The 72,089-nt window shown below is 42.5% G+C and overlaps 2 pseudogenes; one reads left to right on the top strand and one right to left on the bottom strand.

Moving 5' to 3' along the window:
- Positions 1–35,463: 35,463 nt before the first annotated feature.
- On the top strand, positions 35,464–36,075 carry LOC142433686 (large ribosomal subunit protein uL18m pseudogene; annotated as a pseudogene).
- A 7,825-nt stretch (positions 36,076–43,900) lies between these two features.
- Positions 43,901–47,708, bottom strand: LOC142433685 (lupus La protein pseudogene; annotated as a pseudogene).
- Positions 47,709–72,089: the final 24,381 nt, after the last annotated feature.

Here is a 72,089-nt window from a genome sequence, read left to right as displayed (position 1 = left end):
ACCAAACAAACATCAGTCTCCACCACCCAGAGACCAAAACAACTAGATGGTGTCTGGTTCCTCCTACCAAGTGCCCCCCAAAGTATTACATTACTAGGTCCTGAAAAGGGTAAAAGAAAAATTTGGAACCGAACTCAAAATCACAAAAGAGATTCTGTTTACTGCTCTGAGAGAGACAGGTGGGATTCCCCCCACAAGGAGAGACCTTAGTCTGATCCGGAACTGAACGCGACCTCATGTTAGAATAATCCATTGAAGACCCAAAAAGGCAGCATTTACCCATGGACAAAACTCAGAGGGTTAGAAAAGGAGGAACAATGGAACCAGGAATCACAGAGAGGATATGAGATAATGACCATGATGGTATATTGAGAGAGTTGAAATGCATGCGTTGAAACAAAATGTATATGACTTGTTTGATGGAAAACTATGGTCTGTTCTGTCAACCTTTACATGGTTCACAATAAAAAGTTAAAATATAACAAACCTACAGCACGTGCTTGGCTCTGCTACTGGTTTTAACAACTAAGACCTAGTGGAACATTCTTAGACAGGCACAGGTATATCTCCACCACTTTCAACTTTTCCTTTCCCTGCACAGGGCAGTGCCTTTGAGGCAATGCTGTGCCAACTCCCAGAGACCCTCCTATGGATTTCTCAGACTGCCACTGTTTACTTAAACAGAAAGCCCCATCTTTCTCCCTCAGAGTGGCTGGTGGGTTCGAACTGCTGACCATATGGATCATAGCCCAACACATAATCACCACACCACCAAGGTTATCTAATATTTTGCCTGAGTCCTATTGAAGGAATTTCTCCTTCAATCCCAGAATACAACCCAAACTAAGTCCACTAGCATTGAGTTGATTTCAACTCCATAGGATGGAGTAGAACTGCCTTAATGGGTTTCCAAGGCTGTCAATCTAAAGGGAAGATTGTCACAACTTTCAGTTGGTGAGTTCAAACCCCAGATCTCTTGATTAGCAGCCTCATTGTTTCAACTACTGTCCCAACGGCTTCTTCCCAGAAAGCAAAACCCCAAATAAAACCCACTGCCATCAAGTTGATACCAACTCATAACAACCCTATGTAGAGTTTCAGAGGTTGTTCATCTTTATGGGAGTTGAAAGCCTCATCTTTGTCCCATAGAGAAGCTGGTGGGGCTGAACTGCTGACCTTGCAGTTAGCAGCCCAACTTGTAACAGAAAACCAAAACCAAACTCCCTGCCATCGAGTCAATGCCAATTCATAGTGAGGCTATAGGACAGGGTAGAACTGCCCCTGAGTGGTTCTGAGACTGTAACTCCTTATAGGATTAGAAAGCCCCATCTTTCTCTTGCAGAGCAGCTGGTATTTTCGAACTGCTGACCTTTTAGATTATAGCCCAACTCATAACCACTATGCCACCAGGGCTCCTTTGTAATAGAAAGCAATAAAAAAAACCAACCTCACTGCCATTGAGTCAATCTTGACTAATAGTGATATTATGGACAGAGTAGAACTGTGTCTCTGACTTTACGAGGCTGTAAATCTTTATGGGAACAGAAAATTTCATCTTTTTCCCTCAGAGCATCTGGTAGGCTTGAACTCATGACCTTGCAGTTAGCAGCCCAACCCACTACAGGAAGCGAAGCAAAACTGAAACCAGAACTTAATTATGTGGTGCTACATTGCAAGGGTGAAGACCAGGGCCAGATTTGGTCTGGAACATCCTTTAATCTAGAGTCAATGTTTCTCAGTCCTGGAGTGTTATCTTCTCTTGGTAAAATGGAGAAGCTTCGGTTACATCGCCAACCTAGTAAAGCAGAATGAGAGGGGTGGTAAGAGAAAAACAATAAATGCACTGCCACCAAGTGGATTCAAACTCATAGGGACCCTCTGTAGTGTTTGCATGTTCTTTAATCTTTCTGGGAACAGATACATCATCGTTCTGGTGGGCTTTAACGTCCAGCCTTGCAGTTAATAGTCCAATATTTATCAGACAGCATCAGGACTCCATGGTGAGGGACCAGGAATTGTTTCAAACAAGTTCTCCAAGTGATTCCAATGCTGGAATTGTAAACCTGGATGGTTCTGCTAGGAGAAATGTGACTGAGGGAGCTGATTTTTCAAAAAGTATTACAACAAGTTTGAGGAAGACTCTAGAAATGACAGGTAAGCTTCTGGCACCAGGGTAGCAGGGGTATGAATCCAATCTAGTTAGACCCTAAACTTTCTCCATCACCTTGACTTTCTCCCTCAGTTTTCTCCATCACCATTAGTACCCAGAGGCTTGCCAGAGGCCCTAAAACAGTGGTTCTCAACTTCCCTAATGTCGCAACCCTTTCATACAGTTCTTCATGTTGTGGTGACCCCCCCACCACCATAAAATTAACATAATTGCTACTTCATAATTGTAATTTTGCTCTTGTTATGAATCAGGTGACCCCTGTAAAAGGGTCATTCGACCCCCAAAGGGGTCGCAACCCGCAGCTTGAGAACCGCTGCCCTAAAAGAACTGGAGTGCTGCTAACTTCTGAGAACTTCTGACTATCGGGATAGACAATAATCCTCCCCTGATACTGGCCCACCTTGATAAACATCTCTATTCTCTTTATTCCCAAGTCAAATCCTGGCAAACCTGACAACTGGCAAGAATGCCGTCTCCAGCAGCATCACCCTCCCCCTGTATGTTAGCAGGAGCAATCACTTGGGAATCTCCTTGGTGGGCCTACTCTGGCCAGAATTTATTGTAAAGTCACTGCGACTTCCTGAGCTAATTCCTCCCCATTCTTGCGCCTCAGCCCCCAAGTGATGACATTTCCATGGTGGAAGACGCGGTCCCTAGCCAATTACACTCAAATTTTGAAGTCTGTTAAGTGGTGTGAACTCTCTCAGGCTACAGACAGTTCATCAACATATGATATTACATAAAAGCGTACGATTCTGTTGTATTTGAAAAACATTGGATCAGTTACCTTGACACTGCTAGAAGTTCTCCAATGAGGCCCCAGATTTCATTTAGCTCACCACTTGCCTTTCTCCTGGACCTAGCAGAATCTTTCAGCTTTGCGATTCCAGCCACCTCTTCCTTTCTGGTGAGGCCCAGGCAGCCAAATGCAGTTAACCTCTTTCCCCTACCCACACAGATCGACCCTGGCATAGGGATTTCATTGCCAGTTCCTAAATCAAGGGCGGCTTCACCTACGCACCCCACAGGGGTCCGGGCAGAAAAGTGTTCCATCCATTTCTCCATGGCTGTTTTTGTTGTTGTTGTTGTTGTTGTTGTTGTTGTTTTCCAAAGTTTTAGTGAGAAGCTGAAGGAGTGTATTAAGCATTGGCGCCACTCAAGGTCATGGGGTCCCAAATTATGCCAACTAGGAAAAGTGCAGCAAAATTGATGCCTCTAGATTAGCTTTTGTCTTTTTAGTCTAAGACTGTGGTTTCTAATGATCCTGGCTACTGTGTAGATTTGGATAATTTGTCCCATTCATAATAGCCAGCTGAGGAAGCCAGTGGGTGCTGAAACCGATCAGAAACTCTGCCTGCCAAGCTGAGCTCTCTGAGGGTTTGCATCTGCCTGGGGAAAGAGCTAAGACTGTGGTCTCCACGAGAGTAAATGGACCATTTGCTTCCTTAGGACTCTTCACATAGCTACCCCTGTACCTACCTTGCAGGTCCTTCAAGCGGAGTCAGTGGGACTCCTTTAGCCAATTAAAGGCTTTTAAGCCTGTCTGACCCCTCCCTCCTGTTCTTGAAACCTAACTTTAAAGGAGAAGACTAAGGCTGGGGGGGGGGGTGGTTACCTGGGAGACAACTGAGAACCACCTGGTTCCAGTCTGGCCCTCTCTTTGACCTCAGGAGGCCCTCTTTTGCCGCCCCCTCACTACCCAGGTGGGAGGACCTGAACTGGTAGAGATTAGCTGATCTCTAAAGGCTCTTCTCTCTCTGGCTTTCTATGAAAACATCCTAGTTGCCCTTAGTAACCAACTATGCATAAATTTATAAATGCATCGAACACTTTTTTTAAAAAAAGGGTTTCTGCTTACACTAACTCTTGAGAATAATGAATTCCTTATCTTTGTTTCCTGTTGCATAAAATCACAGTTATTTGTGTTTTGCTAAAGGGAACTCTTTGAAGCCCCAAGTGGGCTCTGCTTCTCCGCAAGATCTCCTGCCTACCTCTGCACTCCGTATCTCTATGGACCTTCCCCAGCTCTGCTGTGCCTTCTGCATACAGAATGCTCAGGCAAGTACTCTTCGTACCACTAGAAGACATGGTCCTTGCTGAGCAGACCCAGTATTTGGTCAACTCCCTTGAGCACAGTGGTAGGTGGCTATGTGGCTTTAAAGAGGGACACAAAACAAACCTTTGTGGGAGAGTGATTTTCTCAGCCATTTGCAGTCATCCCTTCCCACCACTCCCCTCTCGGGCAGTGTGCAGTTAGTTTGGAAAAGTGGGAAATCCTCTCCAAGCAAAATAGACAATGCTCCAGCATATAGGAAGCATCTTGTGAGGCATTCCAAGAGCTCCTCACTCCTGGGTAGGCGGTGTTTGCTCTTGGAATCCTAGAGAAGTGTGGGGTTAGCAACCACACCCACAATTCAGTAAAGATTCTCCATGAGCATATTGACAGCTGGCAATCCTACTAACAAAGAAAATGGAACAAAGAAAATGGACAGGGTGTGCGAAATAAAAGAGAAGCAGACTGTTTTGCAGTGCCTGTTGTTGGGCAGTCGATTGGGGTTGCTCGGTGTCTCTTCATAAGCTCAGTGTATTCAACTGTCTCACAGGAAAAGATGAGGACATGTGGCACAGGAAAACAAACAAACGACTACTTATAAGACAAACCTCCTTCAAAAGAGAGTGGCTGCTGATATTAACATAGGCGAAACATCCTTAATTCTGTTGACTTGATAGGTGGACTGCTAGGTGCTTTGTCTGATCAACGAAGAAATGTCATGAGATGGGTGGGACCAGAGGAAAGGAAGATGAGCCCGGAAAGGAGAGGAGAACAGAGGCCCTGGCAGAAGGTCCAGGGCTCCTGTGATCGCCTCCTTGAGACCTTCTACAGCATTCGTCAAGTGTCCCCAGGCTGGCTGCATGACGAGCCTGAGTGATTTCTTTGGGAAATCAAAGACAGGACTAACATAGCCCAGGGGAAAGAAAACCAGCCCGTGCAGATGCAAAAGCCAGGAACAGAGTAAGAAGTGCAGGGAAAAGAAGCCCCCATAACAGCAAACTCCCCTGCCATTGCATTCGGCTGCCTTTGGGGACCTTCCATATCCTTCCCTGCCTAGACTCTACGGAGTCAGACTCATCTGATCCACTATGTCATCAGATGTCCCTAACCTTGAATGTCTGACAAGAGAGTCTGGGATCTCTTTTCTTCTAGGAGCTCCCATCCCTATCCACCCCCCACCCTGCTTCCCAACCCCCCACATCCCCCTACACACACACACACACACACTCACATCCCTGGAGCTGTGCTTGAAGAGAGGACCTGGACAGGCATGGGGCAAAAAGATTCTGTATCACTATTTCGCCTGCCCAAAGGAGTGTACTGGCCTGAATTAACTAAGGGACGTCACCCAAAAGACTTTGCAAATTTTGATTGTGTTGTGTTGGGCCGCGATCATGGCAATATGAAAGCTGAGAAGAGCGGCAGATTTGACTAGAGCCTCACAACCTCTCCACAAAGCCCATGCAGCTTCCCGATTGTGAGGCGCCTCTCCCTGGATGGATTCTCTGAGCTCCACATTTGGCTGATGTTTGAGGTGGGTGAGAGCACAGGATAGATAAGTAGTATTTTTTTAAACTCATTTTATTGGGGGCTTGCATAACTCTTATCACAATCCATACATACATCCATTGTGTCAAGCACATTTGTACATTTGTTGCCCTCATCATTCTCAAAACATTTGCTCTCCACTTAAGCTCTTGTTATCAGCAACTCATTCCCCCCTCCCTCCCCGCTCCACCCTCTCTCATGAACCCTTTATTATTTATAAATTATTATGATTTTGTCATGTCTCACACTGTCTGATGTCTCCCTCCCTTCACCCATTTTTCTATTGTCCATCCCCCAAGGATGAAGTTATATATAGATTCTTATAATCGGTTCCCCCTTTCTACCCCACCTTCCCTCCACCCTCCAGTATGGCCACCCTAACCACTGGTCCTGAAGGGATCATCTGTCCTGGATTCCCTGTGTTTCCGGATCCTATCCGATAAACAGTATTTGTGGGAAGATCCCATCCTGCTTCTATCTCTAATTCAGCCTCAAATTCTGAACAGCAACCAGAATTTGAGGCTGCACTCAGCTTGAGACAAAGGTCTCCGGGTCCTACTTACTTCTCCTTTCTCAGGGACTGTAAGTCAAATACACTGGTTGGGGGCGGGGGGGGGCGGGATTCTTCAGGAAAAAGCTGAGACATTAAAGTTAAATAGCCCAGCTCTGCCTGCTAGGGAAATGAAAAGAGAAGGGCAATCCCAGATAGGAAGGACTCAACAGCCTCAGCTTCAGCTACCCTCCCTCCTCTGCCTAAGCTTTTCCACTGTCCCTCTGCCTCTCTTCCTCCACAGGCTTTCCCCAAAATCTTGAATTTAGGCAGATGCTGAGACCTCCACAACAGGCCTCTGACCACCCACTGCTTCCCTATCTAAGCTGGGCAGTTGTGGACAAATCCCTTAGTTCAGCAGAGATAAGGTGGTGGTATTAGAAATCAAATGCAAACACACAGAAATAGAGGAGTTGAGAGCATGAGCATCTTCAGTCAAATTCATGCAAATCGATTCAGAATTTTCTAAGCCACCCAGCCCCCATTTCTTTGCCTCACTAAAACCTTGTTTTGCACAAAAGTTGAATGCTAGACCGAGCCACTCAGCGTTCCAGCTCTCAGTCTGCACAGCAGCAATTGCCTGGGGACCAGAGAATGTGCACACAGAGAAGAGGAAGGGTCATATACCAATATGATCCTTAAGCAAATGGATCAGCTATTACCATAATTTAGCCATAGTACTTTGTGATCTTCATGTAATTAGCTGAACTGAGAAATATTTTTTTATTTTGATAATTCAGGGCCCCGTTGACTCGGCTGGTTTGACTCTACCCCCGACCAATGCGCAATCTGATTAGCCTTTGGATGGATGGTCTGATGGATGGACAGGCCCTCCACTGTCAGAGCTTTGGCCGGGTTTTGGTTTTAGCTTTCCTTCTAAGACAGAAGGTTTCATCTGTTCTAAAAGGGTTTGTTTTTCACTTTTGAAACAGCCATTCTTCTCTCCTCTAGGAATTATGGGTCATTTCAGAAATAGGAGCGTCAAAGAAAACTCTTATTGGATCTGGACTTGAGCCACTCCTGGCATTGTTTGTTTCATCTGACCTAAGACTCTGCTTGCTGCCACCTACACAGACAGGCGACATTGTCTGGAATGGAAATATACAGGCCCCTTGCCCATCGTCCAAAGCACTCGATCTTATCTCTTGGACGCTGATGTATACTGATGATTGCAATATTGAGACATGCACAGAAGATGCACTGATGCTGGAGTACTGAAAGGAGCCAGCCTGGAAGTCTAATGCAAGCTTACAAAACATAATGGTGTTTGCCTGCCTACACCAGGGAAGCCCAACAGCCAGCCTAAAAGGAGCCACACCGAGCAGAGAGCTGTCACTAAATGCGAGTAAGTAAGCAACTTGTAATCATGGATGGAAAGAAACCCAAACTAAGGCTTCCCGAAATAAGTATGTCTCCTGGGAAACTATCAGAGTTTTGTCACCTGAATGTGCCTTCAATTTCTCATGTAAATTGGACAATGGCCCAATTGGCCAGCAGAGAGGACAGTGTATGACGGTGGATAGAAGCTTAGGTTCTGCTGTGAGACTGGCCTCCAAATTCCCCTGTAGAACGTCTTAAGATTTCTCTTGGAAGGAACTCTCAGCATCTCACTTACACTCTCTGCATCTCCCTTTTCTTGTTCATTAAATGGGGATAGTAATAGAAGTTTTAAATAATTCATGAAAGTCTCTAGTACAGTTCATGGTACACTGTGAAAGCTCAATAAATATTGCTTGCTATTGTTTACAAGGGTCAGGTGACCCGTAGATCCATATGAAGTTAGACCCTGCTTCCAATTCCAGATGATAAACCCTCACAATCCAGTGTGGTCTCTGAATGGTCAGTCAGCCCCTCTGGCTCCATACCAGACCTACATTTTATTAGTAACCTCAGATGATTCCTAAACACTTTAAAGTTTGGACATCTCTGAGCTAAACAAAAAGACTTTGAAGAACCAGTAGTATAGCCATCATAAATGAGCTCATCATAAATGCAGATTCATGGGCTCCACTTCAATTTAACTGAACCCGAATCTCTGGGGATGGAGCCTGTCACTGGTCTTTTTAAAACAAGTGCTTTAATGTTTGAGGACCATTGAGTTACAACACCAGCCTACCTAGGCTCCCTTCTCTCAGTCAAATGAGCTGACACCTGAACAATAGGACATTATTTCAGACCAATAACTTGGTTCTTTCAAAAATGATGGATTTAGTGTCACCATTCTGTTCTTATCTGAGCTCGTTCACTTTTGATTTGAACCGTGTTGCTGGTCATTTATTTGCAGGGTCAGGGATAAGGGGAGGGGGGAGAGAAGGGGAATGATGCCAGGAGACCCTGCTGGGTATCCCAGATAGTCCAACTTGCCATCATACTTTCAGCTCTACAGTCCTTATGCCCACCTCTCAGGAATGATGGTCTGTACGGGGGATTTCTAAGACTGCCAAGGGACATTATGAGTGCTAGTGCTCGATGAAGAAACATGTCTGGTATAAATGTTGGGTGAGAGCTGAGAGGATTCTAAGACTTTTTAATCCCCTAACTCAAGATAAACAACGCCTTACAACTCTCTCTCTCTCTCTCTCTCTCTCTCTCTCTCTCTCTCTCTCTCTCTCTCTCTCACACACACACACACACACACACACACACACACACACACAGGATGTCTGTCCCTCTAATAGGACTGAATGAGTTGACTGTGATGCCCACTGATACATCAGCATAAGAGCAGAATACATCCGGTCGCTTGCCTTTTTAGAGAAGGGGCCAATTGGAGCAACTTGAAAATGCCTACAACACCTATTACCTTTGTATTGGCTCTAGGCAGCCCCTGATTGAAGATTGTAGTTTAGTGGCCACAGGCTTGAATACTAGCTGAATCGCTAAGACAGAGAATGTTTCAAGGACTTCGGTGGCTTTAAGTCGATAAATATTTTGCGGTTGCTTTGGGGGAATTACTCAGTTATTACCCTGATGAGCTGGGGGGGGGGTGTCTATGATTGTTTGTGAATGTGTGTGTATTTCTTTAAGAATATACCCAATTTGCTCAGCATAATTTGTTTTCCTTGTTATGTATTCTCCTTAGGCCCTGAGAACTGTGAAAAGCAAGCAGTAACCTTAAACCTACAGCTAGACCCATGGGGGGTCATTAAGTAAGTGGGAGGAGGAAAGGGAAGGTGGTGGGTCCCCAGAGTTTATGACACGTGTACCAGTTTACTGTGGAGAGATCCCAGGGCTCTAAGAAGGTAGCTAATTCTTTGCCTATAGGTTTTCGTCTCTGTTAAAAATGCAAACCCTCCTGGGCTTTTTCTCGTTTGTTATCATTCACTTGTATTTCAGGATGAATATACAAATCCATTCATTCAACAAATATCTATCCAGATTTGTGCCGACCACAAGGTCACAGGAGAATTTGGAAACTCAAGAGGGGAGAAGGATTAAAAGAGAATTCTAAAGAGGATCTGGTACAAGGAGAAAGAAGAGGCTGATTCCTTAGGCTTTTTGTCTGGAAAGCTCATTCCTTCATTCATTCATCCATCCATCCACCTATCCATCCATTCATTAGACAAATATTTTTAACAAACTGCTCAAGGCACCAGGCATACAGTGATGAACATGAACAAAACAGAGAAAAAACCCTATCCTTTGGGGTCTTTGCAAGAGAGGGAGGAGAAAGACAATAAAGGGTTAAAGTCATATAGTGTGTTGGATGGAAATAAATGCTATCGAATAAAATAAAGCAAGAATGAAAAGAGGGGATGTCAAGAGTTGCGATGTTAAATGGGAGGGGGCAAAGGCGATCTCCTTTAGAATGTACAGTTTTAGTTAAGTCTTAGAAGGAAGAGGAGAGAGAGAAAGAGCCACATGAGTCACCCAGATAAGAACATCAAAGGTTGAGAGAGTCAGCAAGGGCAAAGGTCTTGAGATGGAACTGTGGTTGGTTATGTTTGGGGGGCAGTGAAGACTACTGGGAGATTGGGCTTGAAAGGTAATAGCAGAACAAAAGGTTACACCCTGAGGTCCTCAAAGGTCAGTGGAAGGACTTTTGCTTTTACCCCTAGGGGGGGTGGGAAGATGCTGGAGGGTGGTAAACAGTGAAAGGATCTGAATTTATTAGCTTCTTTAAATTAAACAAAAGTTAGATATGTTCACAAATTTAACAAATCAGTATAAAAAGTCTGACATGAAAAATAAAACTCTCCCATACTTCCATGTAGCCCTACCAAACACTTTATACTATTTTCAGTAAATATATGCAGATGCGTGGTTTTGAAATGCTGACCTAGCAGTTAGCAGCTCAACACTGTTAACTACTATGCCACTAGGGCTCCTACTATGACTCATAGGGTGGCAAAAAATGGTTAAGTGCTTAACTATTAGCCCAAAGACTGGCAGTTTAATTCTACCCAGAGGTGCCTCAAGCGTCTGGGGTCTTAAAAGTTTGAGGGTAAACAAGCGGCCATCTAGCTGAGAAGCAACACAGCCCACATGGAAGAACACAACCAGCCTGTGTGATCACGAGGTACCGAAGGGATCAGTTATCAGGCAGCAAAGAACAAAAAAAAAGCATATCATTGGGTGCACACCTCCATTATACGATCACTGAAGACAAACGGGTGCATAAGCAAATGTGGTGAAGAAAGCTGATGGTGCCAGGCTATCAAAAGGTATAGCGTCTGGGGTCTTCAAGGCTTGAAGGTAAACAAGCGGCCATCTAGCTCAGAAGCAACAAAGCCCACATGGAAGAAGCACACCAGCCTGTGAGATCACGAGGTGTCGAAGGGATCAGGTATAAGGCATCATCAGAACAAAAAATCTTACCATAGTGAATGAGGGAGGGAGTGCAGAGTGGAGACCCAAAGTCCATTTGTTGGCCACTGTATATCCCCTTGCAGAGGGGTCTAGGGGAGGAGATGAGCCACTCAAGGTCCTAAATGCTTCAGCGATACCCCCCCCCCCACCCCGCTATCATGATCCCGATTCCACCTTGCAAGTCTGACTAGACCAGAGGATGTACACTGGTACAGATAGGAACTGGAAACACAGGGAATCCAGGGCGGATGATCCATTCAGGACCAGTGGTGTGAGTAGCAATACTGGGAGGGTAGAGGGAGAGTGGGTTGGAAAGAGGGAACCGATTACAAGGATCTACATGTGACCTCTTCCCTGGGGGATGGACAACAGAAAAGTGGGTGAAGGGAGATGTCGGACAGAGCAAGATATGACAAAATAATAATTTATAAATTAACAAGGGCTCATGAGGGAGGGGGAGCAGGGAGAGAGGAGAACAAATGATGAGCTGATGCCAGGGACTTAAGTGGAGAGCAAATGTTTTGAGAATGATGAGGGCAATGAATGTACAAATGTGCTTTACACAATTGATGTATGTATAGATTGTGATGAGTTATTTGAACCCCTAATAAAACAATTTAAATAAATAAATAAATAAGAAAGGCCTGGAGATCTGCTTCTGATAGGTCACATCCTTGAACACCCTATGGGGGTAACCACTTAAGGTTGCCATGATTTGAAATCGACTTGATGGCAACTAACAACAACACTAGCTGATAACAGCCCGGTGGGTACCTGTAGGTATTGACACACATATTTTCCAGTGCAGAAGGTGAATAATTGGCATCTTGATGTACATCTTGATTTGCATGCTGTGATTTAAAAACAAGGTTGAATGAATAAACATATTTTTAAATGTGTATTTGCCATTGCTATCTCTTTTTCTTGGAACTGCCTATTCATCTCATTTGCTTATTTGTCTTTGAGGTGGTTGGTATCTTTCTTCTCGATTTGTTTGAGCTCTTCAAAAATTAAGAAAATTAGTCCTTTGTCTGCCATAAGTGTTCCAAATATCTTCTTGTAGTTTGTCATCTGTCTGTTGACTTTGTTTATGTAGTTTGTGCTGTGCCGAAGCTTTACGTTTTCGTGTAATCACATTTGTCAAATGTTTTAAATGCCTTCTGGATTTGTCGCCTGCTTGCAAAGGCCTTCTACTTTCTAGGATTATATGCATTAAATGCTCCCTTATGCTCTTGTAGGAGTTTATGGTTTCATTTTTCTGCACATTAGACCCTCTGAATCATCTATAACTAAAAGGCAAACAACCCAATTAAAAAATGAGCAAAGGACGTAAAAGAACATTTCACCAAAAAGGAAATACAAGGGACCACCATACCCTCGAAAAAGATGCTCAAGATCATTAGACTTTAAAAAAAAACCAACCCGTACCTCCCTCAAATGAATTCTGATTCATAGCAACTATATAGGGCAGAGTATAACTGTCCCTTTGGATTCCAAAGATTTAAATCTTTATGTGAGCAGGAAACCTCATCTTGTTTCTAAGGAGGGGCTGATGGGTTTGAACTGGTGGCCTTGTGCTTAGCCCAAGTACATAATCTATTACGCTACTAGGCTCCTATCATTAGCCATTAAGAGAGATGCAACTCAATGTTATAATGAAATACCAACTCAGCTACAATGGCACAGATAGACATAACCCAGATAGCAAATGTTGGCAAGGATGTCGCAAAATTCGTATCCTTATCCACTGCTGATAAGGTTATAAGATGGTTCAATCGCTGAGGAAAATTATATGATGTTTCATTTTTTAAAAAAACTATAAATGAAACCAGATGAGCATAAAATGGGCAAATGACCTGAATAGACATTTCATCCAATAAGACATTTCATCAGACTATCAGCCACCAGAAAGATGCAAATCAAAACTATAATGAGATATATCAGTCTACTCCCACCTGGATGGTCAAAATTTAAAATAATAATAATAAATGTTGGCAAAGATATGGGGGAATTGGAATCTTTATCCATTGCTTGTAGGAATGCAAAGTGATACAATCACTGTAGAAAACAGTGTGGCATTATCTAACAAAAACAAACCCCTAAAAATAGAACTCCCACACACAAAAAATCCACTCCTAAGTATATACCCCACAGACAAATTCAATCATTTCTCTATTTATCATAATGTCACCTATTGGTCCAATTGTGAGAATTTGGGTTTTGTTTACACTGAGATCCACACTGAAGGCTGCAATTCTTGATCTCCATTAGCAAGTGCTTCAGGCCTCCTCACTTTAGCTAGTAAACTTATGTCATCTGCATATCATAAGGGGTTAATAAGTCTTCCTCCCATCTTAATGCCTAGTTCTTCATATGCTCTAGCTTCTCTGACTATTTTCTCAGAATACAGATTGAATAAGTACAGTGTTAGGATACAACACTAATGCATACCTTTCTTGATTTTAAACTATGCAGTATTCCTCTGTCCTTGTATAACTGCCTCTTGATCCATGTACAAGCTCAGTGTGAGCAAAATGAAGTGTTCTGGATTTCCCATTCTTCTCAAGGCTCTCCGTAGTTTGTTATGAAGTTAGTCGATCACAAAAGAACATGCATTCTAGAAGATCACTGTTATAAAAGAAAAGAACAAGATAAAAGTTTTCGTAACCAAGTAAACAGACTTTAATGGTTACCTGGGTTCGGGGTGGGGTGGGGTGGGGATAAGATACTATCTAACAAAAAGGTTAAGAGGGGGGAAAAAAAGAAGAGGAAAACAAGGCAAGCCATTGGGGGATTTAAGTTGTTAAATACAAAAAGAATCTGATCTGTAAACCCTCACCTAATTCACAATTTAAAAAATCTTTCCAAAAGATTGATATTGTGAACTGGATCCTACTTTGCTCCTCCATCCTTGAAGACCACCACCCCATCCCCCATCCCCACTTTGCTTTCATGTCCAACAAAGGCTCCCAAGACCTGATGCAGCAGTGGAAGGAATGACGCAGGGCTGCAGAAAAGGGGCAGAACAAGTGGTGGATCAGGTCAAAGAGACCAGGCAGAAAGGCAAGAACCATGTGGCCAAGAATACCTTGGAAACGAAGGACAAGACTTCTAGCCAGGCCTGCGATAGGAACTCATTATACTCACAAAATGACTGAAGGAAGACATGAAATCAGTGCCTGTTCAGTAGAACCTGGCTCTAACTCTGGTTACCCAGGTCCCTTTGACCTGTCCCCTCATGAAAGCATGTGTATTTCACAAATAAACAAACAAACAAAAAGATTACCTCTTTGAGCTACCAAAGGCAGTCACCATAACTTTTTGAGGAGTCTTGGTAGTGGAGCTTGTTACAGGTTGGGCTGCCAACCACAAGGTTAATTGTAGAAAGCACCCATCTCTTCTAGGGAGAAAGAAGAGTCTTTCTACTCCCATAAAACATGTGCGGTCTCAGGAACCCACAGGGGCAGTTTGACTCTCCAAGAGGGGCATTAACTGGATGCCAATGATGTTTTTAAAATATTTTTTGAGTTGACCTCTCTGCCTTGAATTTAATATTGACTAACAGATACCCTAAGAAGTAAAAAAAAATGAATCATTTTATTGGACACTCTTATAACAATCCACACACAATTGTAGCAAGCACATTTGTACATATGTTGCCATCCTCATTTCCAAAACATTTCCTTTCTACTTGAGTCCTTGGTATCAGCTCCTTTTTTTTTAAATCATCTTACTGGGGACTTGTACAATTCTTATCACAACTCATACATACATCCATTGTGTCAAGCACATTTGTACATCTATTGCCATCATTGTTCTCAAAACAGATGCTTTCTACTTGAGCCCTTAGTATCAGTTCATTTTCCCCCTCCTTCCCTGCTCCCCTCCCTCACAAACCCTTGATTATTTATCAATTATTTTGATTTTTGTCATATCTTACACTGTACGACGTCTCCCTTCACCCACTTTTCTGTAGCTTCTCTTTTTATTCCCCCACCCGCCCACCCTCATGGACCCTTGGTAAACTATAAACTATTATTATTTTTATATCTTACACTGTCTGCAGTCTCCCTTCACCCACATCTCTGCTGTTCGCCCCCAGGGGTGGAGGGAGTTCAACGTCTATCATTTCAGTCACTTCCCCATTTCTCCCCCTTCTCCCGCAACTTCCCACTACTCCCATGGTACTGTCACTCCCATTACTGTTCCTGAGGGATTTTCTGTACTGGATTGTGTGTGTCGATAGCTCTTATCTGTACCAGTGTACATACTCGGTTCTCCACTCAGATCCCCCTTGTTCACATTGATATGATTCTTTGTTTTGGGTCTTCTGATGCCTGCTCCCTGAACCTGTTGACACCTTCTTACCACACAGGCTGGTGTGCTTATTCCATGTGGGCTTTGTTGCTTGATTGGACAATTTTTTTTGAAACTACCATAAGGAGACTGAAAAAAGTGTGTAATAAGACACTGTGTGTGAAGTGATTCACTAAACCCAGAGACATGTTTAAACATGTACATATATGAACGGGAACTCTAGTAGTATTTTTGTGTTACTTACCCTGGTGCATATATAGGGAAACTACCCAGCCAATAGGAGAAATAAGTTCTCAGTATATGCTATGGTATGAATGGAACTGAAATACTTTGTGTTCAGTAAAATAAATATATCACAAAAGGAAAAATATTATGTGACCTCGCTTACATACAAAAATCAAGAAACAACAAGTGCATAAAGACAAAAGTTTGTTACAGAATACAAAGAGCAGGTGTGGGGGGTCGGGAAATTCACAGTGATGGAAATATCACGTTGATCAAGGGTCGGGTTGAACTACCAATTATGGTCATTGCTGCCAGTAAGTTGTTCTCCTGTAAAAATTTGTGTTGGCAGAAGAGGTATAATGTATGTACAACAACCAACCAACCAAAAATAAATAAAGGAGAGAGAAAGAAGTTGCTAAGACTGCTTATGGATAAGCAAAAATCTCATGGAAATTGCTTGCTTGGTTTGGAAGTTTGGAGTCATGGTTTCATGGAACATGACAATTAATTGATCTAATAATATTTAGTTCTTCTGTTCTGCCTCCTACTTTAATACTTAGTGGCTAGGAGCTTAAAAGCTCACAAGTGGCCATTGAAAGCACAGCAATTGGTTTCTATTTTCAAAGAATGCCAGTAAGAAGGAGAGTTAGAAATAAAAAGACAGTATGGAATGTGTGGCTTATTGCTTCTCTGGATAACTGTTTCTTTTGCCATGAGGCCAGAACTGAATAGGGTCCAGCTATCATTACTGTACATTCAGATCAAAGATTTCATAGAAGAATCTTGGACAAAGTCGGGAAATGGCAGAAGATAATTTTAAATTCTCATGAACTCCATGGGGGGCTGCAGTACTATTGCCCTGATAGAATCTTTAAACCTTAAGCCAAAAAGATCATCTTAAATCTTCTTAAAACAAAACAATGTTGTTGTTAGGTGCTGTCAAGTGTACAACAGAGAAAAACACTGCCAGGCCCAGCACCAGCTCCATCATTGTGTTTGAGTCCACTGTTGCAGCAACTTGCATCACCTTGAGTCGTCCTCTTTTTCACTAATTCATTCCTTTACTGAGCATAATGTCCTTTTCCAGAGATGGGTCTCTACTGTTGACAGATCCAAAATACATGAGACAGACAAAGTCTCCATTTTGCTTCAAAGGAGCCTTCTGACTGTACTTCTTCCAAGACAGACTTGTTTGTTCTTCTAGCAGACCATGGCCCTTTCAATATTCTTTACCAGCACAGAATTCAAAGGCATTGACTCTTCCTTTTCATGAGCATAGGTGGAAACTGAAAAGACCATGGCTTGGATCAGACACACTGTGGACTTCAAAGTGACATGTTTGTTCTTTAGTACTTTAAATAGGTCTTGCCAGTGAATGGTGTGAGATATGAAAATAATAATAATTTATAATTTATCAGGGGTCCACAAGGGTGGGAAGGAGGGGGAGGGAGGGAGGAAAAGAAGAGAAGCTGATATCAAAGGTTCCAGCAGAAAGAACATGTTTTGAAAATGATGATGACAACATATGTACAAATATGCTTGATACAATGGCTGTATGGATTGTTATAAGAGCAGTAAGAGCCCCCAATAAAATGATTTATTAATTAAAAAATACATCTTGTGTAGTAGATTTGCCCAAAGCAAAACGTCATTTAGTTCCTTGACGCTGCTTCCATGACCATTGATTGTGGGTTCCAATAAAATAAAATCCTGGACAATTTCAAGTTTTTCTGTTTATCCTGATGTTGCTGATTAGTGTAGTTGTGAGGCTGTATGTTGTCTGATCTTCATTAGTAAATACCTTAAGTCGTCTTTACTGTCATCAAACAAAGTTCTGTGAACTCGGTGACTCTTTCTTCCTCACATAGTCCAGCTGCTTAGACTATTTGTTCAGCTTACAGACTGAACGTGTTCATTGAAAAGATAAGATACACACAATGTTCCTAACTGCATGCCTTTCCATGTCCTCTTGCCCTTTTTTGAACAACGGCATGTTGGTGTATGTACAGGTTCTACATTAGTGAAATGAAGGGTTCTGGGGTTCCCATTCTTCACCTCAATATACATAGTTTGTTATGATCCATAGAGTTGCAAGTTTTTGCATCGTCAAGTAAAACACAAAAAAACTCTTTATGGTATTGTATGCTTTCAGTCAAGATCCATGTTACATCAGCAATGATATCCCCTGTTACACATCCTCTTCTGAATTGGGCTTGAATTTCTGGAAGTTTCCTGGTCATGTGTTGCTGCAAGCATTTTAAAAATTATAGTTAGCAAAGTTTTATTTGCATATGATATTAATGAGATTGTTCAATAATTTCAGCAGTCTGTTGGGTCAACTTTCTTTGGAAGGAACACAAATTGGATTTCTTCTAGTTAGTTGGCCAGTATCTGTCTTCCAAATGTCTTGGCATAGACTAATGAGTGCTTCTGGGGCTGCATCAATTTGTGGAAACATTTCACTTGGCATGTGAGCGAATCTTGTAGCCTAGTTTTTTACTATTGCCTTCAACCCAAAACAAGCCCAGTGCCATCGGGTTGATTCTGAGTCATAGTGACCCTGTAGTACAAGGTAGAATGCTTCTTTGGGTTTCTGAGACTATACATCTTTACAGGAGCAGCCAGCCTCATCTTTCTCCCATGGACTGGCTAGTGGTTTAGAGCCACCAGCCCTGTGGTTGGTAGCCTAATGCTTACCCCGCAATGCCTCCATGTCTAATACCTTCAGTGCATTGTAAATAGATATGAAACATTATATGATATAATTCTGGACAATAAGCCCCTCAGCTTGGAAGAAACTCAAAATAGGACCAGACAAGAGCTGCCTCCTTAGAATAAACCTTAATTATGTGGATGAGGCATAGCTTTCAGGACCTTCATTTGCAGATGGGGCATGAGAAAAAAAAACAGTTGCAAACATCCATCAATGATAAGAAGGTGTAATGTACCAAACGTAAATCTAGGAAAATTAGAAGTTATCAAAAATGAAATAAAGTGCATAAAAGTCAATGTCCTAGATATCAGTGAGCTGAACTGGATTGGCATTGACCATTTTGAATCTGATCATCATAACATATACTATATATACACTGGTGGCCTAATAGAAATGGCATTAACAGACATATGCATACCTATGTTTTTTGCAGCAGTATTCATAATAGCAAAAAGAAAAAGGAAAAAAAACAGTTCCAACTCCCCTTCAATGGATAACATGGAAAAGTGAACTGTACTACATATAGACAATGGTATACTACGCAACCATACAAAATAATAATGAGTTTGCAAAACCGATTATAACATTGAAGGATCTGGAGTACATAATGCAAAATAAAATCAGGCAATTACATAAAGACAAATATTTTATGATCCAATTTTTATCAGAAACCAAGTATATAGAGATCAATGTAGATACTTGTTGGTACGGGTGTAATGAGCATGCCTGACCAAAATGCAAGGGACCACTAAGAAGTATATGTGTTAGTCCAGATAGACTAGAGAAACGAATCCAGTGAGACACATATGTGTATAGCAGGGGTCCTCAAACTTTTTAAACAGGGGGGCAGTTGACTGTCCCTCGGACCCAGTGGAGGGCCGGAATATAGTTTAAAAAAACTACGAACAAATTCCTATGTACAGTGCACATATCTTATTTTGAAGTAAAAAAAATGGGGCAAAAACACCCAGTGGGCCGGATCAGTGTCCTCGGCAGGCCGCATGTGGCCCGCAGGCCGTAGTTTGAGGACACCTGATATTGGAAAGAGCTTTATATACAAGAGCAATTGAATATTGAGACTATTGAGAAAACATCCCAGTCCAGTCCAGATCAAGTCCATAGATCTGATATTAGTCCATATGTCTGATACCAATCTATAAAGTCGTCTTCAGACTCATGAAACGCATGCAATGACAACAAATGCAGGATGATCACAGGCCAGTAGAAAGGAAATCTTGTGAATCCAGTGGCATTGTAAGCATCTCAGCTCTGGAAGGGGTCTCCACGTGGCTTCTCCAGCTCCCAAGGCTAGGTAGGTCCATGTGGCTTCTCCTCAGGGATGTCTCAAAGGGAGCCTAGAGAGAGAATCTCCAAGGGAGAGATCCAAGAGGGAGAGTGTCTCCTGCCTCAAGGAGGAAATACAGGAGTTCCCAGAATTCTCAGGAGAAAGCCATACCCACACAGAGGCCTCATTAGCTATCACCTGATTGCTTGGCTAGATTCCATCCCTACACTCTTAATCTTCAAATTGACACCAGATTAAGTAACTACCATAGTGTACAAGAGAAAAGGATGCTTGTATTAAAGAATATGGCATATATAATTTGTCGATACCAATAATAACTATAAAATAAAAGTATAGTCACATATGTGTATGTGTACAGGTGAGGATATATTGTACATTCAGATATGTGTGTGATATAAGTCGTCATACAGGTCACAGTCACAGACACCTCACAGACATAACAAAACATATTTGAGTATGGCTTTCTGAGTTTTTAAGGCTCAATGTTATGGGTTAACTCAGTCACTTGACACCACAGAATTCACATTCTGCTTCTTAGTGTGGCGAGTTATGTCAGGGGTCTGAAAAACGTGCAGGCAGCCATCTGAGATATAACTGAGTCTCAAAGAAGAAAACTAGTCTACAGGGACAGTAGTCTATATGAGCCATAGCCTCATCTACGCTGAGGCCAGAAGAACTAGATGATACCCAATTACCATCTGTTCAGGGTCACATAGAAGGACACTGGTAGAAAGAGGGGGAAATGTGGAGTAGTATTTAAATTCTTAAAAAGTCCAGACTTAGTGGAATAGTTGAGAATGGAGGACTTCCTAAGACTGAGATACTCTTTAAACTTTGAACCCATGCTATACCCTGATGTCACCTTTTAGTGAAATAACAGATTGGCACACAAATTACCCTTGCGTAATAAACCATCCACATGAGACCAAATAATCACCAAAAGCAAAACGCACTGCCATTGAGTCATCGCTGACTCAGTAATCCTATAGAACAGGGTAGAACTGCCCCCTGTAAGTTTTTAAGACTGTAACTCTTTCTATTATTATTATTATTATTATTATTATTATTATATCATTTTATTGGGGGTCATACAACTCTTATCACAATCCATACATACATCCATTATGTCAAGCACATTTGTACATTTGTTGCCATCACGTGGCGAAGAAAACTGATGGTGCCAGGCTATCAAAAGATATAGCGTCTGGGGTCTTAAAGGCTTGCAGGTAAACCAACCATCTGAGCCACCTAGCTCAGAAGCAACAAAGTCTACATGGAAGAAGCACACCAGCCTGTGTGACTACAAGGTGTAGAAAGGACCAGGTATCAGGCATCAAAGAACAAAAAATAGTATCAGTGGGTGTACACCTTCCCGATATGATCACTGAAGACAAATGTGTGCATAAGCAAATGTGGTGAAGAAAACTGATGGTGTGGGGCTATCAAAAGATATAGCGTCTGGGGTCTTAAAGATTGTAACTCTTTATGGGAGTAGAAAACCTCATCTTACTTCCTCAAAGAGGATAGTGGTTTCTAATTGCTAACCTTAGCAGTGCAATTCGTAACCACTATGTCACTTAACTAAATTAAAGTGAAAAGATAAGGGAGGTGGGGCAGATAAACCAGAACATAAGTAATGAGAAGGTTGACACATTGTGAAAAAAAATGTAATTAATGTTACTGAAAAATTTGTATATAAATTGTCAAATGGCAACCTAATTGGCGGTGAAAACTTTTACTGAAAACACAATCAAACAATATTTTTTTTAAAAAACCACTAAGTTAGAGAATTCAGCTCGTCCATTGTTAAAATCTAATTTTGGATTAATCCATCATTCCCTAACTGATTTGATGTGTTCTTTGAAATATACTGATTTCTCACATGCATTCTGCACTATTAATAAGCATTGGTCTATTATCCCCTAGAACTTAGATGCTTTCATGTAGCATCATAACATGTTTTCAATATCTGCTAGACCTCGTTCATGCCTCAATGCTGTTTTTAAAGAATTTGTCTGACTTTTTATTTATCGATTTCCCCTTGGGCTTCAGTTATCCTTTGGATTTCTCTCTACCACAAAAAAGAAAAGAAAAGAAAAAGCAATATTTCCATTAGCTCATCCATTTGGGTTTTGTTCCTTCATTCAACAAATATTTACTGAGCACTTCTGACTGACCGACATTGTGTTAGGGATTACACATACAATGATAAATAAGATGCAGCCATTGCCCTCAAGGAACACACAGTAAGATATGGGTAAATAATCAAGTAATTACAATATAATGTGTTTAGTGCGTTTCATGAGAGAAGCCTAAATGCTGGTGAAAACATAATTAGCCTAGACCTGGGTGGAGGCAAGAGGCAGGGGTAGCAAGGGCAGAATCGATCTCTTGGAGAAGCTGATACATAAAGTAAACCTTGAAGGTAAAGTAGGTGACAAGGAAAGGAACGGGAGGGTATTCCAGGCCCCAAAAAACCCACAAAACCTTGGGCCAAAAAATTGGAAACAAGGTGAGGTCAAGAAACCACAGAAGTTTGTTGTGGCTACAGGGCTGGTGTGTTCGGCGGAGTGTTCAGGAAGTGCCATGTGGCTCGAGCTGCAGGATCTGAGTCATCTGTGGAGGGTCTTGAATGCTCGCTCAAGGAGGCTATACTCTATCCAGTGGGCAACAGGGCTTCATCGAGAAAGCCAAAGCAGAATAGTGACATGATCCAATGATCGTCTTATAATGGTCACTCTGCCTGCATGATAAAGAATGGGTAGGAAAAGAGCAAAACTGGGAGAAATCGGGGCTGAGAGAGAGTTTGAGTTAGGGACTCCTGCAGTTAAGTACCATAACCCACAAAAGTGATGGAACTTTGTTCAACTCTGGTAGTGACCATGGAGGTGAAGAGAATTGCATGTAGGTGAGAGATGTTAATAAGTTAGAAGTAATGATTAGCTGGAGGCAGATGTGAGAAGGGAGTGTCAAAAACGCCTTCCAGGGTCACTTACTGAGCTAGGAAATCGACAGGGGAATGGGCTTGCTAGGTGCCATTGAGACGACTCCAAATCACAGCAACAGAATGAAACATTGACCGGTCCTGCTCCACCCTCACAATCATTCCTAGGGTTTCGTTCATGGTTGCAGTCACCGTGTCAATCCGTCTCCCTGAGGGGCATTTTCCTTCTCACTGACCCTTTACCAAGCATGGTATCCTTCGCCAGGGTCTCTCGCCACCTTCACTTCTAAGAAGCATTCTGACTGTACCTTTTCCAAGATAGATTTGTCAATTCTTCTGGAAGGTTTGGAAGGAAGGTGAAATGACAGTAGATTCTGAGGAAGTTGCTACCTTCTATCGATCTATCTAGTGTCCTGCTTCCTCACGCACTCTGCTTTTAACATAGCTTATAACATAATTATTATTATGAAAATCATTTTCCTATGGTAGCCACTACCAAGGCTTTCATCTATAAAAATGATTCTAATAATAGAAGTTTCTGGCAGGCTAACTAGGGAAGGGATTTTGGACAGGAGGGCTGAAAATTATACCACAGGTCACAGCCTACTTCTCAAAGCAGAGTCTAGTCCTGTGTTATCCTAAAGACAGACCTTGACTTTGTTCCATGGCATAGGCCAGTGAAGGTGGAGGGAGAGTGAGGCGGACCTAAGACTGGTCAGAGACTGGCCTTGACGTCAGTAGAAATTGGTCACGTACCTAATGGGAACAATCCCCTTTCTAGTCTCTCACATGTCAAGCTCCCTTTATCCCCCAGGGAAAGTCACTTTAAGGGTCTAGAACAAACAGTCCTGGGAGACAGGGAGTTATTAGATGCGCCAGCCATTGAGCCCTTGAAACCTCGCATAGCATTTACTGCAGAAAGAAAACTGGCATTCCTGAATCCACAGGAAGGGAGGAGGGCAGCCTGACATCAAAGGAGAGGGATGCGCGTTGTCATGGCAACCATAAGAGTTATATTGTATTGTTTGTACCCAGAATTTAAGAGATTATCCTTGGGCAACCAAATAAAAAGGGGGGTAGGTGGAAAAGAAAGAAAGTGCCGCCCCTCCTTCCACTTTAACATCAGCATCTCAGGACACGCGCCCCTTTCCGGGGAGGATATTTTATTCATTCATTTGTTAAATGTCACTTGGGTATCTATTGATTTACTAATCTGCCTTCCTCCATTTTTTTCTCCTTCTTTCCTTCCTTCCCTGCATCTGACCAGTACAGCCAGAGGGGCCATTTGTCTTTCACAGACGGTGCCAACAATTCATACTTCCTGCTGCTAGAAACTGGGGTCCTGGAAAACCTTCCAAACTGGGAGGTATTCTTCCACCACTCAGGGCTGCTTCTGGTCTGCCCCCAGGGAAGAGCTGCAGGAAGGGTGGGCTTGTGGGGGAAGGTTTCTCTGTCCGCAAAGGAGGCAAGAATCGGACACTTATAGAGCCACAGTGGTCATTTTCTCAGCCCTTGACATCTTCCTTTCCGGGATGGTAGAGTCACAGGATGTGGTCACTAGGCAGGGAGCTCACTGAAGTTAAGATGTTAAAGGTGTCAGAGCAGTATGGGGGCTTGTTATAAGGAGAAAGAAAGAACTTTTTTAAATGGAACCTTTGCATAAGCAGGTAGAACCTCTCACAGCGCCATGTCTTTCTACCCATATCACAGAAGAGCAAACTGCGACAAGGAATCTTCACCCAGTCCGATTTTAAACCAGTGAGCTTTGTGAAGAACTGAAAACAACACAGGACTTATTCATTCTTTGGCTCCAGTTCCCCCTCCCCCTCCTCCAATTGATAACACTGACATCACCTAGCTTTTTAATCCAAAGGTCTAATTGGCATCCTGCTTATTAAGCTTTAAAAGTCCCTTTCTTTCTTTCCCCTTCCCGGCTCAGTAACTCTCACTTTGGCAATCCTGTCATCTCATACAGTAAGTCTTTTCATTTCAAGTCGTTTAAGTATATTGGCTGGTTTAAAGGCTTAATTGTGATGAAGAAGATTAAGTCGAAATTTAATAAGCATTAGGAGTAGAACACCATCCTTTATTTCCTCTGGCTCCAATAATCATTGTATTAGGTTTTTTTGCCTTGTTTTTTTATTTTTATTTTTATTCAGAGTGGAAAAGTTCCAGTGGCCCAAACTGGGAGAAGGAGGTGAGGTCAAGAGAAAGCCAAGGCGATGTGTGGCTGGCCATTTGTAAGCTCGGCGGTCATTGTTACCGCAGAGGCAGCAGACAAATGGTGAGAGAGTAATGGAGCTGGAAATGATCTGGAAAGAACACAAGAGGAAGCAGGCAGCACAGGAGGCAGGAATGCCTCCAATCTCTTCCTTAGTTTCCAAACGGGCTCTTTCCTCTCACCAGCCTGATTGACTTCAAGAACTTGCTGGGTCTTCCGAGTCTCTTGGCAAGAGAACAGACAAATCTCTTTTCCTGTTAGAATAGGTAAGGCCACAGGAACATTTTTCTAAAAGCACTTTACTAGGAGATGAAGAGAAACAACACTAAAAAAAGAAAATGTAAATGCATAGAAATGAGCACAGCTTCTAAAATAAAGTGTGGCTCCAGATTGGCTCGACTGACATTGTCTACCATGCACCCACGTGCACGCACACACACACACACACACACACACACACGCACCTGTTCCTTCCTCCTCTTCCACCTAATCTGTGGAACTCTTTCACCTAACACTTTTTCCTATGCATGGCAGTCTTGGCCCTCAGTTTTCTAATGATCACAATCCATATTTCCTTCTTTCTAATGGACTATAAAGCACCTCCAAGGCAGAAACTAATCATAATCATCATTGTACACACCAAGTCTGGATGGCGTTCCAGAAATGATTATGAAGCTCAAATGCACCCGACTAGATCCTGGCAACCTCGAATCAGGTCTATCCTTGAAGAGAGTAGCTCCTGCAAAAGCAGGGTTCTGAGCATGGACAATGCTTTCCCCTCAATGTTGACGTCTGTTTGACCCCGTGGAAACACATTGTTGACCAATGAGAACACCAGTACTGCCATTGGACCCGTGGGATAGAATTGAGAGTCCATAAATAAGCACACAACTCTGTGGTCAACAGATTTTCAGCATGTCTACCCAACCAGTGGTGCCGAGACAACTGATTTTCCACATGTAAAGAAATAAAGCTCAACTTATGCCTCACACCATATAGAAAAAAATTAATTTGAGATGGATCAAGGGCCTCATTGTCAAAGGAAAACCATAAAACTCTTGGAAGGAAACAGGGGGGTTGCTCTGGGACTTATGCGGAAAGCACAAACAACAAAAGAGAAGCCAGATAAATGGCACTTCACTAGCGTTTGTAATATTCTCATCAAAAGACTTTATCAACAAATTGGAAAGACAACAGACAGATTAGGAGAAAAGAGTTGGAAGCAATCTAGAAGGGTGTAGTATTGAGAACATGTAGAGAATGACTACCACTAACGATAAAAAGACAAGCAACCTAAGTAGATGCTGCTGGAAAGGTCTTTGGTAGCTGTGGTTACCATTTACAAGCACTGGGCTCTAAGGAGGTGACCTTCCATAATGTGAGTAGTAGGCTATATCCAGTCAGTTGAAATCCATAAGAGCAAAAGCAAGGTTTCTGAAAGGAGTCCGAATTCTACCAGAAGATTATAAATAGACTTTCAACTAATTAGCGGCGCAAGACTGTCAGTTTCCAGCCTGTCCTGTGGATTTGGGATTTGTCAGCCTCCAAATTCCCAAGTACATACTTATGAAAGAGCTGCCACAAGTTCATAGAAAATTTCATTATCTCTTAATTCCATTGTCCACGAATTTTTTGAAGCTCCCCTCATATCATTTCTCTGTAGAATCCTGACTAATGTACCCACAAATGTTCTTTGTTCTGTTTCAAGATACAGACGCTGCTTCATTTAGTTCCTTGTGTCTCCTTTGTTTCTTCCCAGTCGGTGACAGTTCTTCAGGCTTTGTCTTTCATGATGGCTTGTTGTTAGGTGCTGTCCAGTAACCTCCAACTCAGAACAGCCCCTGTGGATCACAGAGCAAAGCGTTGCCTGGTCCGGCACCAGTCTCACTATCATCGCTATATTTGGGAATATGGTTGCAACCACTATGTCAATCCATCGCCTTTTTCACTGATCCTCTCCTTCCCTAAGCATAATGTCCTCCAGGGAAATGACTCTCCTAATAATATACCCCAAATGCATGTGATGAAATCTCACTACACTTGATTCTAAGGAGCTTTCCGGCTGTGAGTCCTCTAAGACTGATTTGTTTGTTCTTCTGACAGTCCTTGTACTTGCAAGTCTTCTACAGCCTTCCTTAATCATGGCTGTAGTGGGCTGAAAACTACCCCCCGCGCCCAAACTGGTCCACATTCTAGTCCCCTGACCATTACCAATAGAAGAAACTCGGCAAGTGTATTTAAATTAAGGATCACAATGTTTTCACCTTATTTAAGAAATATATGCCTAAGGTTAAATTCATTTAAGATCCTATATAATCATAAAGACTTATAAAGGGGAGGAAGCAGAGCAGAGTATTGATGGAAACAAATTGGTGGACGGATTTGGGAAGGTGCCATGACCCAAGGAATGCAGGCAGCCTTCAGAAACTGCAGGGGCAAGAAATGTGGCTCAGCCAAGACACTGATGGTAGACATTTGAACCTCCAGAACGGTACATAAATTAACTTGTGGAAATAGATAACTAATATAACGACCTTGACTCTTTTGAAGGGCACAGATCAGTTGTTTTGTAGAAATGTTTCTAATCTGAGCCTGTTTGCTATTTTCTCATAATTAAATTGAAGTTAGGCATTTTGCACATGAAAATAACACCAGAGATTGTGCCAAAATCCTGTTTCTCCTTAAATTTATGTCTGCTGATTTTAACATCCATTAATGGTTCTTTCTTTGTGTGTGTGTGTATAAAAAAGAGCTTTATATACAAAAGCAATTGAATATTGAAAAAACATCCCAGCCCAGTCCAGATCAAGTTCGTAAGTCCAATATTAGCTCATATGTCCAATAATAGTCCATAAATGCCTCTTTAGATGCACACAGCCATGCAATTATACCAAATGCAGGAAGCTCACAGGCCAATGGGTGGGAAGTCTTGTGGATCCACTGGCAGGGGTCTCCACGTGACGTCTCTAGCTCCCAGGGTTCTGACTGCATCAGTATTACTCCAACAGGCTCATCAGTAATGGCTCGCAGGGAGTGTGTCTGCCCCGCCTCCAGCAAGCTATTTATTTCCTTAGCACCTCCAAACGAGATCAAAGCTAAATCCACCCCTTCACTCTTTTTTATTTTGAATCATTTTATTAGGGACTCATAAAAATCTTATCACAATTCACACATACATCAATCATGTAAAGCATATTTGTACATTTACTGTAATGTTTCTTGCATGTAATAAGTATTACTTTGTTGTTTGCCAACTAATGATTATCTTTGTCCATAATTTGTCCTTCTTTTACTAATTAGAATTCTATAAGAAAAAGTTACCCGTTCTCCTTTTATTTTATTATAATTTTTAGATCATTTTATTGGGGGCTCTTGCAGCTCTTATCCCAATCCATACATCCATCCATGATGTCAAGCACATTTGTACATATGTTGCCATCACCATTCTTAAAACATTTTCTTTCGACTTGAGCCCTTGGTATCAGCTCATTCCCCTCCTCCCTACCCCTCTCCCTCAGGAACACTTGTTAATTTTTTTTCATGTCTTACACCAACCGCTGTCTCCCTTCTTCAACTGTTGTTTGTTCCCTGATTTTTCAATTATTGTTTACTTATGTGTCTTTATTTTGTCCTGTGGATTATCAGTCATTATTACCCCCACCCCACTTACTGACAATATTAATTGCTGTTTTAGTTTGGCAGAGTGGCAGAATACAAGATCAACAAACAGAAGTCCATCGGACTGTTATACACATTGGATAAGATCACAGAAAAGGAGATTTAAAAGGTGGTAGCCTTCACAAAAGCCAAACACAAAATGAAATATCCAGGTAGTATGGCAGGGACCAGACCAAATACAGGGATCCATATGGTAGACAACTAAAAAGGAGGTGGGGAAAGGAAAAAAATAATAAAAAAAGAAATGGGTAGCGGGGGCACAGGGCACTACCTCACCCGAGGGGAGGCTATTGTTTATATCTCCACAGGGAAAGAGGGACCATACTTCAACCCAGTGCTCCAAGATGTGAATGCAACATTACGGCGTGGAGTAAGGAAGCAGTGGAGAGATCTGGGGGGTTGGCCCCAATCCCGACTACCACGTGGACTCCTGTCCCTCCTCCCCAAAAGAGTTTATTTCAAAGGTCTGCAGTGAATCTGCAGCTCAGGGAGAGGGACATATCTGATCGGAGCACACAGGAGCAGAAGAAGAGAGTGGAGCACATCCTGGTCCACCAGGCCTTGAGGACGATATTCCCAATTAGAGCAGCCAGTCCACAGGGAGGACCACATGGCTGACTCCACTATGAGACATGACGCCCCTCACTGACCCAAAGCCCTACACGGGATAACACGGGAGACACAGTGTGGGAATTGTGCCCAAACTGATCCTGCCACACCGAGGCAAAGCACTAACGGGGTGCAACAGAACAGCAAGGGAATGGAGTGGCGATGTCCCCAGGGAATGCTGAAGGTGGACTTTGATGCCAGGGCGTGGTGCCCCAACAGGCTGGACAGGAAAACGCTCCTAAAGGCCAACAAAGAGTCCTTGAACTAACTACAAGCTTTTCTTTATTGTTGTGTTTTGTTTTGTTTTTGTTTTTGTCATCGGTTTGCTGTTGTTGTTTTGTTATATATTATTGCTTGGTTTTGCTCTTATTTTGTGCATGTTATTATCTCCGCAGGTCTGTTCAAATAAGATAGGCTGGAAGAACAATCTGGAGGAGAAAACAACGGGACAGATAGTCCGTGGGGACATGGGGGAGGGGGAGGGGGGAGCAAGGTAGGGGTGTTAACAAACCCAGGGACAAGGGAACAACAAGTGATCCAAATCAGTGGTGAGGAGGGTGTAGGAGGCCTGGTAGGGCGTGATCAAGGGTAATGTAACCAAGAGGAATTACTGAAATCCAAACGAGGACTGAGCATGATAGTGGGACAAGAGGAAAGTCAAAGGAATAGAGGAAATAACTAGGAGGCAAAGGGCATTCATAGAGATCTAAATAAACGCATGTACGTATGCAAATATATTTATATATGAGGAAGGGGAAATAGATCTATGTGTATATATTTATAGGTTTCGTATTAAGGTAGCAGAAGGACATAGGGCCTTCACTCAAGTACTCCCCCAATGAAAGAATACTTTCTTCTATTTAATAGGCATTCTATGATGCTCACCTTCCCGACACAACCACTGAAGACAAAGCAGTTGAATAAACTAATGTGGTGAAGAAAGCTGATAGTGCCCGGCCATCCAAAGATATAAAGGCTGGGGTCTTAAAGGTTGGAAGATAAACAAGCAGTCATCTAGCTCAGAAGCAACAAAGTCCACATGGAAGAAGCACACCAGCTGTGCGACCATGAGGTGTCGAAGGGATCAGGTATCAGGTATCATCAGAACAAAATGTCTTGCCACAGTGAATGAGGGGGTTGTGCGGAGTGGAGACCCAAAGCCCATTTCTAGGCCACTGGCCATCCCCTTACAAAAAGTTCTCGGGGAGGAGACAAGTCAGTTAGTGTGTGATGTAGCAACGATGAAACATACAACTTTCCTCTACTTCCTAAATTCTTCCCCCCGCCCCCCCACTATCATGATCCCAATTCGACCTTGCAAGTCTCGCTAGACCAGAGGATGTACACTGGTACAGATAGGAACTGGAAACACAGAGAATCCAGGGCGGATGATCCCTTCAGGACCAGTGGTGTTATTGGAGATACTGGGAGGGTAGAGGGAGGGTGGGTTAGAAAGGGGGAACGGATTACAAGGATCTACATGTGACCTCCTCTCTGGGGGGCGAACAACAGAAAGTGGGTGAAGGGAGACATCAGACAGGGCAATATATGACAGAATAATAATTTATAAATTATCAAGTGTTCATGAGGGAGGGGGGATCAGGAAGTATGGGAAAAATTGAGGAGCTGATGCCAGGGGCTTAGGTGGAAAGCAAATGATTGGAGAATGATGAGGGCAATGAATGTACAAATGTGCTTTACACAATTGATGTGTGTATGAATTGTGATAGGAGTTGTATGAGCCCCTAATAAAATAATTAAACAATAATTGCTCTTTTCTTTGTGTTCTTTTATTTTACTAGTTGAGACTTAGTACTTACAACATATTTACATATTTCAATCATGTCGAGTAGAATTGTACAATTGCTACCCTGATCATCATTCTTTTGTTCGATGGGTTATCACCCATTTTTTGTTCAAAATATCCCACCTGTAGCCTTTGGCAAATCGTTTACATTGCCAGTTCTATGAAGTTATTCTCCTAAATTGTCTTCTAAAAGTTTTTTTTATACCTTTCACATTTAGAGCTGCAGTCCATCTGGCATTGGAGTTTGAAGAAAGAACCAAGGGAATCAGCACCATTTATGGTAAATCTCAGCCTTTCCCCACTAGCTTACCATGTTCTCTTTGACATACCTTTGGTGACTATGTATATAGATTTGTTGTTAAAATTGTTACTGTACAGGGGGGAGAGAGGGGAAAAAGGGGAGCTGATACCAAAGGCTCAATAGTAAATAAATGTTTAGAAAATAATGATGGCATCATATGTGCAAATATGCTTGATATAATTGATGCATGAATTGTTATACGAGCTGGATGAGCCCCAATAAAATGATCTTTTAATTTAAAAAAAATCTTTATTCTATTCCATTCATCCATTTGCCGATCCTTGTGACAACACCACATTCTCTTAATAAGTGAATCTAGATATAGGTCTTGATTGCGGTTGTTGTGTCTGCTTGATTTGTTCTTCAAGATTTTCTTGATTACACCTGGCCCTTTGGATTTCCATATACATTTTAGAACTAGATTGTTAAATGAAAAAGAAACCTACTAGGGTTTGATTTGGATTGCCTTGAGTTTATCGATAAAGTTGTAGAGAATTGGCATCTTTACAATATTGAGATTCATGCTCTATTTACAATCTATCCTTTTATTTAAGTCTCATTTACTTCCTCACGCAAATATTTTAAAATGTTCTGTTTAGAGGTCTTGAACACTTTTCATTTGTTCTGCCCCTGAGAGTTGGATGCTTTCCAATGCAATTATAAATGGCATAGGTGTTTTGCTTTTGTTTTCGGTTTGCAGGCAGCTTTTAGCTTTTAATAAATCCATTTGAGGAAACAGCTTTAAAAAAATATTCTTCACATAATGGCAAGTAGAAGAAAAATGACAAAGGAGAGTGTTTCACAGTTCTTAAATGAAACATAATGTGACTACAAAAGGACAGATAATAGCCCCACCAACTCTAATAAAGATAAGGAAATTAGTTGCATACATGAAATCTCAGACTGTGAGTCTTCAGGTGCCAATATTGAAGATGAGTTTTCTCAAACTCTATACTTGATGAGTGCAAAATACCAGAGAGCAAAGAACTAGTCCTGTAACAGAAAGTCTTTTGTTAAATGGATCTGTATTATCCCTTTTGATAAAAGGGCAAGTGCCAACCTACTATGTTGGTTATTATAAGTTGATGCCAAATTTGACTTGACACAAACAAGTTTGTTATAGTCCAATTTTTCTTAAATGTCTATATTGTTATTCACTCTGCCTTTATTTGTGCTGCTGCAAATTATCTTTAAGATGCCATAAAAATACACAGATGGTAAATGGAGATGACTCTTTGCTGATATATTGAGGATTAAAGTGTTTTTTTTTTCATTGTATGGAATATGCTTTCTTTTCTCGTGGCTAAACACCTGGTAGTGGAATGGTTGGGTCAGACAGGAGATGTAGTTTGTACTTTAAGAAAATTTCAGACTTTTTCCCCGACTTCATTTTACTATTTTGCATCCCCACCAGCACCATATGAAAGTTCCAGCTTTTTAAAATCCTTATAACAATGTAGTATGATATTCGCCCACTTACTACAGGGTGCTATTCCTATGATGCCATCCTAACTCAGTTGTGATATAAACAGAATACATCTTTTTTGTTGTTTTGTTTTTAGTTCTCGTTATCATTGCTTTTTATTATCTTTTTAATTCTGATCTCTATTTGTCTTTGGGATTGGAAGCATTACAAATAAATGTACTGATATATTTGAATATATACATGCATAATAATGCACAAATCAATAAAAAGTAACAGTGGTAAGTAAAGTCCACTTTTATGTCAGCAATTTTGTACCCAAAGCAGTATATTGTTTTGCATGAAATTTGTTGTTTTATATTGTAGGGCTGTAATTCTTAAGAAATTACCCATTTTAATCTCTCTAGTAGACATTCCAGGTATGATAAACTTCTTCTGACAGTTAACATTTACCCCAAGCCACACTCATGATTATCGCCAGGGAGGTTAAATATGTCATAAGTCAGAAACTTACCTACATGGTCAATATTTTAAATTTTAGTCATTCTGACCACGCAAACATTTTTCTCCATGACCCTGGAACCTGAAGAACTACATGATGCCGCTACAATCACTACTAAAGGTGAACGATCACATTAGAAGGTCCTGGCTACAGTGAGAGAAAAAGGTGGAACAACAGTCTAAATCTTAAGAGATCAGGCTTACTGGTTGCATAGACTGGTGGGATCCCCAAGATTATGGTCCATCGTCTCCTTTCAGATTTCAAAATGAACTCACCCTCATGGCTCAAATTTCAGCCAAACCATAGACAGTCTCTAAAGTGAGAAGTTGGGAGGATGGCACAGAATGGGACAGTGTTTAATTCTTCTTGGAAGAGTCGCTATGGGTCATAACCAACTCAATGGCCCCTAATAACAACAACAAGGTGAGCAATAAGGAGCCCTGGTGGAGTAGTGATTGCAACTTCGACTGTTAACCTCAAGGTCAGCAGTTTGAAATCACCAGCTACTGCACAGGAGAAAGATTAGGTTTTGTACTCTTGTAGAGTTACAGCCTCAGAAATCCACGGGGGGCGTGGGGGTTGTACCCTGTCCTATAGGGTCGGTGAGTCAGAATTGATTGGATGGCAGTGAATTCTTGAAGGCCAGTAATAACACTAGGGAGGTGCACAACCAAATGGCTTGATAAGTTCAGAAGGGTTAGAAAATGAGGAATGAAAATAGAAAATATGGGAGGAAGTGGGTTAAGGATATTAAATTTTGGAGATTGCAATCAATGGTATGAACCTATGTGTATCAATTGTTAAACTGAGAACTGATGTGCTCTGTAAATCTTTCGCTTAATTTACTATTTTAAAAAAGTTTGACTCAGGGACAAGGGAACAACAAGTGATCCAAAACCAGTGGTGAGGGGGGTGTAGGAGACCTGGTAGGGCTTGATCAAGGGCAATGTAACCGAGAGGAATTACTGAAACCCAAATGAAGGCTGAGCATGATAGTGAGACAAGAGGTAAGTAAAAGGAAAGAGAGAAAAGAGCTAGAAGGGAAAGGACATATATAGAGGTCTAAATACAGACATGTACATATGCAAATATATTTCTATATGACAATGGGGAAATAGATTTATCTGCATATATTTATAGGTTTTGTATTAAGGTCACAGATGGACGTTGGGCATTCAATCAAGCACTCCCTCAATGCAAGAATACTTTGTTCTATTAAACTGGCATTCCATGATGCTCACCTTCCCAACACGATCACTGCAAACAAAGCAGGTGCATAAGGAAATGTGGTGAAGAAAGCTGATGGTACCTGGCTATCAAAAGATGTAGCATCTGGGGTCTTAAAGACTTGTAAATCAACAAGTGGTCATCTAGCTGAGAAGCAACAAAGCCCACATGGAAGAAGCACACCAACCTGTGTGATCATGAGGTGTCAATGGGATAAGGTATCAGGCATCAAAGAACAAAAAATCATATCATTGTGTATGAGGGGAAATACGGAGTGGAGACTCAAAACCCATCTGTAGGTAACTGGACATCCCCTTGCAGAAGGGTCGCCGGGAGGAGATGAGGCAGTCGGGGTGCAGTATAGCAACTATGAAACATACAAATCTCCTCTAGTTCTTTAATGCTCCCCCCCTCCACTAATATGATCTCAATTCTACCTTACAAATCCAGCTAGACCAGAGGATGTACACTGGTTCAGATAGGAACTGGAAACACAGGGAATCTAGGACAGATAAACCCGCAGGACCAATAATGAGAGTAGCAATACCAGTTGAGGAAGGGGAAGGTAGGATAGAAAGGGGGAACCGATCACAAGTATCTACATATAACCCCCTCCCTGGGGGACGGGCAACAGAAAAGTGGGTGAAGGGAGACGTAGGACAGTGTAAGACATGAAAAACTTATAATAATTTTTAAATTATCAAGGGTTCGTGAAGGAGGGCGAGGGTGGAGGGGAGGGAGGGGGAAATAAGGAGCTGATACCAAGGGCTCAAGTAGAAAACAAATGTTAGGAGAATGAGGATGGCAACAAATGTACAAATGTGCTTGACACAATGGATGGATAGATGGATTGTGATAACAGTTGTACAAGCCCCCAATAAAATGATTTAAAGAAGAAAAAAGTTTGAAACACACCCACACACAAGATACCACCCTACTAGGATGGCTATGATTTCAAAAATGAAAAACAACAGGTGGCAGTAAGAATGTGGAGAAATTAGCTCCCTTGGGGGAATTGTAAAATGATACAGCCACTGTGGGAAAGTTCGGCCTCTTCAAAATGTTAAACATAGAGTTACCATATGACCCAGCAATTCCACTCCTAGAAACTTACACAGAAGAACTGAAAACAGCTCCGCGGTCCTCAGTCTCTCCTGAGATTGGTGTAGCGGGCCACTGGGGTCCAAGGTTCTGGGCGTTGTCTGTTTGCAGGAACCCTGAGCGTGGGTGTGCGGCCCTCTCAACCAGTTCCCAGCCTGCGAGGAATCCTGAAGTGGCCCCTGTGGATAACGAAGCTGTTGCCCCCGAGGTCACCAACCGGAATCCCCGGAGCCTGGAGCTCTTGGCAGTAGCGAGGAGAGAACGAGGTGGGGGAGCTGTAAGGACTCAGCATCCTGTCGAAGCATTTGTTGAACATCGAAATGGCAAGATTGTGGTTTCGGCGTCCACTCGTGAATGGGCCATTAAAAAGCACCTGTCTCGGCCCACCAATGTGGTGGCCTGTGAGAGTATAGGGCAAATACTAGCAGAGCGGTGTTTACAGGCAGGAATCAATTTCCTGGTCTACCAGCCCACCCCTTGGGAGGCAGCCTCAGACTCGATCCAGCGACTGCAAAATGCTCTGACAGAAGGTGGTGTGATGCTAGTGGAACCTCGAAGAATCTATCAGTAGAATGGAAACCTTCGTTGTTTTGAACGCGTGAGGAATCAGTGCTTGCGCCCATCGGAAGAAAGCATGGAGAACACCGCCAGCTTGGAAGTTTGATAACATAAAGTCATGTAACACTGGGATATTGTTGATAATAAAGCTCCACTGCCCTCACTCTCGCCCCAAAAAGAATTGAAAACAAATGCAGTGGAGGACCATGTATCGCTATAGCTGCATGGGAAGAGCTGGAGGATATTATGATGAGCCAAGCACAAAAGGGCAAGTGCAACACGAGTCCACTGAGGTAACTTTATAAAAAGAAAATAAAAATACAAAGGGGGCACAGGGGAAAAGCTACCATAGACAAACAGCCCAGGGGGGAGGTGCAGGAACTATGGCAGGGGCCAGACCAAATCCAGGGGTATATATGGTGGCCAACGAAAAATTGGAGGGCGGGGAGGAAAAGGAAAATAACAAGAGAGGTGTGGCAGGAGAACAGGGCGCTGGCCCACCCAAGGGGAGGGCATTGTTTGTGTCCCCACAGGAAAAGAGGGACCAGAATTAAATCCAGTGTTCCGGAATGCAAATGCAGCGTGCCGGCATGGAGTAGGAGCCAGTGGAGGGGTCTGAGGGCTCGGCCCCATACCAGCTACATGGACAACTGCCCCTTCCCCAAAAAGAATTTACTTCAGAGGACGGCACTGAAGCTGCAGCTAGGGGAGAGGGACATGTCTGATCAGAGCACATGGGAGCAAATGAGTGGGGAGGAAGAGAGAGTGGAGCACATCCTGGCCCACCAGGCCTAGAGGACGATATCCCCCCTCCGAACAGCCAATGCACAGAGTGGACTATATGGCGGATCCCACTATGAGACACGACGTCCATCGCTGACCCATGGCCCTACAGAGGACGGCACTGGAGACTCAGTGTCATGATTGGCCCAGACAGACCCCAAGACACCAAGGCAAAACACTAAAGGCATACGGCAGAGCAAAGGGTGGAACAGAGCAGGGAGCTCCTGAGCGAGTACAAAGGATAGAGTTAAGGGCCAGAGCATAGCACCCCATTGGACTTATCAGACTTGACTAGAGGACACACCTGGAGGTCAAAAATCAGACTCTGATCTATTTACAGGTTTTTCTTTATTTTTAAAATTATTTTCTTTTTTTAATTAATTTATTCTTTTAGGGTCATTGGTTTTCTTTTTTGCTGTCATTGTTGTGTTCTCTTTTATTGCTTTGTGTTGCTATGCCTTGTTTCTTGGGTGAATATTATTTCTGCAGATCTATCTAGATAAGATAGGCTGATGAGCAGTCTGGAGGAGAAAACAATGGGGCTGATGGTTCCAGGGGGACATGGGAGATGGGGAGGCGAGGAGGTGGTGTTGACAACCCAGGGACAAGGGAGCAACAAGTGATCCAAAATTAGTGGCAAGGAGGCCTGGTAAGGGCAATGTAACCGAGAGAAATTACTGAACCCCAAATGAAGGCTGAGCATAATAGTGGGAAAAGAGGAAAGTAAAAGGAAATAGAGGAAATAACTAGGAGACAAAGGGTATTTATAGAGGTCTAAATACAGGCATGTACATAGGTAAATATATTTATATAGGATGGAGGGGAAATAGATCTACGTGCATATATTTATAGGTTTAGTATTAAGGCAGCAGATAGACATTGGGTCTCCACTCAAGTATTTACTCAATGCAAGAACACTTTGTTCTCTGAAATTGGCATTCCATGATGCATACCTTCCCAACATGATAGCTGAAGACAAACGTGTGCATAAGCAAATGTGTTGAAGAAAGCTGATGGTGCCCAGCTATCAAAAGATATAGCATCTGTGGTCTTAAAGGCTTGCAGGTAAACAAACAGCCATCTAGCTCAGAAGCATCAAAACCCACATGGAAAAAGCACACCAGCCTGTGTGAACACAAGGGGTAGAAGGAACCAGGTATCAGACATCAAAGAACAAAATATCTTATCAGTGGGTGCCCACCTTCCTGATATGATCAATGAAGACAAATGTGTGCATAAGCAAATGTGGTGAAGAAAGCAGATGGTGCCCAGCTGTCAAAAGATGTAGCAACAGGGGTCTTAAAGGCTTGAAGATAAACAAGCAGCCATATAGCTCAGAAGCAACAAAGCCCACATGGAAGAAGCACACCAACCTGTGTGACCACGAGGTGTTGAAGGGGTCAGGAATCAACCATCAAAGAACAAAAAAATCATATAATTTTAAATGAGGGTGAGTGCAGAGTGGCGACCCAAAGCCCATCTTTAGGCAACTGGACACCCCTTTACTGAAGGGTTGCGGGAAGGAGACGAGTCAGTCAGGTGGCAGGGTAGCAATGATGAAACATACAACTTTCCTCTACTTCTTTAATGCTTCTTCCCTCCACTATCATGATCCCAATTTTACCTTACAAATCTGGCTAGACCAAAGGATGTACATTGGTACAGATAGGAACTAGAAGCACAGGGAATCCAGGACAGATGACCCCCTTCAAGACCAGTGGTGAGAATGGTGATGCCTGGAGGGTGGAGGGAAGGTGAGGTAGAAAGGGGGAACTGATTACAAGGATCTACATATAACCTCCTCCCTGGGGGATGGACAATAAAAAAGTGAGTGAAGGGAGATGTCAGACAGTGTAAGATATGACAAAATAATAATAATTTATAAATTATCAAGGGTTCATGAGGGAGGGGGGAAAGGGAAGGAGAAAATGAGGAGCTGATATTAAAGGCTCAAGTAGAGAGCAAATGTTTTGAGAATGATGATGGCAACAAATGTACAAATGTGCTTGACACGGTGGATGAATGTATGGATTGGGATAAGAATTGTATGAGCCCCCAATAAAATGATTTTTTTAAAAAGGATTGAAAACAAAATGCGAACAGATACCTGTGCACCAACGTTCCTGGCAGCATATACACAAGAGTCAAAGGCAGAAGCAACTTAAATGTTCATCAACAAATGAATTGATAAACAAAACGTGGCATATACATACAGAACGTTGCTGCTCCATAGAGCAAAACGCAGTCCGAATACATATTCCAACCGAATGACTCTTGGAAATATTAGACTGAATAAAATAAATCAGTCACAAAGGACAAATATTGTATGGTCCCACTTATAAAAATTATCTAGAATATTTCAGGTGTATGGAGACTCAGTTTTAGTTGTAGGTCCCTGGGACAGGAGGAAGGGAGAGGTAGGGACTCATGGCTTAGCAAGTACTGAGTTCTGATTAAGGGTGATGAACAATTTGGAAGCGGATAGTGGTGATAGTCAAACAACATGATAAGCATAATTAATGTCACCAAAGAGCACATGTAAAAATGCTGCAATGGCAAAAGTCTTGTTATATTTATATTACCACATTTTTAAAAGGCTTAACGCTTCCTAATAAATTTCTTTAGTACCCTGATAAAAATTTGAATACACATATGTATATGTGGGTGTGTATGTGTATGAAAGGGTTTCAAAAAGTTCATGAGAAAATGGAATTGGAAGATAATGGAGTTTTTCCTGAACTATCTGAAGCCCCCTGGTAATTAAGTTTATATATGGAAAATTTGTGTGTTATCATTTATATACATATATTAAATACACATACACACTATTCTGTTTTACTGTGATCTGTATGTCTATTCTTATAGCAGTATCACACTGTCTAGATTTCCAGTTTGTAGCATGATGTGTAATTAAATACTCCAACTTTGTTCTTTTTCAAAATTGTTTTTGGTATTCCAGCTCCTTCGAAGTTTCCCATATATTTTGCAATTGCCATGTCAATTTCTACAAGAAATCTGGTGAGATTTTGATGGGAATTGCATTGAATCAATAAATCAATTTGCAGAGAATGAACATCATCACAGTATTAAATTTTGCCATCTATGACCATACTTTATTGTGCCACTTATTTAGCACTTCTTTCATTTCTCGAAGGATCCCTGGGAGTTCAGTGTTAGGTTATTAACCACAAAGTCAGCAGTTTGAATCCACCAGCTGCTTTGCAGGAGAAAGATAAGGCTTTCGGCTCCCATAAAGATATACAGCTTTGGAAACCCATAGGGGGCAAGTCTAGTCTATCTTAGAGGGTCAGTATGAGTTGAAATCCATGTGAAGCAATGTTTCCTTTCATTTCATTCCTCTAAATAATATTGTACAGTTTTCATTACACAGATCTTCATATATATTTTGTTAAATTTATCTCTAAGTATTTTATGTTTTATACTATTGTGAATAGTATTTTTAACATTTGCATGTAGTTATTCTTTGCTAGAAGACAGTAATACAATTGATTTTTAGAGATTGATCTAGTAGCCTGCAACCTTGCCAAATTTACTGATTTTGCAGAGGAAGTAGCTTTGGGGCCACAGAAATTATAAGGAACGAATACAGATAACTCTGTTGAGAGGTTTGCCTATGAGAATAAGTAGGAGAAAGATATAGGATAATAACTTGAATGGGCGTGACTTTGATGGATAGCTTTTTGTGTAACTGAGTGTTTGTCTTTTTATTTTATTAATTAGAGAGTTTTAAACATGCTTAAAAGCTGATGGGAAAGACCACACAGAGAGAATATTTCAATATATAGAAGACAAAATAAAATTAATCAATAATGTAAGGATAGGATTTAGCTCTTTGAAAAACACGAGCAAGCATGCACATACATGAAATTCCTGACTTCCATTCATTAAACTAGTATAACAACACAATTACTCTTTAAATTGAATCTCTCTGTCTCCATAATCATGACTGTACCAATAACTTTCACTAATGAATTCAACTGGGAACTGTAACTATATCTTCTTTCCTCTAAATCCCTTTTCTCCCTGGAGTGATGGTTCATCCTTTTGTTGTTGTTGATTTTGTTACGTGTCGATTATTGATAATCCTGAGACTTCCCCAAGAGGATACTGTGCTTCACCTGGCCAAAGGCATGTGCAGTTATTTCAGTTCTGTTTCTTCAATGGAGGTAACTGTCCTGCAGCCCTCCAGCCTCCAGCTCCAACCTTGATCGACTGTTCCCTATGTCTGTTGTTGAGTTATCATCTTTTCCTTTTTTTTCATGTGTTTGAAATGACCTTGTATTTCACTAAAGATTCTAAGTACATTTCAATTGCACTTTCTCACCTTTTTTGAGTCATTCAAACCAATGTTTAGATCTGAGATGTAAGGAATCTGGAGGGTTTTCTAAGTCTGTGAGCCTTCGATCTTGTTTTTTGGTTTGCTGTGTTTAAAGAAGCATATTAGACATAGTTGCACAGACCATCTCAACAAACGAAATCAGTCATAATATCCTACACCCACCGTAAATGTGGTGCTCTTAGTTTTTCCACCTCCCATCCTCCCTGCCTCCCTCTCTAATTTCCGATCCCACCTTCCCCCTCCCCCCACCCATCCCAACTCCTGGCTGCCTTACAGTCTTCAAAGTCTTGTCACTTGGTATAGAAATCACAATTATGTTCTTTATAATAATGGTGTCATTAAGTATTTATCTTTATAAGATTGACTAAAGTGGCTAAACATAATGCTCTCTAGTTTTGTCCATGTCGTGCGGTGTCTGAGAGTGTTGTCCTTGTTTCTTAATGACGCATATTATTTCACAGTCGGAAAGCACAGCTTTCATCTTCATACTTCCTTTCATGCACTTCTTATGCTGAATATACATCCATAGTCCAAATAGTTCTGTTTCTGGAAAAACTTCCCCAAATTACTTCCTGAGAGAGGTAATTTTCTAAGGACTTGCTTAAAGTAAGATGGCTTTACAAAAAATTATGAATAGTTTTGCAAGGTATAAATTACTTACTTAATTCAAAGCCTATCTTTAGACAATGGGACATCCCCTCACAGAAGGGTCACAAGGAAGGGACAACGCAGCCAGGGTGCAGTAGAGCACCAATAGAAGACACAACATTCTTCTAATTCTGTAATGCTTCCTCCCCTCAACTATCATGACCCCAGTTCTACCTGACAAACCAAGCTAGACCAGAGCATGTGAATTGGCACAGATAAGAGCTCTCAACACAAAATCCAGGACAGACAAACCCCTCAGGAACAATAATGGGAGTAGTATACCATGAGGGTCAGGGGAAGGTGGGAGGAGAGGGGGAGAGCATGTCAACCAGTGGCAATGATCAACGAAAAACACATCCCCCCCCCAGGGGGACAAACAACGGAAACACAGGTAAAGGGAGATAGCAGATTGTGTAAGATATGAAAATAATAATAATTTATCAAGGATTCACAAGTGTGGGAGGGGAGGGAGGGAAAAAAGAAGAACTGATACCAAGGACTCAAGTAGAAAGACAATGTTTTTAAAATGATGATGGCAACATGTGTACAAATGTGCTTGATGCAATTGATGTATGGATTGTTATAAGAGCTGTAAGAGCCCCCAATAAAATGAGTTATAAATATATATGTACGCATACTTTTTAAAAATAATTTGCCAGTCAAAATTTGAAATCACTTTTCATTATTTTCTAAGTTTCAGCAGGAGTATTGAAAAATCTGCTGACATTCTGGTTTCCAATCCCTTGTATGTAACCTGGTTTTCCTTTCTGAAAATTTTTAATGTCTTTTATTTATCTTTAGGTCCCTGAGTTGTCATAATGATATGCCATAGTGTAGGTCTTTTTTATTTTCATTAATTAAGCTAGGCATTTGTTGGGTTCATGAAATCTGGATATTCCTTGTCATTTAGTTTTGAGATGTTTACTAGACCCACACACACATGCAGGAGTTTCAATAAGTTCATGAAAATTTTCAGTTAAAAGCTATTGGAACTTCTTCATCAATTTTTGCAGCCTCTTCATTTGTGTATTCCTTTGAAGCATACAAATACACATATTCATACATATACAAACACACTTACTCCTTATATACACACGTACTCCTCACATATTAACTATTTGTTATTCAACATTTCCAATTTATGACAAGAGTTAAAAATCTACTATCTGCCATTTTTCACATTAATGATTTACATCCGACAATAACAAACACCGAAGTGTGAGGTGAGGCTAATGCTGGCTGTGATGCTTAAGATTATGTGTCAACTTAGCTCCAGGGCCATGATTCTAAGTTGTTTGGCAGTTACATATGTAACTCATATGTTATGAGGTCGTCATCCCTGATTTGTGATCTGATGTGGTTATTCTCCAATTTTACGTAAGGCCTATTTTGCAAAATGGCATACAGATGTGGGTAAACAGAAAAGTCTTGTTGTCAGGGTTCTAGTCCGTGTATGCATTGGTTTATTCCAAACAAAATATACTTCACCAGGTGTCTCTGATCAGTGGATGACCACAGACAAGTTCTTTCATTAGGGTACCTGCCAAACAAAGGTTCAATCAAAACAGCGGCTTCTGAGGGGATCTGTTGGGTCAGCTAAGTTCAAAGCGGTAGGCTTATAAGATTCTAGAGATAGTTTGGGGAATTTCAAAGGGATAATCTTAGTAGATTTTCTTGAAGAACAAAGGACACTCGTGCACATTATGAAAAGGCTTAAAGAAAATTGAAACCTACAACAACAACAATAACAAAAAACTGGCATTGGTGAGGGGAAAGAGCCAGAAAGGCACACTGAAGAACTTCTTTCTATCACAACAATGCACCTGCTCAGGCACCTGTAACAAGGGCTGTCCTAAGCGACCTTCATTAGGAAACCTTACCCAATCCACCCTACATCACTGATCTTTCCCTTTCAGACCTTTTTTTGGTTTGTTTCTTTTTTTTTTTTTTGCACAAATTTCATGGCCTTTTTATTATGAAAGCAGTTTTCCATTTTTTTAAAGATCATTTTATGGGGGGCTCTTATAACTTTTTTTCTTTATTATACTCAAAGAAACATGACGAGTTCCTTGAGGATGCCCACACTGTCTTTTTTATTGTAGTCAAAATCGAAGTATACAGAAATCTTCAGGGAAATGTTAGGGAGATGGAAACATTACCTTCAGAAATCTCAAGATCGAAATGTAGGATATGTCAAGAAACAATTACTTCAAATGTGATCATTTTATTTAACAAACATTTCAATATTTTATAGCAGTTCTTTTGGACTTCTGTGTGTATGCACAATTTCCTGCTACTTGTTTTCTATCTTCTCTCTCCCTAAAACTACTATTGATTAAGTCTTGCATTTCTCTCTCCCACCACCCATGTTTTGATCTTTTGCTTGACTTTGAGTAAGAGTCTTTAGATTACAATTTTTCAAGTGATATTTTAAGAATCTATTATAGGTTTAATATCAAATAGTTCTCTACCTTACATTCATTTTTCTTTCAAAGGATTCTGTTTCTTAGATGAATTATCTTCTCTAAGGACATGAATTTTAGTTTAGTTTTCTACGTTTTTCTGCCCTATTATCTGTTTCCTTTGAGATCATTCTCTCTCCCGCCACCACCCCGCTCTGTCTGTGTCTGTGTGTATATGTGGTTTCTGTCTTCCATGCTAAATGCTTTTCTTCAAATGCTTGCTGATCCTTTATAGTCTATTCATATTTTAAAATGGAATTTCTTTTAAGGCTTATTAGCTGCTAGGCTTCACTATAGACGACTGGGCAGAAACCCAAACTTTTCATTGGAAGAATGCCAATTGTCAATACAGGCAGTTCTCATTTTGCATGTTTCCAATATGCATGAATTTTAGTTTCCCTGGTTTAGTTAAATAACACAATTCCCCTAACAGCACAGTTCAAATTTCATATATTAACTATGAGTAATTATATAAAGTAAAAACTTGGCTGCTAGCTCTCTAGTTCACAAATCATTATGTAAACAGCAGGTGCACACAGATGTCATGTCACTATGTCTGTTGGTGATTGGTGCGTCCAGTTCACACATACAATTCCGGTGATCAACCCACATGACAGTCAACAAAAGAAGATCATTGAGAGGGAATTTGATAGCAACGATGAAAATCTAGAAAAGAAATAGAAAGTCAAAATGATGGAAGTAAAACTGAACAGGATTTGCTCAAGGGAGATGCAAAGTAAAGTTAGGGCAAGAACTAGACCTGCATAACCCTATGATGTGAACAACATTGAAAAAGTTCAATGAACCTAAAACAAAACAAGGTAAAGTAACCTTTTTAATTTAAATTACATTAGGTACAGAAAACTGCTTATGGTTGAGATGCTTCCTTCTATTTTGAATTCTTTAATCCTGTTTGTTTTTAATCCCCATCAGTTTGGCTAACATTCAGACCAGATTATTAAAACTAGTCACTATATTGGAAGAAAATGGTAATCACAGAGTGACTGCCAGTATGACTTGATTAATGCTCCAATATCTGGAAAAGCTTATAAGTACATATTAGAATGCTTCAGAGAGATTTTCATCCAGATGTCAAAGATAAGTTAAGGCAGGAGTTATGCTGATCATCAACCACTTAATGTAGATGATACGACTCTTTTTGAAAGGCAATTCCATCTGTAACATTTGTGACAAAAGATGATGGATCATGAAGCGGCCAGAATGGAGAGACTCTTGATACACAGCCAGAGAAACATAGTGAAAGCAAACGTATTGACATCAATAAGGAAAGTCATTGTGACTAAAAGGATGAAGATGACTCAGAGGAAGTAACACTGGCCAAAAAAAAAAAAAGGGTCCTCACATTAATGGAACTCTTATTTTGCTCCCACAAGATTGAAAGTGAAGGGGGAAAAATGTTCAGAGCTGATTTAAACTTGGTTTGTTGTTGCTGGGTGCCATGCAGCTGGCTCCCACTCATGTTCCACAGGACAAAACATGAACTGACACTGCGCCATCTTCACCACGCTTGTGCTGTTTGAGCCCACTGCTGCCGCCACTGTCTCCATGCCTCTCTCCCATCAGAGGTTTCCTCTTTTTGCCTATCCTCTGCTCTTCCAAGCATGGAGTCCTTTCCCAGGGACTGGTCTCTCCTGATAGCATAGCCAACGTATGTGAGATAAGTACCACCATCTTCCCTCCTAAGGAACCTTCTGGCTGTTCTTTTCTTTTTAAAATAAACATTAAAGTGGTTTTAGTAAACTATTGGTTTCCTGTTTTGTGTTGTTTTGGCACAGGCTCCTTGTCTGTTTCCTCTCCTGCTCTTTTCATGCTTTTTCTCTGGTCCGACAGCATCACTGTTTTCATCATATTCATCTTCACGATCAAATGGCATTTTCTTGCCCTGAAGTCTGGTGAGGTAGTTAGTTTATTGTGCCAACCTGACTGAAAAACATGTGGGGTTACTGAAGGGCGGAGGGATAAATGGCTCAGTCAGCCTTGCCTTTCTAGTTCTTGGGTCTCTTGCTTTCTGGTGGTCAGGCCAGGGTGCAGCTGCCTTAGCCAGCTCCCTGCTTTAGCTGGCAAGGCTCACTTCCTGATAGCCCTGAGGAGAAGCTGCATGGACCCACCCCGATGCAGCCCTGGGTGCTGGAGCAGCTGTGACAAGGCTCCTGCCAGCACTGAGATGCTTACACATTCACTGACTCAGCTTTCCTCCTGCAGTCAGCATCATTGCACGCGTGTTGTGCGATGGAGGAGGACTTTGTGGATTGGTGTCGGACATGTGGGTTAATGGGTTAATGTTGGGCTTGTGGGCTTGGGCAGCACTGGGTTGAGATGTTTTCTTGATGTGCACTTACCCCATATATAAAACTTTGTCTTATACATGAGTTTCTGTGGATTTGTTTCTCTAAAGTAACCAGAGTAACACACCTGGACAACTGTATTTCTCTTTCCCTTTCCTTTAAATTTGCCACTTTTCGACCTCCGTTTGTCCAGGGATTCTTGTTGATCTTCCATGAGTTTTTTCAGTGCTACTTTTTCCACTTCTTCTCATACTTTCCACCGCACTTTTCTGGTTTTTAATTGCAGGTTACTTGTTACGTGCATCTTTGGCTTTATCCAGTACTTCTTTAACTTTTTCTTTAAATAGAATTACTGCCTCTTTTGCTCTGCTCACAAAGACTATACATTTGATTTCTCCATGACTTGTGAAAAGGATGTGCACATCCTCTTTACAGGCATGATCATCTATGTCGCCCCCAAATGTCAGCAAGCAACTCACCTTTCCTTCAAGAGATTTCATTTCCGCAGCTTGTGCTAACTTCTGTTTTCCTGCTTGCCCTTGTTTAGCTCAGAATTTAGCCTCCACTTTATTTTGCTTCCTTTCTTCATTCTTTTTGGCAAAGTAATCATCCTTGTAAAGTATTAGCTGGTTTGTGTCTTTATATTTCTCGCCAGGGGTCTCTACATACCTCTTAGCAAATTTAATTCCTCAAACACGACAGATATTGATCCCTTAAATGCTCTGTGCAATGTTCTTCTCATGTAAATATTTAGTATTTCACCTTTGTCTCTAGACCATTCTTGTGTGTCATCAAGGGTTGCACCAATTGGGAAGCCTTTAAGATAAATAGATCTTTTTTTACACCATTTTCAATATTCATCAGTCACTTCAGGGAGAAGTTTGCTTGGAGATCTTCTGATTTTAGTTTTATCTTCATTTGAGTTTTAGTTTTATTTCCCCATGAGTTCAATGCTTGATTTGCTCAGTGTTTCCACTATGACATTAAAGTCTGTTGTTAGATAGTCTAATCTGTTGAATTTTATCAATATCTTCAATGGAACCTCCTGGGTGTCCCTCCAATACAGATTTGTTTGTACTTCTAGCATCCACAGTACTTCCCATGTATCATAATTTAAATGTGTCAGTCCTTCTCCAATCTTCCTGATTTATTGTGTAGCTTTCATGTGGCTATGAGGTGGTTGAAAAGACCATGGCTTGCCTTAGGTGCACTTGAGTCCTCAAAATGACTTTTTTTAATCTTTAATACTTTAAACAGATCTTGTGCAGCAAAATTGCCTAATAAATCGTTTGATTTCTTGACTGTTGCATCTATAAGCATGAATTGGGGATTCAAGTAAAATGAATTATTTGACAACTGTAATCTATTCTCTGCTTATTGTGATTTTATTTATTCGGTCCTGTTGTGAGGACTTTTGCATTCTTTCCATTGAATTAAAATTCATACTGGCTTTCATCTTCATTGCAATACTTTGCTTGGTTTTACATGCTACTCTTCGAACTGTTCTCTTCAGCTCTTTTATTCCATCATCTTTTTTATTCATTTTAGCAAGAACAAGTGTCAGAGTCTCTCCCAACATCCATGCTGGTCTCCCCCACCCCACCTGTCTTTTTAAGGACCTTTCCTTTGTATGGTATTCTTGATACCATCTCACAGTTTGTTTTATCTTCTTTTACTCTGTTCAATATGTCCAGTCTGCTCTTGAGATGACCTCTAAATTCAGGTGGAACATACTTTAGGTCATATTTCAGTTCTTCTCGACTTGTTCTATTTTTCTTCAGCTTCATCATGAACTGACATATGAGCAATTAATGGTATGTTCCACATTCAGTCTCTGGCCTTGTTTTGGCTCCTGATATTGCACATCCCCATTGTCTCCTCTCATGGATGCAGTCAGTTTGATTCTGTAACCCATCTGACATGGTCCACCACTTAGAATATGAAATTAGAAAACACACTTTAATTCTCAATATCATTCATGGTTTCAATTACAATGTATTAAATGAATCTTAGTTTTAGTATTATCCTCTGTTCCTAAGGCTTTGAAATTTTGACACCCCACAAAAGGTCCTAAACCAATTTTACTTCCCCCCATCGATTAGTAAGATCATTTTGCATAGTTCCAGCTTGCAACGGAAATTGTATGACTTCACATTACTGTGAAAAGCTAAGCCTGCCTGTATTCATAGAGCTTTTCTCTGGACCATTCAATTTCGACGACGTTCAATCCTGTAATCTCTTTCCTGGTGACTATGTATTCGGCTACTTGCATTGTTGAAGCTGAGCGGTACAAGAGTTATGAAGGTGTCACCTTTGAGTGGAACTTGTACATGGACAAGAAGTCCATGGTGTGAAGCGAATAAGGGAAGGTGGCATGGTGTAAAAGACGGAAAGCTGTGCATCAGGGTTGTCTCCTTTCACTGTACTGATTGGATATGCCTGCCCAACCACTAATCAGAGAAGGTTGACCCTAGGAAGAAGAAGGAGACTGGAAGTGCAGAGTGGAGACCCAATGCCCATATGTCGGCCACTGGAGATCCCCTTGCAGAGGGGTCTAGGGGAGGAGACGAGCCAGTCAAGGTGAGATGTATGATGATGATGAAAGCAATGAATATACAGATGTGCTTTACACAATCAATGGATGGATGCATGGACTGTGATAAGAGTTGTATGAGCCCCTAATACAATGATTTTAGTAAAAGAAGAAGAAGAAGAAGAAGAAGAAGAAGAAGAAGAAGAAGAAGAAGAAGAAGAAGAAGAAGAAGAAGAAGAAGACGGAGGAGATAACCTTATGATTGGAGTAAGATGTATTACCAACCTACAGAGGACACAACCTTGTTTGCTGAGACTTAAGGGGACTTAAAGTGCTTGCTGAATGTAGCAGTTAGATTTTTAAAAAATCATTTCATTAGGGGCTCATACAACTCTTACCAAAATCCAGAAATACATCAACTGTATAAAGCACATTTGTACATTCATTGCCCTCATCTTTCTCAAAACATTTGTTCTCAACTTAAGCCCCTGACATCAGCTCCTCATTTTCCCCTTCCCTCCCCACTCCCCTTTCCCTCATGAACCCTTGATAATTTATAAATTATTATTTTGTCATATCTTGCACTGTCCGACGTCTCCCTTCACCCACTTTTCTGTTGTCTGTCTCCCAGGGAGGAGGTCACATGTAGATCCTTGTAACAGGTAACCCCTTTCCAACTCACCCTCCCTCTACCCTCCCGGTATCCACACTCACACCACTGGTCCTGAAGAGATCTTCTGCTCTGTATTTCCTGTCTTTCCAGTTCCTATCTGTACCAGTGTACATCCTCTGGTCTAGATTTGATAAGGTAGAATCGGGGCCATGATAGTAGGGGGGGCGGTGAGGAGGAAGCATAAAGGAATTAGAGGAAAGTTGTATCTTTCGTCTTTGCTACACTGTACTCTGACTGGCTTGTCTCATCCCCGAGACCCTTCTGTAAGGGGATGTCCAGTTACCTACAGATGAACTTTGGGTCTCCACTCTACACTCCTCATTCACAATGATATGATTTTTTTGTTCTGATGATGCCTGATCCCTTTGGCACCTCGTGATCATGCAGACTGGTGTGCTTCTTCCATGTGGGCTTTATTGCTTCTTAGCTAGATAGTCGCTTGTTTACCTTCAAGCCTTTAAGACCCCAGATGTTATATCTTTTGATAGCCGGGCACCATCTGCTTTCTTCACCACATTTGCTTATGCACCCGCTTTGTCTTCAGCGATTGCAGCAGGAAGGTGATTATCATAGAATGCCAGTTTAATAGAAGACAGTATTCTTGCATTGAGGGACTACTTGAGTGGAGGCCCAATGTCCATCTGCTACCTTAATACTAAACCTGTAAATATATGCATACAGATCTCTTTTCCCATCCTCATATATAAATATATTTACATATGAACATGCCTTTATTTAGACTTCTATAAATGCCCTTTGCATCCCAGCTCTTTCCTCTATTTCCTTTGACTTTCCTCTTGTCCCACTATCTTGCTCAGTCTTTATTTGGGTTTCAGTAATTCCTCTTGGTTACATTACCCTTAATCACGCCCTACTAGGCCTCCTACACCTTCCTCACCACCAATTTGGATCACTTATTGTTCCCTTGTCCCTCGGTTTGTTAACACCACTACCTTTCCCCCTCTCCCATGCCCACCCCCACGAACTGTGGGTCTCATTGTTTTCTCCTCCATATTGTTCATCCAGCCTATCTTATTTAGACAGACCTGCGGAGATAATAACATGCACAAAAATAAGACAGAGCAAAACCAAGCAACAAAAGAAAAGAAAACAACAACAAACCAATGACAAAAAGCAAGATAGCAGTTAGATTTCATGTCAACTCAAATGTGCCTGAAAACATAGGGGTGGACTCCAACCTATCAATCCGTTCTCAGCCTGATGATGCCTTCTTGGGAGGTGTGGCCTTCTTATACGGAGAAATAAGGAACCTCCCTCTCTCTGCCAATTTCCTTGCCTGCCTGTTGAAATTCTGCTTGCCCCCATGTGAGCTGCCCAACCCTGAGAACTGTCAGCACCCTGCCATGTCCCCAATGACATTGCATCCAAGTGACTGCCTGTGATCTTCCTTTTTCACCGAGGTGAGTCTGAACGGGGGCTTATGGACCAGCCTCAGACTTAGGGACTTGAGTTGAACTGTGCTGCGATGGCTTCTTGATATATAAATACTTCTTGATACAACACTCTTTTTTATACGTAGATGAGTGTCACTGATTTTGTTTCTCTAAACAGCCCATCCTGATGAAGAATTTATGTGTTTGAACTATGGTGCTGGAGCAGAATATTGAAAGCACCACAGAGTGCCAAAAGAGCCAACAGATCTGTCTTGGACAAAATGCAGCCTGAATTCTCTTTAGAGGTAAGGATGAAGAGCCTTCTTCTTGTGTACTTTGCACATGTTAGGAAAGACCAGTCCCTGGAGAAGGACATCATGCTTGGTAAATAAGAGGGGCAACGCAAAAGAGGAAGGCCTTTGACAAGATGGATGGACACAACAATGGACTCAAACATCAGAACAATTGTGAGGATGGTGCGGGACCAGGCAATGTTTTTGTTCTGTTGTACAGAGGGTCACTATGAGTCGGAACCAACTTGAAGCCACCTAACAACATCAACATAGATACCATCCTAAAGCAGTATCTCCTTATGGTTTTAATTTGAATTTCCCTTTTCATGTGTTTGTCAGTCATTTGTTTGCCTTCTAGGAGAAAGATATAGGCAAGTCTAGTCTCTCTCTCTCTCTCTCTCTCTCTCTCTCTCTCTCTCTCTCTCTCTCTCTCTCTCTCTCTCTCTCTCTCTCCTCACTTCCTGCAAGACATCCCTGATGAGGACAAGACACATAGCACTATGCTGATAGACCCCATTCCCGGGGAACTGGAGAAGGCACTTGGAGACCTTTGCCAGCGCTGAGATGCTTACAACGCCTCTGGATCCAAAGATTTTCTACCCACTGGCCTGTGATCGTCCTGTACCCACAATCATTACATATGTTTCGTAAGTCTGAAGAGGACTTTATAGATTGGTATCGGACATATGGGCTAATATCGGACTTATGGACTTGATCTAGACTGGGCTGGGATGTTTTCTCAATATTCAACTGCTCTTGTATATAAACTTTTTTACTTATACATATATGAGTTTCTATGGATTTATTTCTCTAGTCTATCCAGACTAACACACGAGATTAGAAAGACTCATCTTTCTCCCACAGAGCAGCCTTAGAGTTAGCAGTCCAGCAGATTAACACAGTAAAAGTGATAAACGACTGAACCTCTCTCGCTTTTCTCATCTCTGCCGCAGAGTAAACCATAAGCACCTTTCTTGGGCTCCAGAGACAATACCCCACCTCCTTGCTGAGGACCAGATTGACCAACATTTATTCCAAAAGTCCAATCGCCCATTCCTTGGTCTGCCTCCAGGGCAAGCCTCCCTGAAATGTCTCTCGCTCTCCAGCAGCTCTCATTCTCACTTCAGCCCCCCTTCCACCTAGTAGTCAGCCAGCTAAGCCTTGTAATGGTGGGACTCTCCTAGCTTTGTAAAGAGGTTTTATGAACACAGTTTGCTAAGAACATCTCTAACATCCAAAAAGGGACATAGGCGCCATTCAGAAGCATTTTCCAGTTGCTGCTCTCCCCAGCCTCTCTGCTTCTGCACACCTATACTTCACCCTTTGCTGCCTTTCCCCACATGTTAATTGGTTTCTGCTGATGAAACCAATCAAATTGGAAGAGATGAATATAGCCATGTGTATGCATGAGCTTGGTCCATTTCCCAGTATGTAGACTGGCTCATGATAAAGCTTCCATGAATGCACTGCATCTCGCCAAAGGAGGAGCTGCATACAAATTGACCTTTTATCGTTGCAAAATATCTTCCTTGAGGACTTCTTAAAGCACCAAGGCAATGAATGAAGCCACAAAGGAAAAATAGAGGTAGAAGTGACAAAGTACAAATGAAAAATGTATGTGCATTAAAGAAAGAAATAAAACACCAAAAACACACTACTGGAGAGTAAATAAATTAGTAGTACAACTTTTTTGGAGGGCAGTCTGATGTATGTATTTAAAAACCTTTCAAATGTTCTTACTATGAAACGCAGCAATCCCACTGTTAAGAGTTGATCCAAAGGCAACAAATATGTATAGGCATATAATGATTTTACTATAGAATTCTTTATCCGAGCTTAAATGTTATAATAGTAGGGGATCGGGAGCAACCCAACTGTCCAATAACAGGGGATCGTCAAAGACAGGGACCTCCACTCCTGTGAAGAGTTCAGGTGAGAGGTCTGGCAGAGGAGGCGGGAGAAAAGGGGGAGGTGCTTTCAAGGAATTGAAGAAGGAAGAAAATGCTCTGAACCTGAGTTTGGTAGCTAGAGATGATTAAACGATGGAATGGTATGATGTCTAGATTAGCTCCTCATAAAATGATTTTAGGGGGAAATACAGTTATAGGTTCAGAAACTCACAGGGACAGTTCTACTCTGTCCTCTAGGGTCACTATGAGTCGGCATTGACTCGAGGACAGTGAGTTTCCTTTAGTTTGATACATTCCCATAAGGAGCTTCTAGAGAAAGATGAAGCTTTCTACTCCTGTAAAGAGTTACAGTCTAACCGAAATCCACTAGAGCAGTTCTACCCTGTCCTAAAGGGTCACTATGAGTCTGAATTGACTTCATGGCAGTTAGAGTTTATATATATATTGGCATGTAGGAATATAAAGCAAACATTAAAAATTATGGGTTTAGGGCAATGAATGTACAAATGTGCTTTACACAATTGATTTATGTGTGGATTGTGATGAGTTGTATGAACCCCTAATAAAACAATTAAAAATATATATGGGTTTGAAAAATACTGTCATAGGAAAATGCTCAGGGTGTATCTAGGTAAAGAAGGCAGAACAGAAGCTATAGAGAATCACTTTTTATTTGTTTGTTTTTTAATTAAGAAAGCATACCCCACCCAACTACTGCCATCAAGCCAATGCCAACTAATAATGATTCTATATAGGGTTTTTGAGGTTTTTGAAAATCTTTATGGATCTTTATGGGTGCAAAAAGCCTCATCTGTCTCCCTCCCCTGGAGCCCATGGTGGGTTTGAACCACCTACCTGGTGGCTAGCATTCCCAACGGCACCACCAGGGCTCCTCTATGGAAGTATCAACTCAAAACAAATAAACTTATTGTCATTGAATTGATTCTGATGCATAGTAACCCTATAGGATAGAGTGGAATTGCCCCTGTGGTTTACCAAGGCTATAAATCTTTATGGGAGCTGACAGCCTCATATTTCTCCCATGGAGCAGCTCATGGGTTTGAACTGCTGACCTTGCAGTTAGAAGCCCAATGCCTAAGCCACAACAAGAGGATTCCTAAGAAAGAATAGGCATTCATGAATTTAGTAAACATTTACAGAGGTTAGATAAACTATGAGTATGCCCTTGCACCATGACAGATTCTGGAGATACAGTCTTTGGTCTCATGGAGAAAAAAATACCAAAATTGAAACCATTAAAGATAACTGAACCCTGGTGATTTAATTCACTATGCATAGAGCTGCTAACCACATAGTCAGAAATTCAAACCCACTGGGTACTCTGTAGGAGAAAGATAAAACTTCTTCCTGCTCCCATAACTAGTTACAGTCTCAGAAGCCCACAGGGACAATTTGACAATGTCTTAGAGCATTGCTATAAGGCAGCATCGACACGATGGCATTGAGTTTGATTTCTTGGTTTATAGGGTCACTATAAGTCAGAGTCAACTCTATGGAAATGAATGGCTTTAGGATCTTCTGATACAATTAACAACAACAATTCATTGTCCCTGAGTCAATGCTGACTCATAGGGCAGTATAGACCTGCCCCTACGGTTCCTCAGACTGTAAATCTTTACAGGAGTAGAAAGCCTCATCTTTCTCTTGGGAAGTGCCTGTGGTTTTGAACTGCTTACCTTGCAGTGAGAAGTCTTACAAATAACCCACTGTACCACTAAGACTCTAGTAGGATTAAGGATGATTTCAACATTTTTTTTTTGCTTATTTACTTCTCTGTGTTTTCCATAAGAGCCCATACCTGGGGTTGAAATACTTAACTTCTACCTAGAAGCTTGGAGGTTTGAGTCACCACAAGGTGTCCCAGAAGAAAGGGCTAGTGATCTACTTCTGAAAAAGTCATAATTGGAAGCCCTATGAGGCACAGTTCCACAGACAACACATGGGGTGGCCTTGGATCTGAATTGACTCAACGGCAACTAGTTTGGTTTAGTATTTTCCCTAATTATATAGTACATTTATAATCAGGAAAAAGGGTTATTTAAATTTTTTTCTTAAAATAGAGACCAGTTATTACACACTATCTTAGAGGAAGTACAGCCAGAGTGCTTACCCTTGTTTACTTTAGACATGTTATAAAGAGGAACCACTCCCTGGAAAAGGACACTAGGCAAAGTGAAAAAAAGGAAGACTCTCAAAGAGATGAACTGGCACGGTGACTGCAACAAAAGATTCCAACATAGAGGATGGCACAGGACTGGGCAACAATTTGTTCTATAAGAGAACAAATAAAAACGCAGTTTCACCATGAGTCGGAGCCAGCTTGACAACACCTAACAACCCTATGCCCTTGGTAAAGCTTAATATATACAAAATATCTAGTTTTAAAGAACTTTTGATATTTTGGACCACTTTCATGACCATCAACTCATTAACCTTCACAATAGCCATGTGGAGATAAAACGGTAAGAGATTATTATCTTTGTTATTTAGATAGGAGGTTCTAGCAGGGAAATCAAGCCTTGTGAAATAAAGAGGTCAGGGTGGAATCATGACCCCAATGTCAGATTTCACGGCTCTGAAACCTGTCTGCCTAAAGATGATGTGAAGGAAAGAACCTTCCAGAGTTCTGATCCAAGTTCTTCTCCAGACACCTTACCTGCTCCCTAGGCCCTGTTGTCTGTCCCTCTTTACGCAAGTGACTGAATACTGTACTATTCCCATATAAACAAGAAGAATTGACTTTACCTTCTAGTCCTTCAAAAATGTAGTCAGAGGAGAAAGGTAAAAGGAAACAGAGGAAAACTCTAGGGAACAAAGCTATGGACAGAGGCATAAACATAGATGTGTACATATGCAAATATATTAATTCATAAAATAGAGGTATTGGTCTATGTACATATATTTATATGACAGTACTTTGAAGTAGTCGACGGACTTTGGGCCTCTGCTCAAACCCTCCTTCAACACAAGAAAACTTTGCTCTGACAACCTGGCATTCTGTGATGCTCACCCTCCCAGCACAATCACTGAAGACAAAATGGGTGCACAAGCAAATGTGGTGAAGAAAGCGGATGGTGCCTGGCTATCAAAAGATATAACATCTGGGGCCTTAAAAGCTTGAAGGTAAACAAGCGACCATCTTGCACAGAAAGGCAACAAGCCCACATGGAAGAAGCACACCAGTCTGTGGGATCATGAGGTGTCGATGGGATCAGGTAACAGGCATCAGAAGACCCAAAATAAACAAACAAAGAGACCCAAAACCCATCTGCAGACAATAGGACATCCCCTCACAGAAGGGTCACAAGGAAGGGATGAGTCAACCAGGGTGCAGTATAGCACTGATGAAACACACAATATTCCTCTGGTTCCTTGAGGCCTCCTCGCCCTCTCATCCCCCACCCCACACCCACTATCATGACCCTAGTCCTGCCTTTCAGTTCTGGCTAGATTGGAGTATGTACACTGGTACAGATAAGAGTTCATGACACAGGGAATCCAGGTCAGATAAACCCCTCAGGAACAGAAATGGGAGAAGCGATACCTGGAAGAGTTGGGGAAGGTAGGGAGGGGAGTAAGAAGGAATCAATTGCAATGGACACATAACCACCATCACTACCACCCTCCCCCCACCCCGAGGGGGATGAACAATAGAAACTGTCGGGGGGGGGGGAGAGACAATGGTCAGTGTTGACATGAAAATAATAATAATTTATAATTTCTCAAGGGGTCATGAGGGTGAAAGGGTGGTAGGGAGGGTAAAAAGAGGAACTGTTGCTAAAGGCTCAAATAGAACGTAAATGTCTAGAAAAGAATGATCACAATATATGTACAAATATGCATGATACAATTGACATATGGGTTGTAATAAGAGCTGTGAGAGTCCCCCAAAAATGATCTTATAGAAAAATTAGTTGTGAAGGGACCTCGGAAAGCATTCCAGTCTCCCATTCAAGTTGGGAAGATTGCCTTGAGGGCACCCTTCCTCCAGGTCTGTCCCTCTGTCTCTCTTTCTGGGTACCCCTTCCTTTTCCTTGGTCCTTAAGTGTATGAATGACACATAATGTCTTTGGGCTGGTAATAGTCTCATATCTGAATACCAAACTGGTCATGGTATTTGCATTGTCGCTGTGAACTCTGAAGAGACCAAAATCAGTGGAACTAAGGGATTAATAGCAGCATAGTGGGAAATATTTCTGGGTGTGTTAGTCCGGGTAGACTAGAGAAACAAATTCATGGATACTCATGTGTATAAGAGAGAGTTTTATATGAAGGGTAATTGGACATTAAGAAAGAATCCCAATCCAGTCCAGTCCAAGCCCATAATCTGATATTTGCCCATATGTCAAATACCAATATATAAAGTCCTCTTCAGACTGACGAAAAACATGCAATGACACCGACTGCAGGACGATAAAAGAAGAGTGAGTAGAAAATCATTGGATCCCATAGCGTTGTAAGCATCTCAGCGCTGGCAGGGATCTCTACGTGGCTTCTGCAGCACCCAGGGCTGCATCAGGTTAGTTCCATGTGGGTTCTCCTCAGGGATGAATCGCAGGGAGTCAGCCCTGTGTCTTGTCAGCAAAGCAGCTCCAAGGGAGTGAGCAGAGAATTTCTCCCGCCTCAAAGGAGGAAAATACCGGAGTTCCCAGCATTCTCAGGCGAAGGCCAATGCCCACACAGAGGCCCCATTGACTAAAATCCAATTGACAGACTAGACTTCACCCCTTCAGTCTTAATCCTCTCCAGTTCCAAATTGACACCAGATTATGCAACGACCACACTGGGAATGGTGGTGATTAGGCAGCTCCCTTAAAGAATTACGAAACCTAGCAGGCATGCTCCTACTGTATGTGTTCTAAGATCATCCCCATCCTCAGGAAACGGGTTATTCTGGAAAGTAAAGAGTGTATATGCATCCGGTGACCAGTCTTGAACTCTAAACCATCAATTCCCAAAAGTATTTGGCCTACTGTTCTCTTTTCAGGAAAAAAAAAATTCCCCAATGAATCCCCACCCGGCCGAGCAATCATCCAGGATCAAATATAGGGATCTGATTTTTGCATCCCCCTTATTGGTCCAGTGCTGCACCATCCCCAATCCAACATGGGTTGGTATCACCTCCTTTGGAAAACATGGGTCCAGAGGTTAGTGGGTACAGCCAGGCATGGTGCCCACAGGCACTTAGGAGGAAGTCATGGAACCTGATGAACAGGGACAGGAATGAGCTGCTAGTGGGAAGGTTTCCAAGTGCTCAGCAGCGATGTACCAAATACAGTTCTTATGCATTTGCCTCCTGGCCAAAACTTCCCAGGCCCCTCCTTGGCTCCCTTGGGTCCGTGGAAAATAAGAGTCCTTTGTTTTCAGCTGCTTTATCTTAGTTCTGCTCTCTACTTGAGCCTAGTGGGGCTGCTGACCACCCTCCATCCATCAGCGCAGCTGGCTCTCCAGTTACAAGAGGAAATTGAGGTTTTGTTGCCTGGGCTCTGCTTAGCTGCTTCTGTTTCAGGGCTGGTCTCCTGGGGCACACAGTTCTTCTCCCCACCCCTTCTCCCTACATGACTTTTCCCCAAACTTAAGGCTGTTTCAGGAACCAAAGGTCTGACTCGATGTTGGCAGTGGTAGTCGCCTGCCTGGCATGGATTTCAGTGGCATCACAAAAGGCTTCCCTGTTCAGACTGATATTCCCCCAATTGTTCATGATCATAATCACAGTTCATTGGTGCTAATATGTGCACAGCACGGCAAATATGTGCCAGACAGTGTGCTATGCAACTTACACCCATAAATTATTTTATCCTGCAGAAAGCCTATGTGAGAAGCCACCACTCTCATGCCCGTTTGACTTATTTTTTTCAGTTCAAGATGGTAGAGTGAGCATAAACATGTAAGTCCTTATTCTCCAGAGACTTCATTAAAATAATAGTACAGAAAATTTCAAATGCATAAATCCGTCACAACAAAAAGAACAGGAGGGGAACCATGAATGGATGAGAAATTTAAATCAATGTCTGACGTCGGAAAGCATCTGGAGGAGCGCTGAATGATAAAACAGAGCGGAACAAACAATCCGTTTGTGGACGTACAGAAGGGGCTGCAGCTAAAGGCAGCTTGTCTACCTTGCAAACCTTACTGAGTTCTGGCCTCAGACACTGCAAGCGCAGCGATGTCCAAGAGGCAGAAGTGAAAGGCTGCCAACGGGGCGACCAATTGAAGGTCTGCATAAAGACTGATTCCTCCACCTCTGCCCAGCTACAATCTAGCAGCCAAATATTTACTTGCCAATCTAAAAAGAGAGTTTCCTCATTAAAGAAGTTGAGCCAGCTATCTACTGGTATTGATAAGCCCCGTGTGGTTCTTTAGTTTACGCTTCACTGCTAACCGAAAAGTTAGCAGTGTATGTGCACCCAATGATATTATGTGTGGGTGTGGGTGTGGGTAAGGGGAGGCCTAGCCTTTGTAAAGTTTAAACTAAAGAAAACAAAACAACAACAACAAAAAAAAACCCTCACTACCACAGAGTCAATTAAGCCCATAGGGCAGTTCTATCTCCGCATGCAATTACCATGAGTTAGAATCGAGTGGAAACGTTTGGATACTGGTGCCTCTGAGTTAGGTCTTACACAGTTTGATGTTTGAAGGAACCCCCTCCTCCAGTCCTACTTCATCCCTGGAAGAAAAACAAAGGAAGACCAACCTGCTTCCCCTTCTGTTTAAGCAACATCTGCCCACTGATGAGGTCTGCTCCCAGTGCACCCAGCTCCCAGGCTGACTCCCTACCGCCTCGTTTAAAAAGATGAAGAGGAAACAAAGGAGCATTCGCTGGCTGAGGCACAGCTGCCACGTTAAACAGGAAGCACAGGATAAACAGAGGAAGCCGACTTTGTTCCGTAAACTAAAGGTGGCGTAACACAAAACTCCAAGTGTGGGTTTCTTCTGAGAAATTGGAGACTATGCGATATCTGTAATACAAGAATAGAATGCTATAAAAAAACAGGCTCAAAGAATACAGTTGAACTATTTGCCTAAAAAAGAAACAAACAAGAAACTTCTAAAAGAAAAGTACTATTTATTGTTTTGAGCTTGGAACATGCAAATTATTAATGGTCCGGAATTAATGAACTTGATTCTTTTTTAAATTACAAAATATGATACAATTGATGTATGGGTTGTAATGAGTTGTAAGAGTTCCCAATAAAATGATCTTAAAAAGTAAAAAAAACAACAAAAATAAATAGAAAATATGATGGGCAGTTTTCTATACTGTGTAACAAATTACCCCAACTCTTGTGGTTTCAGACAGTTCGCATGTATTGTCTCTCTCTCTGTGGGTCACAAGTCCAGGCATGGTGTTGCTGGCCTTCCTGCTGTTTCAAAAAGCTGCACTCAAGGGCCAGGCCAAGAGGTGTTCTTAGCTGGAACTCTGGGCAGGGGGGTTGCGGACTGCAGGGGGAGGCAGAGGGTGTTCAAGGTGAGCCTCACCAAGAGAGACTCGCTCAGCCCGGCAGGCCAGTTGCTCAGGTGGTCTCCCATCTTCCTGAGGAGTTTCACCTCCTCGCCCAGGAAGTGGTTCTTCAGAAAGTCACAGAGATGGGGGGGTCAGCGTGAGTGGACCCCACACATGCAGGGCCAGAAAGGCCTGGTTGAAGGTCATCTCCAGGGTCAGCCAACTCCATGGCATCCAGGTTCTATCCCGCTTATTTTGGGTCGGTTTCTGCACACCCAGGAAAAGGGCCTGGCCGCCGTGCAGGTGCTGCAGCTTCCAGAGATGCTGGGACCCCTTGCGCTTCTCCTTCCTCAGCTTGGGGAAGAAGTATCCCTGATGAGAGCAAAAGCCAGCCAAGCCACCTAAAGTGTGGAGAAACCCCATAAGACTTGAGTGGGACAGTGAAGACGTTAAAGAGCCAGCCAGGCTGTCCATTGAAACCTGGGTAGAGACACTGACTTTTTGGAGAGCTAGGAACCAAGGAGACATCAACTCCTGCTCGCTCCACCTGTACTCAGGGTGAGTACACCGATGAAGGCCATGCTTGTTGGACCTCTGATGCTAGAATGATATGTGGGAAGACGCTGTTAGTATGCCCCTATGCTCATACCTGCCCCAATACTGTTATCCTTAGTAGTTTGAGTTATTTTTAGATTGTTTGATGTGTGTTTGCAGTGATTAAACCGAGCATTCAAAAATGTCTAAGAGTGTTAAGTAATTATTGATCACGCTGCTCATAACAGTCCCATGCCTTCCAAGGCCACATCGTCACAGTTGGAAAAGAAGCCCAGAGAGAGGTAGGTATAAGAGGCCCGCGGATGCGGGTTGACTAGACAGTGGACGCCTGCCTCAGCTTCAGAGGAATAATTCTGACGAATCTGAGAGCTCACGGTGGGTCGGTTTGGAGGTCACCGCACACCAAATAAAACAGTGTTAGCTGGTCCCGGGAAGAGGGGGTGGCCCAGAAGATGGTCCTGGAGGTGATGCCTGGAAAGGAAACTGAAGAGTGGCCCAAGGTTGGAGGAAAGGAGTCCCTGGATCTGTTCTGTTCAAACACTGTTGAAGCAAGACACAGATCCATACGACCGCAGGGCGAGCTTCTTAAGTCTCTGGTCCCAGATTGGTAGGACTCACCTGATTAGGCCAGGCTCATCCAAGATAATCTCCTTTTTGATTATCCCCAATCAACTAATTACAGCTATAGTATCCCTTTGCCATCGTCATATAACTTAATCACATGAGTGATATCCCATCATAATCACCAGTCCTGCTCAGACTCGAGGAGAGGAGATAATTTATTGTGGAAGGTGTGTATACAAGGGTGTGCAGGAATCTTAGGAACCATCTCAGAATTTTCTACCACATACAGGTACTAGGGGGGTTAGGGAGGGGGAAATGAGAAGCGAGGTGGTGGTGTCTCCGTTCTGCACATTGTTAATGAGCCTTCTTCTGATTCTGTTGCCATGTTTTCCTTTATGTAGTCCAGTTTCCTGGTTCACTTGCTCAGTATAGACTCAATAAGTACGGCGAATGGATCTAACTCTGACAAATGCCATTCCTGGTTTTTAAACCATGTAGCATCCCTAAAACCATGGGGCTATTGGAGAGGAACAGTACAAATAGACTTGCTTAATTTCTAGTTGGACAAGATAAGGTGATCTATGAAGCTTCTCTTGTGGCCACAATCCCACATTTCAAGGCCCTGGAGAGTTGTGGATCTGAAGGTCCAGGCAATACCATGGTGCCTCCTTGGGCTGGCTCTAGTCTCCTGAAGAAAACTTTCTTCTAATTAGGAGAACCCATAAGAGAGGAACATGGGAAAAGGTCCGTAATGAATTATGGGTGGTGCTACAAGAGAAGGTAAGACCCAGAAAATTAGCATATGCAACTGCTCCTCTCTCTGGCCAAGGAGGCAATGAATAACTTCAGCTTTGTCTGTGGAGTCCCTGAAGCATCCCTGTTGGCTAAATTTTCAGAGTTGGGTGCGTTGTGAATCGACTTTGCAGTCACTCAGAAACTTCCTGCATGAATAAATCAACAACAGGGATATATTTGCTCCGTTTTGAAAGGTTGCTACGTGAAGCTTAGTCTTTGACTCCTCCTCAGGAGACTTCCAAAGAAACTAACATAAAACCAGGGGATGGCTAGCCAACTGACAGGTTCATTCTGGTTAGGAAAGCGTTGGAAGTAGCATGAAGAGAAAAGAACACTGAGGCATGTTTCTCAGGGTCTAGGGCAAAGTCAGGACATGCTGTTCCTGCTCATACAATGATTGGGGGGAAATGGTGGTGGCACAGAGCTTGCTGGAAGTTCGCAGTATACTCACTGCTACCCCCATGGCTTGAGGATGCAGTTCTCCTCGGCCCTTAGCAAACCGCGCCTCTCCCACATTTGGAGAGCATCAGTGCCTACCGTATATACTCTTGTATAAGCCGCATTTTTCAGCACAAAAAATGTGCTGAAAAACTGGGGTTTGGCTTATACATGGGTCAGTGGTACCCCAGCGAGGTCTAACATCTCGAGGGTGATTGCCGTTCCTCCAGTGTTCATTCAAAGCCCTGCTGACACTGCAGGGCTTTGAATGTGTGTTTACTCACATCTAACCAATCGGAGCTGCCCTATGATGTGGATGGCTCCAATTCACAGAAGCACCTGTAGTGATTCACTTACACCGGCAGCTGAACTGGTTAAGGATGCGTCTGTGACTACGCTTCATCTCTCCCTTCTGGTCTCTGTGTGAATTCACATCCTGCATTTCCCACCCTAGGTTTATACTCGAATCAATCAGTTTTTCTGGTTTCCCAGGTAATAATTAGGTACCTCAGCTTATACTTGAGTCGACTTATATTCGAGTATATATGATACTTCTCCATAGGCAGTGAGCCTCCAAGTTGGATAACCTTAGCATAAGCAACTGATTCAGAGCCTAACTTTGGTTTCTGCCTAATTTCCAAACCAATTCCTTCCCAATTTCTCGGTTGGTCATCAAAACCAAAATCGAAATGCACATCCTCTTTATTGGTCCTCTCCTCTCTTTGGAAGCAATAGAGAGGCATGGGTAAAAGCATGCATTCTGCCAGGGTTTGCCACCCAATTCTGTCATTTGCCAGCTATGCAATTTTGCACACTTTACTTACCGTAGCTTTTTTTTGTGCCAGATTTTCCATCTCTCAAATGAAAGTGGCAATAGTATTCAACTTGTCATTTTTGTCAGGATTAAATAAGAATGGCCCACTGTTGGTGGTGGTATGTGCGGTCAAGTCGAGTTCTACTCCTAAGATCCCTGTAAGACAGAGCTGAATATCCTCATAGGATTTCCTAGGCTGTAATCTTCATGGGACGAGATCCCTTGTGGCACAGGGGTTAAGAACTTAGTTGCTAACCAAAAGGTCAGTGGTTTGAACCAACCCAACATCTGGACATTCTTCAAGATCACCTCCTTGAAAACCCAAGGGGGAATGCTAATCTGTCCTCTGGGGTCACTATGAGCTGGAATCCACTTGACAGCAATAGGTTTGGTTTTTGGTTTGTTTTGTTATCTTTATGGGAGCAGATTACCAGGCCATTGTCCCAGCAGATCGGCTGATGGGCTTGAACAACCAAGCTTACGTTAGCAGCACCACTTAATCATTTCACCACATACTAATGTTAGCTATTATTCATTGGAATAAAATGTCCTTTTTTTCCCCTCCTGCACTCCCGTGTTTTTCAGATACCTGCTCTTTTTCTCCCCAATGAATTTCTCCCAACTTTTCCAAACAGTGCAAACCATTCAGTGGTAAATTTTCTTTAGGAAGGAATTGCTTTAATCCTTTCTGTCTTCTATGTAACCCCCATGTTGGGTCATTATTGGCATCCAAAATTGGAAAGGCCTTTTATAAATCTTCTAGTCTAATTTGTTCTTTTTACAGATTGTAGAAACTTGGATCCAGAAAAGTAAAATGACTTAATAAAGACCATGCTGAACTAGAACCTTAATCTACCCCTCAGGTATTAGCAAGGTTAACTGCCATGGTCTGGCATATTTAACTCCAGTAATTTCAACATATACCTAGTAAGAATGGAGAGAGAGAGATTGGGGGTGGGGAAGATGCTGAGAGAGAGACAAAGATGTATATATTTGAAATTAATTTCACTTGAAGAATTTAGTGACTGCTCCCCTTCTCAGACATACAATTCTAGTGTTCCTGTGTTCGTTTGGGGTGCAATAGGCCTATTTATGCTAAATGATGGGATTTATATGCTCATCAATTGAGCTACAGTGCCACTGTATTGATGACAGGTCCTTCTAAGCCTGAAAGATGCCAGCAGATCCTTACTCTAAAGGCAGATTAAAAACAACAACAAGCCCTGCTATTTGGGGTGGGTGCTATATAAATGACAACTAAAGGAAAAGTAAGATCAAGTAGTGGGAAGTGTCTTTGAGACCTGAACGACCTACTGACCATGCAAGGAAAGTTCAACATGGGCCAGAGGTTAAAAGATGTTCGCTGACCTTTTCTTAGAACTGGATCAATGGCCATGAATAGATGGGGGTGCACTAGTAATCCAGAATCAGGTGTCATTGAGCCAAACAAAATTGGACTCAGGATCTTCCCTGTAAAAATGATGAGCATAGTGTATTGTACCCCCTAGAAAGTCTTTATGTGTTGGGAAAGACATGGTAGAGTTTGCTTACAGGTTACTATAAGGAGGTGCTATGCTCTCGAGGCTGTGTTCCCAGGAAGGAGGCCCAAACTACTGAGCAGGAGGGTGTGGTGCCAGTTGTCTTCTCTTCAGTAAATTAGCACCACTCCAAGGCTCTCTTGTCCCACTAGCTGCCTTCTTCACATCAGGTATCACTGGCTCCCTTTTGCAACCCAAGACTGACCCTGAAATCTCTTCCAAAGCAAATGTTAACTAGGATACAGGGAGATTGCAGCTCTTCGCACTTTGGTCAACTTCTACAGAGTCTAGTAGAAAAGTGGACCTCACCAGTATGGGTGAAGAAGGGACAAAGGGAAGGGAAGGAGAAAAGAAGGAACAGTGCATTCAATACATTTTGTAATGAAGATATTAGAAAATTCTCTTTCCTTCTCTTCAACATTGGTCGTATCTCTGCGGTTACTTTGCTGCCCTAAACGTATTGTCCACTCACAGCATCATTACACACAATCGACCATTCCTCCTTCCTGAGACACTCACTCTCCTTTCTCAGATTTCATGATGCCTCAGTATCCTAGCTTTCTCTTTGCCTTGTGCTTTCTCAGTCTGCTTTACTGATGTTTTTCCCTCTATTCGACATTTAATGGTTTGAGATGCCCTACGCCTCTACTCTAAACCATTTTCTCACAGTCTTCCAAGATGTTTCCACCAAGTTCCATAGCTTCCACTAGCCTAGAAAAGGTGAGCACTCCCAAATGCCTCTTTCCAGTTCTCCCTTCCTCTGTGAGCTCTAAACTCAGGGCATCTAGCACAGGGTCTGGAGTCAGAATGCCTGGATTTGAATTCTGGCTTCAACGACTATTGTGTGACCATAAGCAAGTTGTTTAGAGTTTTTATGAGTGTTTCTTTCTTTTCTTTTTTGTAAAGCGAGATCATACTAAAAACTGACCACACAGAGTTGTGAGGCTTTCTTGAGATCATACGTGTAAAGCATCGGGGACTTTATGTGACTTAACATAAAGATGAATTCCACCGTCCATTTGCCCTTTTTTCATACTACGATGGCTTGCGGGTTGCTACAATGCCTCCATTTACTAGCTACTGACCTTAGGCAAGGTATTTTGCCTTTCTGTGCTTCAGTTTCCCCCTCAACAGTCATGGGTAGAAGCACTTATAAATCATATAAATCCTGTAGATTTATATGAGGATTTAATGAGATCTTTAATGTAACATGGTCAGCACAATTCCTACTACCTGGTACAGTTTCACTAAATATTACCTAATGCTCCACAGGACCAGCTAGTCCCCAGTGGCCCTCTGTCAGCTGTCATGATTTAAGGAAGTCAGGTTGAAGTAGTTATACTTCAATATCTTTGCCAACTCAGAAACCATCGTTAAGTGACTATGTTAGGCTGGATTTTCTAGAGAAGCAAAAACAGTAGTATGTGTAGATAGATGGATAGATAGACAGAAATTTATATCAAGAGAATTGCTTACACATTGTAGAAGAAGTAAGTCCAGTTCTTGTGTAGCTACAGGGGCTGCTGAACTAGGAAGCAGGAAAACAAACCAGGAAAACCAGAAGCTAGTGGCTCAGAGGCAGAGGAATTCAAGATCAGCACATCAGGTTGCTGATTTCTCCCAGTGTAGGTAGGCAATATTGCAAACTCTTGGCTCTAATCCACAGCCCTGGAGGTCCAATGAGCTAGATGTGGGATCCAAATGCAGTGAGAAGCGAAACAAGCTTTCCACAGAGTCTATTTACATAGGAATTAGGCCACACCCCTAAGGAAACTTCCTTTCTATTGCATTGGGACTGTGACCTAAGTCAGGAGGTTGGACTTCACTTTACTTTTCTTATAACTGATTGCCTGTTCACCTCAGATCCCATAATGGAGGTGATTATATTGTGTTAAGTCATATCATGGGAGATTACTAGGCCTTAATTGCCAAACTCCTGAGAATCCTAACACAGCCAAGTTGACATAAAACCTATCACAGTGAATGAAAATGATCCCTCTTAGAACAGAGATCCCTTACCCAAGGAAACCTTTGCTACACTTTGAATTCCAAAAAAATGTATTTCTACCTGCCTTAAGAACAATGCATCCCCCCCCCCCCCCGACCCTTCAAAAAAAACAAACAGAGCAATCCCTTTGACCCAGCTTCTAGCTACCCAGATTTAGGAACATTGAGGCTCATCTCACAGTGTCTTGCTAGGCAATCAAGATCTTTTTAATTATGAAAAGGACATTTAAACAAGGGGGGTTTGGTCGGGAGGGGCCAAGTGAAGAAAGAGAAAGGGTAAATGAATGCTTCCTAGTTCCATACTGAGCAACCAGAGGAAGGGAGGGTTGTATGAATGATGAAACTTCTCTGACTCCCCAGGTTTTTGTTATTCCCCCCTCTTCCCCACCCTTGGCTGCCTCTGGATTGATTAATTTCAGAGAAACTGAAGAGGGTCCAAGGAAGAGCCATCATCATGATTAACAAAAGGAGGAAACTGTTGAATGGTGCTTGGAGTTTCCAATGCAGAAGAGGAATGGGAGTGTGGGGAGGAGAAAGGCTCTGGAGGTTGAAATCAACCTCCACTAGAGACTGTGGAAACTGGACGGGGGAGGGCAAGTGAGGGGTGCAGAGGAAGGGATAGGTAGCCTAGGACTAGCTAGTTCCCTCCAGGAAGCAAACCCCACCCCCCACAGACACGCCCACAAACTCAGCGTGGAGCCAAGCAGTCTGGGCTATCAAAAGACGCATAAGGCTTGGCCTGTGCGCACAAAGATTGGAAGACAGAGTTATGGCCAAAAAGGACTAATTGAAATCCAAGCCAAGAATGCAAGCTCTGCGACAAGGGACACACTCTCTGATATGTGCCAAATGACTGGTGCAGTGGAAAGTGCTCAGCCCTCCTCTTCCTCTTCGGAGGAAGGGAACCTCTGCAGCACGTGCCCAGGCTGGAGTCTAGAGAGAGAGAGACACAGTGTGGCTAGGCAAAGAGACAGCAAGTCACACAGGCTCTGGGCAACAGCAAGGCCCAACATTTGAGAAGCCATCTAGGAGCAGGGTCGAGTGAGCAGCTGTGCCATGCCTGACTGGTGTGCGCAACGCTCAGGAGGGGGGTAATGAGAAAGGGGCACAGACAAAAGTAGCTGGATTTTATGCTACAGCCATTGAAGACATCGGAGCAGAAAAGTGTTGGGGTGCTAGTCATGCTTTGTGAAGCAGGTGGATCTGTGTAGGCACGGTGGATTGGAGGCAGAGGGTGGGCACCACGGCGATGACAGTACTGATAAACCCACCTCCAGCTGCCACCACCAAAAATATGCTCAAGCACTAACAAGGGCCCAGTCTCAAGTGACTATAGGAGCTGGGGTCCAGCTAGCTCTCACAAAGGTGCCATCCGAGCTCCATCACCTTGAAACTACCACCTCAGTTCCCCTGGGCCCACGAAGCCCACTCAGCTGGTCGCCATTCCAAGTACATCTCGGCAAGCTTCGGCCTGCACCAAGGACAGATTTCTGGGCAGATGATATCTCTGTTATAAATAGAGAATTTGACTCCAGGTGGGAAATTCAATTGGTGGGAGCAGATGAAATCTTCTGAAACCAAGATCTGATTTTCCAAGCAAATGTCCTTTGGTCGTAATGAACAAGAGAAAGTGATAAGAAAAAAAGAAGACGCTATCATTAGGCCTTCCCCTTAAAGAGGAGGCTTCTTGGATCACCAGAGTACTGCCTGCAGTGTCTAACGAATGGTTCCCATCCCTGAGCCGTGGCTTTTGAGGCAAAGAAGGCCATTAAGTATCGATTCATCACTTAAGAAATGGCAGCGAAGTGTTGCTCTGCTCGGGTTATTCATTAGCCATTCCCACCTCCCACCGGCTCTCCTCCTCCTTCCCCCGCCCCCACCCTGACATGAGAAGCGCGAGGCTAATGCCAGCTGAAAAGATGAGAACTTGCAGGCAGAAAGGTTAATCAATTGACTCCAAGCGCAACACAGCAAGTTACTGACAGTGTGGTGGTGAGGATGTGATAGGGCACGCCTTTCCGGGAGGTATTGCTTGCACTACTGAGACTGACCAACACCCTGGCGGGTTTTCAAAATCAGATTAAAAATAAGAGCCACCACCTTCTCTGCTGTGCAGCAGCCCGAGCAATCGAGAATGAGCCCCAGCAAGGACACAGAGAAGAAAAGAAATATCACTGACAGACAATAAAAGTGAATGAGAGAAGCCTGGTTTGATCACTCCATACTTGGTATTCCTACAGTGACCATCTCAGAAACTCACAGGGGCAGTTCTACCTTCTCCCATCGGCCTGGCCTCAATGGCAGTGAGTTTGGTTTTGGATGGGCGCTCTGTTTAGAGCCCCTGGGTTGTGCCAATGGTGATCCACTCAGTTGCTAAGCCAAAGGCTGGCAGTTCAAGTTTCCTCTGAGAGATCCCTCCAAAGAAGGACCGGGCGAGCTTCCTAGAAACTGCCTGGAGGCCAGGTCTACTCGGAGACCCATGTGGTCACCCTGAATTGGAATCAACTGCAGGGCCAATATCCCTCGAATTGTCCCTTGGAATGTCTTTGGTGCTCTGCTGCCTAGGAAAGAGCAAGAAACACAAGATGCTAGAATGAATCGCTTCCTGCCTGTGAGAACTTGGGAAATCATTTTGCTTCTCAGAGCCTCAGTTGCCTCATTTATAAAATGGGAAATCTACCTTTCCCTACCTACCTCACCATGTTATCAGAACCAAATAAGATTCAACCATAGAGTCCATGTGCACAGAAGGTGGAGCTGGGAAAGTCTCACTCTCCCAATACTCTCAGAACTCCTCAGCTGCCATGTCAGACATCCCCACTCTCAGTAACCTCTGTGGAGAAATGCATTGAACGCTTTTGACAAAAACACCCATTAACACTCAGGAACACATTAGCACGGGATCTGGGTGGCACAGTGGGTGAGCCTTGGGCTGCTGACCGCAAGGTTGGTGGATCAAACCTACCAGCCCTTCTGCAAGAGCCCTGTCTGCTTCCATCAAGACTAAAACCAAAAGCAAAAGTCACTGTCATAGAGTTGATTCCGGTCCATAATGACCCTATAGAGCAGGGCAGAACTGCCCCTGGTGAGTTTCCTGGGCTGTAAATCTTTATGGGTGCCAAAATCCCGGTCTTTCTCCCAAAGCAGAGCACAAGGATCCTAAGGAGTGTCAGGAGGAGGGGAGAAAGAGGGGGTTCGAACTGCTGACCAACCTGTTGGCAGCTCACTCTGTATCCCACTCTACTGCTATGAAGATCATAGGTTTGTCAAACTTATGGGGCAGGTCTACTCTGTCCTATAGGGTCAGTAAGAATCAGAATGGACTCCAAAAGAAAGGGCTTGTTTGTGTGTTTGTTTCTTTCTGTAGCACATTGTTGTGATGGTGGTTGTTGAGTGCCATCAATTTGGTTCCAACCCATAGCAATCCTATGTACAACTGAAGGAAACACTGCCTGATCTTGCGCCATCCTCACAGTTGTTCCTATATTTGAGCCCATTGGTGCAGCCATGGTGTCAATCCATCTTGTTGTGGGCCTTCCTCTTTTTCGCTGCCCCTCTTCTTTACCAAGTATTATGTCCTTTTCCAGAGATTGACCTCTCCCTTAGCACATCAGCAAGATTTCTCAGATTGGTTGGGATCTTCAGGACTCTGGGGGAAAGCTAATTCAAACGCCCTTTCTGCTTTAGACGCATGGCAACTCTATAGGACCTCAGGGAACTGCCCCCTTGGTTTCTTGAGACAGTGAATCTTGGTAGGAGTAGAAAACCTCCTCTTTCTTCCCCAGAGCAACTGATGGTTTTGAACGGCTGATCTTGTGGTGAGCTGCTTAAAGTGCAACCCACTATGTCGTCAGGACTCCAGGGTCACTGTAAGTCGGAATCAGCTCAATGGCAGTGAGTTTAGGGTTTGGGCTTGTGTTTTTTCTTTTATTTTCTATAATAGAGTCTGTCAAGGGACATTTGTTTTTGTATGGTGCTACCTCTCAAAAAAACTGCGCGCATCTCGCTTTAAGTCTGCACCCCTGTGAGAAATCACTGGGCTGATGGTAGACACTTTTATCCCCCCCACCCCACCCCCTGAGGTAGACCTTAGGCACAAAGAGGTTAAGTCAAGTCCATGACCACAGAGTGGTTTAACCAGAGGAACTCGGTCCTCTATCCATCAGCCTAGGTAGGCATCCCATGGATCCAGTCTCTCCTCTCCCAATTGCACTCCAACACCGCCCCCCACCCCCAACCCTCGGGCCCTACCCAAACAGAGGCAAATAAGGAAGGATGAGAAGTCTGGTTCCTGGCAGCAGTGTCCCAAGCACATGTCTGGACTCCCTCATGGGGAATAGTTGTACTGGTGGCAACTGCAGCCGCAAGCACTTGGCATCTGACAGGCTCTGTCAGCATCCATTTAAATTGGTGTTTTGCTTCCAAACTCCAGGAGGGCAAACATGCCTAAGATGCCAGCAGGGGGTAGAGAAGGGAGGCACACAAG

This window comes from Tenrec ecaudatus, chromosome X (assembly GCF_050624435.1).
Source record: "Tenrec ecaudatus isolate mTenEca1 chromosome X, mTenEca1.hap1, whole genome shotgun sequence".
NCBI lineage: Eukaryota > Metazoa > Chordata > Mammalia > Afrosoricida > Tenrecidae > Tenrec > Tenrec ecaudatus.
The sequence above is the reverse complement of the archived record's forward strand: the minus strand, read 5'-3'. Positions and strand labels throughout refer to the sequence as shown.